Source organism: Parambassis ranga, chromosome 4 (genome assembly GCF_900634625.1).
Source record: "Parambassis ranga chromosome 4, fParRan2.1, whole genome shotgun sequence".
NCBI classification, from domain to species: domain Eukaryota; kingdom Metazoa; phylum Chordata; class Actinopteri; family Ambassidae; genus Parambassis; species Parambassis ranga.
The window spans coordinates 15,628,963-15,701,051 of NC_041025.1; the positions used below are offsets into that span (position 1 = coordinate 15,628,963).

At 42.0% G+C, this 72,089-nt stretch overlaps 1 protein-coding gene across 4 annotated transcripts; it reads left to right on the forward strand.

Moving 5' to 3' along the window:
- Nucleotides 1–4,351: 4,351 nt before the first annotated feature.
- On the forward strand, nt 4,352–33,142 carry opa1 (OPA1 mitochondrial dynamin like GTPase). 4 transcript variants are annotated; one of them, XM_028403241.1, is made up of 31 exons: nt 4,352–4,543; nt 6,050–6,368; nt 6,465–6,561; nt 6,734–6,841; nt 7,829–7,882; nt 9,487–9,569; nt 11,009–11,164; nt 12,760–12,813; nt 12,977–13,081; nt 13,316–13,402; nt 13,605–13,718; nt 13,953–14,033; nt 14,115–14,189; nt 14,275–14,346; nt 14,455–14,554; nt 14,666–14,796; nt 15,091–15,163; nt 15,355–15,427; nt 15,509–15,624; nt 16,480–16,544; nt 16,668–16,744; nt 17,663–17,828; nt 18,070–18,222; nt 18,410–18,518; nt 18,745–18,824; nt 18,921–19,061; nt 19,218–19,334; nt 19,429–19,522; nt 19,910–20,020; nt 32,577–32,650; nt 32,785–33,142. In XM_028403241.1, the coding sequence occupies exons 1-30, from the start codon at nt 4,515–4,517 to the stop codon at nt 32,639–32,641; spliced, it is 3,105 nt and encodes a 1,034-aa protein (XP_028259042.1). In that variant the 5' UTR covers nt 4,352–4,514; the 3' UTR covers nt 32,642–32,650; nt 32,785–33,142. The 4 variants fall into 4 exon arrangements, with proteins under 4 accessions (XP_028259042.1, XP_028259045.1, XP_028259043.1 ...); XM_028403244.1 differs by lacking the exon at nt 11,009–11,164; XM_028403242.1 differs by lacking the exon at nt 7,829–7,882.
- Nucleotides 33,143–72,089: the final 38,947 nt, after the last annotated feature.

Genomic DNA, 72,089 nt, shown 5'->3' on the forward strand with positions numbered 1-72,089 from the left:
TCACCCTTTTATAGGCCAGAAGGTGCAATATCATCTATTGTGATGAGTGATAAATAGAAAGCAACACAGACTACCTGAGTGACGCATTGTGCTCATGTGCATGCTGGTCTTCTGGGTAACTCTGAAAATGGAGGAGAATTTATGCAAACCATCATCTTTTCCAAAACCTTACCAAGCATTTGTCATGTGACAACCTACCTATGAAAGAGCAAAACATGAAAATATAAGAAAATGAAACAAAAGTTACTAAACCTCCCCTTAAAGTTGGGCGCTGGCACAAGCATTTATAATAATTTATTATTATTAGTACAAGTACATAAACTAATAAGGAACATAACGTAATGCTTGCTATTTGCATCTAAGCTTTGTGTACAGGTTAATGCAACTCAGACAATCAATAAGCTGATAATGATACTATGACAGATGAAGGAAGGAGAGTAATGGGAGAAATGAAAAAAATATATTAAAGATTCAAAGAGGGCTCAATCCATCCAGTTGTGGAGGAAGTACTGAAGCTTGGTACTTAAGTAAAGGTACAAATACCCAGCAAAATATATACTCAAGTAAAAGTAGAAGTGCTACATCAACAATCCTACTTAAGTAAAAGTCTTAAGTACTTACTTAATGTACTTGAAGTATTAAAAGTAAGTGTGTCATGAGGCATTTTGTGGCCATCAAGTGAACAGAGAGGCTGCTAATAAAAAACAGGCATTCGGCATTTTTACTGTGTCAGTATTCCGGCTGTAGATTCATGTTATGATTCATGTTAATCAGACATTTAATGTTTAATGGATGGACCTGTGTTAGCAGACAGTAGCTAACTAGTTAGCTAACTGAGCCAGAGCATCGGCATCATGACTGAGGCTCATTATAGAAACACAGCTGGCAGGGTGACACCACCTCCATGCAGAGTCTAACCTCACATCAGTCCAGCACTGTGTTCATCAAATGTAACAAGTAACTACAAACACTGTAGAAATGTAGTGGAGTAGAAAGTACAGATAACAGCTGCAATGTGTAATGAAGTAAAAGTATAAAGTATGCACTATTATTTTACTTAAGTAAAGTATAAATGCATACAAATTTACTTAAGTAGAGTAACAAAGTACAAATACTTGGTTATTTAAGACCACTGCTCCTGACTAACTGCCACGATGTAGAACAAAGAGAATGAAGACCTCGTTTGTTCCGGTTGCTAATAGCATTTTTAATAAATGATTATTTTATTGTTTTACTTGTTGTATTTATTGTGATGTTCTTTATTAGGAACTATGATTTATTTTATGTATTTTTATTTCTTCTGACACAGACTGTTAAGTTATATCCTCTTTATTCTCTGTATTGTTGTAGGTCAGGTTGAGCATGATGCCTACAGAGTACATACAGAGTCATGTGCTGTCCAATAAGCTGGTGATGGACAACTTGAGGTGCCAGGCCATGGTCTCTGAGGTCATCGAATGCAAAGACAGAATCCTCGGTTGGCCTCGTCTGCCTTCTGCTATCCTATTGGCCATTGGAGGCTTTAGCAGTGGCATGGCTCTAACTAATGAATTCGAGGCATTTGATGTCCGTGCAAATCACTGGATGAACATAACAAACCTTTCTGAGCCTCCTCGCACCTATCATGGTGCAGCCTACCTCGGTGGTTTTGTCTACTGTGTTGGTGGCTTTTACCAGGTGTTCATAGCCACCAATAGTGTGCGCAGGTTTGACCTGAGCACACGGACATGGCAAGAGGTGGCACCGATGTACTATCGCCGCACTTATGTGAGCGTGACTGTGCTGAACGGGTGCATCTACGCCATGGGAGGCTATGATGGGCACACACATCTCAGCAGTGCTGAGTTCTACCAGCCAGAAACCAACCAGTGGCTTAAAATTGCACCCATGCATGAGCAGAGGAGCCACGCCAGCTGCACAGCACTCAACGGCAAGGTGGGTGGAACACAATGGAACATAACAGAGAACAGAAAGATTTGTTTACAAAACACTGCTGCCAGTTTAAGCCAACAAAAATGACAATTTCCTATTGCCCCCCCACCCCCCCTTTTGTATTCAGCTCTACATATGTGGTGGATCTGACGGGAATGAGCAACTGCAAACAGCAGAGTGCTACAACCCAGAGACCAACCAGTGGACCCTGATCTCTCCCATGAGCAGCCGGCGCAGTGGAGTAGGAGTCATTGCATACGACAACCATGTTTATGCAGTAAGTGCATGAAAGAAATGTGTGACCAGCTTTCATCAGTGGTTTAAAGTGGCTAGTTTTTTATGTGACAATTGAATTGATAAGTGATGCATCTTCTTCTCATCTTTGACTCCAAAGGTTGGTGGCTTCGATGGAATAAACCATCTGCAGACCGCTGAGGTCTACAACCCTCACACCAACACCTGGCGCAACGTGTCCTCCATGATGACCCCCCGCCGCACCTTTGGCATCGAAGTAGTTGAGGACCGACTCTTTGTTGTCGGAGGCTTCAATGGCATCACCACCACCTCTAATGTAGAGTACTATGACAGTGGGACGAATGAGTGGTCTCAGGCCTGCGACATGGACGTCGGCCGCATCGCTCCGAGCTGCTGTGTGCTTTCTGGTCTTCCCAACATGGCCGACTACACCATCCCTCGTGATTCGTGATTTCTGTAAATCTTGTATAAATATGAATGAATGAATAAATGAATAAATGTATAAAGTGATGTAACAATACTGTCACAGTACCTGGCTGTAAATGTATATCATCAGTTTATTCCACTCTTATGCAATCTGCATATGTATGTTTTAGGCTCGCAGGTATGCTGTACACATCTGGATTACTAGACCTGTCCTAGCCACCATACAGTATGGTACTCTCTCACTTAGTGTCAATTACCTTTGAATTATAAAATGAAGCACTTTCTCCTTGCTTCTCCAGCTGTTAACCTGCGAGGTCCAGAGACACAGATTTTTATCAGACACAAAGTGACACACTTAAATTTCCTGTAAATGTGTCACATGGGTTTCACCACTGCTGCCATATCCCAAATGAATGTGACATCACTGCATCCTGGCCGTTCCAGCCTGATCCACGGGACGTGGGTACAGATGCGCCAGATGTCTCCTCAGTTTCTTGTTTTGGTTGTGAAAATGGATAATAAACGTGGCAACTTTGTTGTTCTTTAAAGGTGGAAGCAGAGACTACTTTAGCCATAAATTAAAATGTCAAACAATGGAAAAAATTGTCATACATTATAGCATTATTCACTGTACAAGTGCAGAAGCCTGGTTCAAGTTTTTGAATCAAATATGATCATTATTACATCTGGCAACACCATTGTTACCGCTGTTTTCAATAGAGAACGACCCACCACTCTGTCCGTGTTTTTGAACGATCAAAACACACTGTGAACCCCGACTTCATAGTAATACAGAGTGGAGCATCATCTTTAATGAAGCTATCTTTGACTGAATTTTGCATTCACGTGATCAACTCCAGGCACATGTCAGGTATCAAGCTAGCGGCTGCCTGAAATGCTAATATGCCCAGCTGCTAACTAAAACGTTCAGTGAAGCTAACGTCACTTAACAAAGTAGCTGCTTGCTGAAAAGCTAATATCACTTATCAAGCTAGCTGCTAAGGGAAACATTCTGTTAATGTCAGTTTGTGCAGGCGTGGCCACATGGCTGAGCAGCGCCCCCTGGAATGAGATCTGATTCCCCGTTTGACCTACACATATGAAACTAGGTACACAGATGTATCACCTCTAGAGAGGTGACGCCACCACAAATTTGACCCTTCGCCAACGCACAGGAAATAGATGTTTTTGTGGCTGTTTCTCCCACATACTTCATCCTATGTGGATGTAACTTTACAGTCATGCTGAACATCTGACTCTGCACAGATTGATATGCTGATATGCTACAGTGAAAATATCTGCTGTTCATGATGGATGTGTTCTGTCAATGAAAATGATGTGAATACATTCATAACAAAGGCCAATGGAAATGACTTCAAAAATAAAGTAGTGTTATGGCTCAACTTGCCCCGGTTTAGAAACAAGTTGATCCAATTCAGTGGATAAATGGAGCCACCTGGTGGTACAAAAAAGGATATAAATACCTATTTATTTACTCAACAAGCTACTAGAACGCTTCAAGATAGCCAGGAAATATGAATTGTTGCTGCCTCCATGCGGTTCCATGCCTTGTGAGGTTGTGGTTGTTTCTTTAGCACCCCACTTTGTGGAACTGTATGGGTGACGTCAAGATGGTTACGTTACGTCCATCGTTTATGTACGATCTATGGTTTAGTACGGCGTTCGGCAAATGTCGTACAAGGAACCAATTGCATTTTGTGTTTCCGTTGGTGCTAATTTGGAGGTAGTACTGTTCACAGGAAGTAGGCTGTCATTCTGCCCGTGTCCTTGTTAGCAAGTTAGCTGCCATAATAGGCAAGCAAATGTGTACCATTTGGAAAGATGAATTAAAGTGTGCCTAACGAGTGAATCTGAAAGAAATTTACGTAGCTAACAGCACCATGTTGCGGGTCGGGAGCAAAGCTGCCTGGTGAGTTTCCATGTTATGAATGTAACGATATCAGTTGCTAATGCTAGCAGTGGTTTCCGAAAAGCACGTATGTAGCTGGGTCTTTTGACAGTTGAGGACAGTCTAGCTTGGTTTGTGTAAATACCGTTAGCTACCTTGCTACTGGAGGAAGTGACACATTTAAATCATATAGAGGATGGCTGGATATATTGTTGCCTGGCCAGTGACATATATTTCACAGGTTGAAAAGCTGCCAATGCTGCTGTTACAGGATTTGACGCTAATTATCCTGATAAATTTCTAGCTAGCTGGCTAAGCGGTGTGGTTGTACTCATTTGACTAACGAAATGATCTGACTTGATATCATTTCCTTTTATGTTCTTTGGTGTTGTACGGTTATTTACGTACGTGGTAACAATACACTAATAAAGTGTAAAACAATAACTAGATAAATGAATAATTATATATGTATTAAAATCTGATGGAGACAGGTGTTTTTAACGTTACCTTGTTGCCATAGTCACTTAATATTTTACTCGTATTAAAAGAATGAACTCCGACTGGAGAAGCTGCTTCCTGATCTTTATTTATGGACTTCACAGCAAGATAGGAAACATTAAAACAGCGAAGTCTCCTCCAGCAGATATTGGAATGAATTCCACTCAGCCGAGAATCCACGATACGTTTAGTCATTGTGCTCCTTATGACCAAACTAAGCGCTGGAAGAACATACCGCAGGTTGATTTGCACAGACATACATTTCAATGTGGAATTGTCCGGTTTTTTTCTGCTGCTGTTCTACAGTATGAGTGAAAACATGCACTAGTCTGTGACATATTGTCAACCTGTCACAGGTTAATTTGCACAGACATATTTTTTTAACTTAATCACTGAATCACTGATGTGACTTTTCTGAACTTATTTGTCCTGTATAATTTTAATGTCGATATGCACTGCTTTGTGACCTTAAGATAAGAACTTTTAAAGGACAAAGTTACTTTAAATGTTTGCTTCTTTATTATTTTAAAGCAGTTTGTGAATTGTGCATCTGTTATCAATACATATTTCAAATATGGCTGGTTTGTGCCTAATCACTACTTACCAGCTTAACCTGTTAGAATGAAGTAGTTACCTTGACTGATGATTTGTCAGTATCATTTTAGAACAATGTGGTGATTCAGAGTCAAAATCACTTTAGTGCAGTTGTCATTAATTAATCGTCAAACTAATCGTTATCGGCTAAATGCCACAATTAATCGTGATTCATTTTTTGGCCAATATCACCCAACCCTATGTAACATGCTGTATATTGTTATCTCATGGGTTTGTTTACATTTATTTGTACTGCGATTGTGATTACTGGAACCACAATTACATTTTATGATACTCTTTAACCAATGCTTGCCTTACAAACATGGAATTCAGGGGATGCTTATCTGAAATCATCCATCCAGGAAAGTGAAAGTGATAATAAACTCATAAGGAACCTAAACTTGTGTACATTGTTCACTATGTTTTTCTTCTCAGCATGGCCTGTGGGAACCTGGTTTCCAACCAGGTGAGATTTCGGATACCGCTGCAGAAGCTGCATCCTCTGTCCCGTGCCATTCACCACCGCTACTCTGGAAACACCAACCCACAGCGACCTCCTCATCGCACAGCAGCCCGCTATTTTACTTCTATGTCTCGGTTGCCCATGCGGCAGCCCAAGCCTGCACCAGGGTCAGGGGGCAGATACTACCAGCAGCAGCGCAACTTCTGGGTGGTCCGCCTCGCTTCTCGGCTGCTAAAACTCAGATACATTCTGCTGGGGACAGCGGTGGGAGGGGGATACACAGCAAAGAAGGTCAGTATTGATTCAGTTATCCTCTTTCATCTGTCGTTATAATGCATTTGTATTATGATGACAAATATGATAACACAATGTACCACTTTTTTCCAGACTTATGAAGAGTGGAAAGACATGCTGCCTGATTTTAGTGAATATAACTGGGTGATTCCTGATTTTGTGTGGGAACTGAGTGAACAAATTGATCTTGGTAAGTGTTTTAATGGTAATGTCATAATTTACTGTAAAATTGTATGCTATTATTATTTTTACTACATCTGCATTTTGTTTTGCTGCTGTAACCCGCCAAGGATCAATAAAGCTCCTTACTCTTCACCATCTCTAGGTATTATTTGTTGACATAATGTCTATTTTATCAACAGATAAACTGGCCAAAGCTCTACCAGAGATGGAAGAAATAGCCAAACTGCTACCTGACCTCGACAAAATAGGAGAGAACTTCACTTTTCTTAAAAGCCTCCTGTCCTCTGGTGAGTGAAAATGTGTCTACTGTGCAAGTTACTGTATATTAACATAATGCACAGATGTAGACATCAGTCCTTTGTCCAGATTTATTTCTCCACAGAAAGCCTGACCTCCACTAATTGATTATGATCATTTCTCTGTCTTTCTTATATCATGTTTCAAGCATTAGATGTGCGACTCCTCCTATCTCTTAGTAAGCTTAGTAGAATAAGACAATATACTCAGTAAGTTGCAACAAAACATTCAAATGTAGCCGATGTCCTCTTTATAACTGATTAAATATAGAATTTATGCATATGGCTGTCACTGTTTAAAAGTTCTACAGGGAACTTGCTTATATAGCCAATGATATTTGGATCTGTTGGCGTGGAAGCTGGCACAGAGGGCTGTTTAAACAGATGTGACCTAGTGCATATTACTCCAGCTGTTCTGGGTGGATGGATTTTTCATTAAGGGCTTCCATGTTTCATTCTTTTTACTTAAAAACTAACATCAATGCTGCTTAGTAATGCCTGTAGGATTTTTGCCATATTACAAGTCAATTACTGGATAATTAAAAAGATTTTATATAAACTCCTGCAGAACGTGTTTTGTGCAAAAGGCTTTTTTGGGAATTTATTCGGCCATGTTACAAAGAATCTGATAATATTTCAATCATGATATAATTTAAAAAAATCAATAGAAATAATACATGCCTACACATTACTAGGCGTAAAAATAGACCAGCTTTCAATTGGCTGGGAGTGACAAAATATTAAACTTTTGCTCACTGAAGGTCAGATCTAATTGAACGTGTAACAGTTTCACATTATGTGAGTGCTTCACTTAAAGCTCTGGCACAGCAGTGGCTTTATATTAATACACATCATTTAGTGTCCCTGCCTTGACCATCATCCCACTGCTTCTGTCTTTTATGATTTTTTTTTTATCTTGTGTTGTTCTTCCTTGCTCTTGCTCCCCAACCCTCCTGTTCTCCTCCACATTCTTCACAGGTGTGAGTTTGGGTAGTGAAGTCAAAGGAGCTTCTGGTCTGCATCTGTTGTTAGGTGTGTAAACCCTGCACTCAGTAGCACTACCCCTCTTTTCTTTCTGATCCTGTTTGACCACAGGCAACGCTGCCGTGATTTGACTCCAAAGGTTGTAGCTGAGCATCTTCCCAGGACGTTGACAGACATATGCTGCTGTCACCAATGGCATTGTTTAATACAGATTCATTAATTCAGTTGGTAGTAGTGCTTTTATTTTAGGCTCAGGTTATCCTGAGGGAAATTCATGCTGACATCTGTTTTTACCATGTTGCTGACATTTTTATTTGAATGATTTAGTAAAAGCCTCTCTTTTAGATGTGTCTTCCCCACTTAGAATTCCAAGGGAACATGAATGCCGACCTCATGAACTGGTGGTCCTAATTCATTTCAAAGCACTGATGTTGTTTAAAAACGTTTTTAAAAACGGTCTGCAGAGTTCCTAAATACAGATCCAATGTGTTTTCCTAGAGTATGTTCCCCTTCTTCCTTTTTACTTTCTTTACTTTAACCTGGCTGTCCTTGGCTGTAGTCTGTCCTACCTGTGTGTTTCCTTTTGCTCCCTTTGACTTCCACCCTTTCTCTCACCTGGCCTGTACATGTTATTGCTTTCCTAAATAATATTTTTATCACTAACCTGTGGGGCGATCTCTTTCTGCTTTTAGTAATTGTCACTCAGATGTTCGGAAAATGCACATTTTCACTTGACATTCTTGATAAATTTAAGTAAATGTAAATGATGCCAAATAATGGTAATGATAAAGCTGAATTCTATAATAAAACATAATACTAAATGGTGTCACGGTATTAAAATAAATGCACAGTAGTGAAAGGAAAACACCTCATCTTCTGTACAGAAGCTCTTTTAGATTAGAAGTGACCACACCTCAGATGTGAGTCATAAAAACACCAAAGGACTATTTCAGGCTTTGTCCTCACTCTTAACTTTTCATTTACCCTTTCAGGGCCTTTACTGTTACAAGTTTGTATGTATATTTGAGGCAAACTCAATTTATTTGTAGAAATTGGACACCAGATGACAATGTGGGTCCTTCATTAACACCTGCCTCATTTTATATGAATAGACTTTGCTTTGCTTTGCAATAACAGCATGACTGTGCACTTCATACAGATTTAGTCTCATGATAGTACAGAACTCAGTTTTCATTGTTGTACACCTAAATATCATTGTGTTTTTAAAGAGAAATGATGATAAATGATAGAGAAATGAGAAAAAAAGATGAATCTTTTGAATCTCGTTTTGTAGGTTTTTAAAGTTATTCAAACAGTCCCTGCTCTAAATATTTTAAAGATTTCTTTTACTGTGCATTTAATTAAGAAATGAAACTGCAAGCGAAGTTAAGTACATGTATTGATAAACCAGATTCGCATTGAACTGTTGCAAAATTCAACTTTTTTGTTTTCATGTATAGGTGCAAAATTTTCCAAGCATTTGAGTTTTAATCACATTGGTCTTATTTTTTTTAATAGGCATGCTTTGTTTGAGAGCGTCTGGCATCTTTTAGCTAACTTCATTATATTCTCCAACCCCTGTTCATTTTTGGCATACAATTGATGTTAGTGCGTTTAGTTAACCTTTTTCCGGTTTGTTATGTCTTTGGCAGAAACTTCTGGCGACCCCCCACTAAAAGCCACAGATTCTTCTGCTGCAGCAACACATGACGTCAGTGAAAAACAGTATAAAAAGGCAAGTTTATGATACACTTTGAGCTTTTGTGCCCTCAGTGTAACCCATTCCCTATCTGTTGCTTGGCTACTTTTCACTACAGTGGTGAGAACTGCAGTTAACTGAATCAAAATGTATGCAAAGAAACTCAATTATGTAGTTGTATTGTTTGAGGGGATTAATAATTGAAAGATGTAGTATTTGGAATATATTTTGATCCAGTCACTTCTACTGAATGTGAAATTTAAGCACTGGTTTTCCAGCCAATGACAAAGAATGGCCTTTTAGCCTCTTTGGCATTGTTAAAGTGGGAAATGGTTCTCTGTAACTTGGGAGTTTGTGCACACTGATAAGAGTGCGGTAAGTTACTGTACCATTGCCTCAAGAATGCCTTAGTGCTTATCATGCGTCTTAACTTTTCTTCCAAAAAGTCTCATTTATTGCCCAATCACTTAGTTAACTTCATTCATCATTTTGTTGTCCATTCTCTTTCTTCCTTGTTTAGTTTGCTGTCCTGACTTTTCATTGTCTCCGTGTTCTTTTTTTAAGTGTATATTTGTGTGTTTTAATATTTTGCAAACTTAAACAAAAGAGATTACACAATTTGACAATGAATAATGAAGAAGAGTAAATAAAACTGCCATCTTTTCCTGTGCCCACCTTTCAATTTTTAGTCATGGTCTCCAACATGAGCACATTGTTGTTTTTCTTCTTATAGTATTTAACAGGTATTACTGTATGTGCGCATTTCACAGAGTGAAGGCAAAAACCAACAAAAATTTTTTACACGCATTTCATGTTGGCGACCCCCTGAACCCCAGCAGCTTTCCCCTGCTATTCTGTATGCTTTTTGCTTCACCCCGATAGATCAGTATCCCAATGCTTGCTTTGCTTGTTCAAACATCATCTTCAGCATCCTCAGACCAGTTGAGTTCAGGGTGGTCTAACATTGTCTTGCAGCACAGTGAATGTTGTAATTAGAGCTCCAAACTTAGTTATTTTACAGCTACAGTGTTATTTTATTCACTATTTTAGTATGCAGCAAAAGTTTGAATATCAGTAAAGTGTTGTCAGTATTATGTTGAACATACTGTTGTCAGTCCACAGTGATGCATGATGGTGAATCTTTATTATAGCACTTGCTGAGAGGCAGTTGTTGTGGTATTAGTCAGTTCTTCTCCCTTCAGTCTGTGTTTCCGAGAGACTGACTTTGTTGTGTTGCACCGTTCATGGTAGCAAGATTTCCAAAGGAAGAGACTTTTATTATTATCATCTTAAACTCTGACTTAATTTTGATTTCGCAGCTTGACCATCACCAGTGACTTAAGACACAGACCAGGTTTCTTGTGTTGTAGCCGTGTTGGGGTGCTGCATCGGTCTGTGTGGCTGGCTAGCCCAGTGGCCGGTTGTTGTGTTTGTTGCTCCTCCTACCTCTCTCTCACTATGACGTACCCCAGCAGGGTCTGCTCGGCGAGCTCATTCTTATTCAGCAGCAGATCCAGCAGCACGAGGAGGAGGTCCGACGGGCTGCTGCAGCCAATAGTGTGCGTCCCCCACCACCAGAGCCTGTTCCCAGTCCACCTCCGAACCCCAGCCCCCCTCATCAAAAGCGCAAGGTGAACGGTCCCACTTAAAACAGCCTTATCCCACCAATGGCTCCTATAAGACTGCAGCTGTAGCATAGTAACAGATTTGCATAGTAGAACATTTAGATTTCTATAAGCTGCCTTGACAAAACATAAGAGTAACTTAATACCAGTTTGAAAAGCTGAGTTTCACTGGCGTCTTTGAATATACTACTACTCGTAGTACTGTGTGGTCAGAAGTGTGCCCTGCTGAACCTGTATCTCCAGCCAGCAGTGATGTCACAGTGTAGTAACGCACCTTCAGCATCACTGTAGCAAGGTTAGAAGTTAACCCAGTGAAGGTCAATTAAAGATTTTCAGCTGGTATAAAGTTGCTCTTTGGTAAACTGAAAAACATATAGCTGACGGCCTGAAAGAATTGAAATAAAATGTATACAGGAAATGTAAAATTTGATTTTGATGCAAGATTCAAACAAATTTTATTGTAGCTAGAACATAGATGTGACAAAACAGCAATAAAATAAAACATGAACTCAACTCTGGTACAGTGACCATACAATTACTTAGATTTGCTGACAATGAGATGTTTTTCCCTTCAAATTTCCTGGATTTTGATTACATTGGATTGAATTATATATTATAAATATTTAATGTTTTATTTTAATCATTGTGTCCGGGCTTCTAGATATTGATGCAACATTTGGTTACACATTTATTTATTAAACTAATACTAAGATCAAATTGTACTAGATCGATTAGAGATTCGTCCCCACAAACCAACACTAGTCACTCATATCACCCATAGGCTGTTCAGACTTGATTTCCCAGAGGGGCATGCATGGACCTTCATAGTTCGTTTTCATTAAAACAGTGACCAGCTCAGCCTCTCACGCAAATGTTTTGAAAGTCACTGTCAGTACTTCATTAATGTACAGATGCACGGCACGGAGTGGAGTGGTAACCTGCTGCATGGTGTGAGCTGCACTTTTTGCAACTACCAGTTTTATTAGTCAACAACCAGGTAGCTGTAGCTCTTTTAATGCCCAGATGAAGACTATCTTAACTCTTTAGTACCCTTTTGTTGCATATTTTTATATGGTAATTTTAAGCACAATTCTGGTCCCTGTTGTGTAGTATAGAAATGATTTAAAACACAGTTCGGTGTGGAGGTTTTCTTCTGCTGCTGCGTGTCCCGTTTGTCAGTGTGTTTCCTGCCTTCTGTCCTCTTCTCATCCTAACAAATGTGATGCTATTTATTTATGAAATATGTAATGAGGTTTGCCCAATCATAAAAAGCAAGCTGTAATGAGGTAATGATTTGGACATTCAATTGAGACCTTTACAGGGCTCACTCTGTGATTTGTGTCTGTTTTTGAATCATAGCTAATCGATGAAGCTGAGTAATACCAGTGTGACTGGTGTCTGCCTGAAATTTTTTCTTTCTTTATGCATTAACTTGTTTCTCATCTCTGGTGCTCTGTAACACAATATGCACGTATTTGTGGTGCTGGTGGGATCTCATCTTACAAAATCATGCTTTAAAAGTAAAGGGAACCCCTTATATATTTAAATGAAAATCAGCATTAATACAACGTGTTGTTCTTTGTTTTTATTATAACCTTCAGTCATCAGACAAAGAAAAAGTAGATCAGCTTCAAGAGGAACTGCTCCGTACCCAGGTACAGTCGATTGTGTCAGGGTCTAATCAGATGTAGTTTAATAGTATGCATTGCACATCTTATAAATGTAATGATCTTTAAAATTCTACAAGATCAAATGATTTTTGCAAAATAAGTGGTACTGACGCAGGTTATTGATTGAAAATTACTGTTTATTCCTCAGTTAAAATATCAGCGCATGCTTGAGAGACTGGAGAAGGAAAATAAAGAGTTGCGGAAAGTGGTGCTGCAAAAAGATGATAAAGGGATTCACCAAAGGAAAGTAAAGGTGGGTCATGCATGGAAACAAACACTGTAAATAAAATGCAAGGACATTAATTAATTTTTAAAAATGTTTTTATTGAGTGGATTTCACTTCAACAAGCTAGGATATGACTTTAATATCCCCTCTATACTTGTTGAGTTAAGTTTGTGTGGTGTTTCTTGCTGTCATATAGAAACAATGTTGGGGAAAGGCGCATTTTCACTTCTGTATCACTGTTTGTTCTGTCTCTTTGTGTAGAAGTCTTTAATTGACTTGTATTCCGAAGTCCTGGACATCTTATCAGACTACGATGCCAACTATAACACCCAGGACCACCTACCCAGGGTGAGGAGCAAATGTTGTGGTGTAAATTAGTATTTCAATAAAAAATATTCAAAATGTATTATTACTAATTTGCTAATTTGTTTCTGTTGTCCAATTTGTCATGTTTATTTTATTTAACACTGGGTCTTGTGTTGTCTTTTCTATTAGTATATGTATGTCCTGTGCTCATGGTCTCTTTCATTTTTTTTCACTTGTGTTTCAGGTAGTTGTGGTTGGGGATCAGAGTGCTGGAAAGACCAGTGTTCTGGAAATGATCGCCCAGGCTAGGATCTTCCCCAGAGGCTCAGGAGAAATGATGACTCGCTCTCCTGTCAAGGTATGTGCGGGTATCTAATGTTTGCCGGTCTTTTTAATTAAAATGGAAAAACACACATGTATTCATACTACACTTGGTGTGTTTTATTTATTGTTATTAGTTGCTGCATCATAGGCATTCTGCTCAATGAGGATTTCAATAAATACTGTCAGCCAAGAGATAAAGTTATTTTGTAATGAGATTTAACCAGATAGATTTTAAGCACAATATATTTTTTTCTTATTCTTTCCCCAGGTAACACTAAGTGAAGGCCCGCACCATGTGGCCATTTTTAAGGACAGTGGCCGCGAGTTTGACCTCAACAAGGAGGAGGATGTAAGTCTTTCAATCTTCCAATATGAATTAAAGCTAGCTACCTTTTCACACCATTTTTTTTGGCCTTTTTGTGTCCTGTAGCTGGCTGCTCTGAGACATGAAATTGAGCTAAGGATGAGGAAGAGTGTGAAGGAAGGACAGACTGTCAGCTGTGAGGTGAGTGATAGTGCTTCATTTTAGATTGCTAGTAAAATTCCTGTGATGTTTTACGTAGTAATCATGCCTATGTTTTGCATGTTAGACAATATCCCTGAGTGTTAAAGGTCCTGGTATCCAGAGGATGGTACTTGTTGACTTACCTGGTGTCATCAGTGTAAGTATACATTCTTGATTTAAAAGCGATGGGAATGTTTTCTAATTCATTTAACTGTGCAATGTTTGCATATAGTCAATAAAATGTTGTTATGTGCATCTTCCTTAGACGGTGACTACAGGGATGGCAGCAGACACAAAGGAAACCATCTTTAGCATTAGCAAGGCCTACATGCAAAATCCCAATGCAATCATTCTCTGTATTCAGGGTAGGTAACAAGAGCACTATTTCCATTTACAATAATCTGTTAAGGTAGCAGGTTTCATACTGAGCAGAGAAAATATCTGCAAGAAGACTAATGTTCTTTCTCTTGGTCCAGATGGCAGTGTGGATGCAGAGCGCAGCATTGTAACAGACTTGGTTAGCCAGATGGACCCTCATGGGAAGAGGACTATCTTTGTCCTGACCAAAGTGGACTTGGCTGAGAAGAACCTGGCCAGCCCAAGCAGAGTAAGAATTCTAGGCTGTGCCTGAAAATGTTTTAAACTGTATAAACTGTTTAAAGTGATAAATAATGGCTTTAGTTATTCGTTGATGAAAACACTGATCTATCTCCAGATTTATTAGTCATTGTATTTTTATTTCATTTTAAAAGTGACTTGAGTTGATTTTACGACCCATAAATAGAAAGGAAAAATATTCTATAGCTGATCTTTAAACCACTTTTTATTGTGCCTGTCTCTCTGAGTAAAGCCAAAGCTAACCACAAGAGGGAGCTCTTAGTTCTTTCTTTGGCTTTTTCAGATCCAGCAGATAGTGGAAGGAAAGCTGTTCCCCATGAAAGCTCTGGGCTACTTCGCAGTAGTAACAGGAAAAGGTAAGTAAACCAGCATACTATGTTTTAAATTATCATCATGCCAGAGAGGTTATATAATTGTTTGCAAACCCTGTATTAGGTGCGTTTGACTTTAATTATACAGCATATATAATGATATACATTTAGATACTATTATTGATAATGAAATTGACATTTAAAGATATTTTGTTCTGCTCATTTGTTGTGTCCAGGAAGCAGTGCTGAAAGCATAGACTCCATTAAAGATTATGAGGAGGACTTTTTCCAGAGCTCCAGGTTATTGAGGCAAGTGATCTCGTCTTTCCAGCGACCTTTTAATTTACCATCAAATTAATCATGTATTGACAAATAATTTTTGTTTTTTAGGGATGGAATGCTGAAAGCCCATCAGGTGACCACAAAGAACTTGAGTCTGGCTGTCTCTGACTGCTTCTGGAAGATGGTCAGAGAGTCTGTAGAGCAGCAGGCTGATGTGTTCAAAGGTGTGATGCTACCGTCTGGTTATTTTTTTCCATTTAATGGATCTTTATGAAAATCAGCTTTCAATAACCTGCATGTTTAAAAAAATGTGAATAGTTATAGTTGGATGTTTATCTGTTAGGTGTTAAGAGAGCAAGTTCTTTTCTATTTTGTATTGGTCTTCCTCAGCTGACCGTGCCACACTTTTTTCCTCCCCCTGTGTCCTGTCTTCCAACTACAATTAGTCTAGACAATCACAAGCCCATTGCTAACAGCATAGGAGATTTATGACCATGAGACTGCAGTTCCCATAGGCCCATTGTGTTGTGTATCGATCCATATCCCATCAAATCACATGCAGCCGGCTTCCATCCTCCATTCTTGGCGCCACTGTGGCTCCACAAACCAGCAATTAGCCTAATCTCCACTGTGGATAGGGAGCTGTAGAAAGGGACAGCAAGATTCATGCGCTTGTGTATGGCTTGTGCATTTCTGTGTGCATATATGAGAGCTAAAACTCTGACTTTTGATAAAGAGTGTGTAATTGGCCCCATCTCCCCCCGCCCCCCCCGAGGGACCAGTTAACAGAGTGAGTGTGCAAAGTCCTCACCCACTGTTATTAAAGGATAGACACCATTAGCAATCTGAAAGCTGCCCTTATGTCACAGCAAGTGAAAACAAAGCAGGCCCTGTCTGTGTACACTCATCGCCTGTTGATTATAGAGAATTGTCATTTTAACATCAAAAAGTGATAAAATATATGAGAAATATTAATGATTCAGCACCTGACTTAACTTTATAATATCTTAAATAAATTTAAAGATTTTATATGTGAATTTTTTCCTATTAAAGTTGAATTTGCATTGCCCTTTTTTCAGCATCAAGATTCAATCTAGAGACAGAATGGAAGAACAACTACCCTCGTCTGAGAGAGCTGGACAGGGTAAGAAAATACAAACAGCACATGTTAAAATGGCACATTGACTCATTCTTATGTAAACGATATCATTTAATTTTACCCAGTGTAGGAATGGAGATCTTACATATGTTATTTTGGCTTTTGCAGAACGAACTCTATGAAAAGGCCAAAAATGAAATATTGGACGAAGTCATTAGTTTGAGTCAAGTGACTCCACAACACTGGTGAGTTAATGATGAGCTAGGGTTTGTTACTTCGTTGTAATGTTTAACGAGTAGAATATTGGTGTTAAGTAGATGCCTTCACTGAGAGTGTAAAATTTCGAACCTGGGCTCTACCTGATGGGATAAAGAAATCCTTTTATTTGCAGCTGCTCCGGTACAAAACAAATTGTGCATTTACCTGCGTAATGAATGTGTAGTTATACCTCACCTGCAGTGAGGAAAACCTTGCTTAAATGAGATGTATGCATGGTGCTGTGACCATCCCCTGTGTGCGTGCCATCAGTTTTCCCAGATCAATACTCTGATGAATGGCCATTGGATTTGAACAGGGGTGGCCCTGTTAGCCAGCCAGCAGCCAGCCAGCAGCCAGCCGGCACTATTGGAGATAACGCTTATTGATAGTAAGGAGAGCTAGCTGAAACAAAAGGGAAGCCTAATGAAATATGAGCAGGGGTTTATGATAAATGAGAGAGGTGCAACACTGCTCTGGTCTCCGGGGGACTCAAGACTCTGGGGGGATTCAGGGTTTTGTTCCACAGCCACACTGCCATGAGAGAGAGACATTGTTAGCTGCTAACAGGGTCATAGTACAACTCTCCTGGAATTTACAATCAAGTGGAGTCACAGTTGTTCACATGAGTGAAAGCATCTCAGCCAAGAACAATCTGTCTCCACTCATTGTTTTCTTTCCCCACTTGGTTTCTTAACTGGGCTCAGCTGAACACATAAAACCTCCTTTGTTCAGAACACTCTCTAACCCAAATTATGAAGGTGTTAACATGTACCTGAATTAAGGTTAGGGTTGTAGCACCTTCAGAATAGTTTACAAGAACACAGAGAACTAAAATTACAACAGCTAGTTACAGAGTGAAGTACAAATCATCATTTATCTTATTTGAACTTTTTTTCTCCTTGCAGGGAATCTATTCTGCAGAAGAAACTGTGGGAACGTGTTTCCACCCATGTAATTGAGAACATCTACCTGCCTGCTGCTCAAACAATGGATTCTGGTACCTTTAACACCACTGTAGACATCAAGCTCAAGCAGTGGACTGACAAGCAGCTTCCACACAAAGCACTGGAGGTAAAGCAAACTGTTTTTGGGTCATATTATAACTGTGTTTTTTTAAGATGTAAGTTCTTGTAGATGTAAAGAAATTCTAAATAATTTAAATCAACCCTCTGCTGATGAAGGTTACACTGAGGAAATGTCAAAATGTTCTCTTGTGACCTGTGGCTCATTTCTTATAGACAAGTTGTAGAAATACTATACATTATTGCAGTATGAACAATCCCTTTTCAGTATTATGCTTTGACTTCATTAGGTTGCCTGGGAGACACTGCAGGAAGAGTTTGCCCGCTTCATGGCTGAATACAAAGGCAAAGATCAGGATGACATTTTTGACAAGTTGAAAGAGGCTGTGAAGGATGACAGCATCAAGAGGCACAAGTGGAATGAGAGGGCCATGGATAGCCTGGTAAACACACACAAAATTCTCCATTCATCCCTGAGTGAAAAAAGAGCACTCACACATCAATGGTGGACAGAACTTTCCTAAAAAGACAGAATATCATAATGTATCATCAGCATACAGAAATTAGCCCTGAGTCTATATGTTATTATTACATTACAGCACAACTCATATAATGTTATGTTTTCCTCAGAGGGTGATCCAGCACAACGCTCTAGAAGACCGTTCCATCACAGACAAGCCACAGTGGGATGCAGCAATCCAGTTTATGGAGGAAACCTTACAGTCACGTCTCAAAGACAGTATGTTAGCTACACTGTCACTCCCCTCCAAGACCTGTGTGATGACCTACCTGTTAAAATATTTCATACATTTTTATAGATTTGCAGATCAGCTGCTTAAAGGAATGTATCAGTGTTATCTTTTAGTAGATTGTTCATTTGAATTGCTGCCAGAGTTGGAAACTATTAATATTGTACCATAAATGTCAGAAACACATGTGTCTTGTTCTACCTTCTTTTTGTGTAGCTGAGTCAGTAATCAGAGACATGGTGGGCCCAGACTGGAAGCAGAGGTGGCTGAACTGGATGAACCGTACACCGGATCAGGTCAGTATGTCAGGATGTTGATCCTCAGAAGAGATTAAATAATACCAGTTTGCCACCGTGTACAGAATGATTACTTACTCTTCATTGACCTTGTAGCACATTCGTAATGAAACAAAGAATGAGCTGGAACGTTTGCTGAAGCTGCACGATGACCACACAGCGTACTTGGCCAATGATGAGGTCACAACAGTCAGAAAGAACCTGGAGGGACGAGGGGTAGAAGTTGACCCAGTTCTGGTGAGATCAAAACACCAGATAATCTAATCAATCTTCAGGATGTAGTACAGTTTAATTAATTTAAAATTAATTTAATAATTGGCTTTTTAATTCTTGTTATGTTATGCATTATATCTGCTGTTTGTTAACTTATGAAATGCTTCCATACCTGACAAGATCAAGGACACGTGGCATCAGTTGTATCGCAGACACTTCTTGCAAAAGGCACTGTCCCACTGCAACCTCTGCAAGAGAGGTTTCTACTACTACCAGAGACACTTTGTTGACTCTGAGGTAAGTACACAGGGTGAGTGGGTTATCCTGAGTTGTTTTTTTTTTTGTATTTTTGTAAAAACAAATTCTAAATGGTTTCTGCATGTTTCCCCAGTTGGAGTGCAATGATGTGGTACTGTTCTGGAGGATCCAGAGGATGCTGGCCATCACAGCCAACACTCTTCGACAGCAGCTCACTAACACCGAGGGTAAGAGCTGGGGAATTGCTTGCAGTGTTTAAGGCATAACTGAAATTTGTAATTTTCTGTAATTTTTTATTTTTTCTGTGGTAAAAAAATAAACCAAATACTTTAAGTACTAAGTTCAGTGGATACAGAGATAATCGCAATGAGTTTGATCAAACCAAATAGTAATTGACTGGGTCAGCTGGCATACTTGACTGTCTCCATCACCAGCAATTTAGATCAATAAGTATTTAACAGTCTTATTACCATTATGCTTAAGCACACCCCAGTTAATGAATAGAATGTCTCGATTACATAATTCAAAGGGAATGTCAACACTAGCTTCCTATTCATTGTTGGATCGTCCATTGATCATTATCTTTTGTGTGTGTGTTTTGTTATTTATCTTAGTGCGGCGGTTGGAGAAAAATGTGAAGGAGGTGTTGGATGACTTCGGGGAGGACAATGAGAAGAAGACTCAGCTCATCACTGGCCGCCGAGTCCAGCTGGCTGAGGATCTCAGTAAGACACACACAAACATTTGTATAGCAGAAAACTCATAGTGTGCACTCAAAGACAAAATTAGAGTTAGTGAACACAAAGATATTTTAAGTTGGATTATACATGCTGGATTATACTATTAGACAATAGCTTGACTTACTTTGTTGGTTGACTTAAGGATGTATAGCCATACATATATATATATATATATATATATATATATATATATTTGGCTATATATAGCCAAAGTCATCAGTAGGTGGCAGTGGTGCCTTAGGAATATGTGTTGGCAAGTCTCATATACTGTAGCTAATTTCATTCAGGCACTGCATAAAGCTGACTGTACAGGCTGGTTAAAATGGCATGGATGCCACCTAGATTCACCTTGCTGCTCTCAGACACATGGCCAGCTCACCCTATCATGTGTATGCTTGACATGCTTCATTCATACGGGCAATGACCAGCAATTCATACGGGTAGGAAAGCTTTAATTGGTACACTGAGTGTAGGGGAGACTTTATGTGTCTGGCTCTTCAGCATACATGGTGTGAATGGCTTCTTATTAAGTGATAATGCATGTTAAAAAACACCACACCTTATTTTACAACAGGGCATCTCTCTGAACTTTTTTTTCGTACTAAACAGGAAGTTTCATGTATTTTTCTTAAGTCATTTTTTTGTTGTTTTTTTTATTATTTTGAATAGCATTGTTTATGGAAGTCATGAAATTGATGACTTTATTTATTGTGTGTATAAGTTGGATTTGGGTTGTGTGAGTCAGACCACAACATTGCACTGGTCGGTTTGAGCCTGGCAATATTGGTAACCAGAGATGGAAGGAGAGGATGTTTAGTAATTTGGCACACTCTCTCACACACACACACACACACACACCATTAACTACCTCTCTAATTGCCGAGTATTAGTCATGTCTTGGACTTTTCCACCAGTTACATGACCAGACCTGTGTGCATATTGTCTAGTGTTTAGGCACGCAGTCAGCATCCCTATCTTATGTTTGATGTGTGATTCCTATTGGATAAAGATGTGTTTAGGTATAGACTGTACAGTAATACAGTGTACAAACATACTGCATCAGCATTCTTAGTAAGTTTTGCAAAACTTTTCTTGAGGCTGGACCTACAGCATACATCTGCAAATCTTTACCTGTCTGCTTTTTGATGGCTCCTAATTAAAAGCTGGTACAATGAGTTGTCTTGTCTTTGGCTGTATTCAGCAAAGCTCTGCTTGCTAAGCAAAGTCTGTATTCACAAAGTGGCACGCAAAGCTTGATGCCATTTTAGAACTTGGTGTGTGACACACACAGGCACACACATAATGATAGCCCCTGTCACCACAGTGGCACACACTGACAAGCATAATTTACATACACCTACTTCAAAGAATGAGATGCACACACATGCAATTGTACACCGTATGTGGTCAAAAATTCATAAAACTCTCAATCTGATTGTGGTATTTTATTTTTAAAGCTTTAAATGGTTTTTTGAAAATTGTAACTATAATACATGTGACATATTCTAGATGTCATTACTTCATTATATGACTCATAGTATGCTGCTTTGCTCTCTGGCCCTTAACTGTTATCATTCTCCTTTCTAATTTCTCCTACTAGATTATCTTTTTTTATTATTACATATCTTTTTTATATTCTGATTGCAATTTATGGGTTTTACTCAAGCTTCTCACACTCAGATATTATCTATTTTTAATGGTAGTTTGTCTATTTATAGACATCGAAATCCTAACTGTTATTCTCTTCTTCATATGCGCTTGATGTCTACTGCTACAGCACTGATGTTGTAAGGAAAATTATTGTGTTCACAATTTTTCAATCCTCACACATTGTCATATCCTGTATTGTGCATTAAGGCAGGCAAACTGTCTGAGTAGTGTACACATTGCTATATGCAGGCACAGTTAAAGAGAGATTTAGAGATTAAAAAAAACCGAGAAAAAGAAACACACAGTGCCTCCTGGCAGGGGACTCTTTTCACTTCCTTTGCAGGGGAGTCAGGTTTTCTTATAATCAGTATGTGCAAACACACACGGTCCTCTCCCCATTCCACACACTGTCAGGAATGCCTAGACCTGTCTGGCCTTGCAAATTCTATAAGTCAAGTAGATCCCAAACTTTTCCACACAGGCATGATGTTCCCACTTCCCACCAGCAAAGACTCCCCCTCACTGATAGATGTGGGAAAGTGGTTGAAATCTGTCATGGGATACTATAGGGTAGAAACACACCTGTGCATGCACACTATACACCCTCACAGGCTTGCAGCATGGGAGGCTGGTAGCTTTGCTGGCTGGTAGATTTTTTTCAACCTGTCATTCTTAATAATTATTTTTCTTGAATGGTAAAACATTCATGAATTGCAAGGCAGGAGAATTTTCCTGAATGTTATTATTGTGTCTTTCACTCTGGTTATTTTCCTTTTCTATTGTCTCGTTCCTATATATGTATGAAATGCCTCACACAAATGAATCGGCCTATTTTGCCACCAAGAACTCCAGTATTGTAGTATTCTAAAAATGTACAGCTTCTCTTAGCGTGCCTATATCACCTAGTCCTAATTTAATAGTATGTCTTTTCCCGCTTTCTTAAAAAATGTAAGTTCCAGACTTTAGTTTTGTCAGGCTGTCAGGGTGAGTTAGTGGGTGAGTGGAGGATCTGGGTCATTAGCTGTCTGACACTTTGCACAGGGTTTACTGTGTAATGCAACCTAGACCTGAGTGTATGGGTGTCTATGTAGGCCCATCAGTCTCTAGACAGAGCTGCATGGCTGATGGGCTGACTGGATGACATGCCTGAAAGCACAAAGTGTGCAAACCTCCCTGACGTAAAGGGTTTTTTTTTGTTATGCTTTTGTTTTTGTTTGGTTTGTTTTGTTTTTACCAATTTTTGTGTGCAAAAACTGATCGTTGTAGCTTTTAGGCTAAAATAATAATGCAGTCAAATGTCGACATACTGCATTTGGATATTGAAGTTCCCAGACGTTTATGTTTCTGTTTTAGAGGTATCGGGAGGATGCCTCCCTTTCATTCTTCAGATAGCAGGTCCTATTGCATCAAACTGTGGTTTGACCCCACAGGTCAGCCAGCTAATACCACAGGCTACCTGATCCAGCTAACTTTTGTTTTTACCTCTCTCAATCTCCCTGGATGTTTATGCCACAGATTCACTGCATTTGCCAAACTCTGTTTAATTGACCCTCTACCTGATCTGTCATTCTGTCCCTCGACAGAGGAAGAGAATAATAATGCAAAATCAGAAGAGAGCACCGCTTTACCTGACAACTTCTCCTATTAAAAAAAAGAGGAGGAAGGAGAAGTGGATTAGAGGGAAAGAAAGGATAAACACACTTAACAAAGGCAGAAATGTGCTCCAGGGGCGGTTTGCTGTTAAGCTCTATTTGCCCCTACTCGCAGACAGACCCAACATTGCTTAGGTTACAAATACAGGTCAGGTGGATGCATCAGTGAGTGAGAGAGTGAAAGCACTGTTAATGAATGGTACAGTGTAACTGCGAGGTGTGTGTGTGTTTGTCAGCGTGTGCCAGACCAGCTGTATGGCACAGTGCCGTGTCTGGAGCAAAGCCCAGGACTAATGTGCAAGCATGGGCCTCTTAGAAGACCACTGCGCTGTCGCTTGGCTGCTTCATTGGCCCTTATAGAACCTGTACTGTGTGTGTGTTGTATCAGGAAAAAACTGTGGTGCCTGATAATGATGACAAAGATGCCTGATAGAATGAAGTGCTGAGCTTCAATTTTAATAATTCAGGCATAAACCTTAGTTACCTGAACAATGTTACATGGCCAGGCCAAGATATGAAAAAATTTATTCAACTCATAATGATCAGCACAAATGCAAATTGTAACTGATAGTTTGAAAAAAATAAAAATTAATTTTTGAGTCCTCATTAACATGATTTTCATTGACACTGGGATGAACGATCTTGCAGTGTATATGAATATTAACTGCCTTACTGTCACAGTTCCATTGCTGTTTTTGAAAAGGCTTGTTCACCAGAATACCTGGCCGCCACACAACCTCTTACAAGCTCATCCTGTCTCAAGGCTTTGTTGGCTCTCCCTAATGCAGCAATGTGCGGAAACTTATGGATTTTTGCCTTTGTGTTTTGAGGTTATTTGAAGGTAAGGAATGAAAGGTGTTAACAGGAGGTGCTCTGAAAACAGTGATAAAGTGTGAAGTGTTTGCATGCTTGCACATGCAGTCACTTTCTCCTTCTTTCTTGTGTGGAAGCAGAACACAATAAAGCTCTGGTTGTCTGGGCTTGCTCACCGGAATGCCCTCTGAGCCTCATGCTCACTTCGTTTCCTTTCATCTCCACCCCCTCGTCCTCCTTTGAGCAGCTTCCTCCTGAGTGATTAGTGAGGGCTCAATGAGAAGTGCTTCTCTGTTCCCCTGCGCTGTAAGGGATGACGTATCATCTTAAGGTGTTGTGTGCACATGTGCCTGAATTCAGGGGAGAGAGTTGCAGTCATGCTGCTCGCACAAGCCTAGTTTTCTGGCTGTCAGGCCATATTTGATTAAGAATTAATGCTGTTACTTCTCTTTAATAGATGGCGCTTGGATGTCAGTCCCTATTGTCTCTAAAGTCTAGATTGGCTGCATTCATTAAATTAAAAATTTAAAATGCGTAAAACAGAAAGGATGAGCATTTCAAGTAAACTATATACCTAATTGTAGAATCAAGGTAGCATTGTTTATTTGTGTGAGGTCATAGTCTCACTATTTTGCGGTAATAGTTAGATAGTTAAATGTTATGGTTGTTGTCAGCTTTTTATCCATACCGCAATGTCAAAGTTGTCACAGGATAACAAAGCTTTTCTTTCTCTCAATTGACATCTAAATTATGTGTTGCCTTTATCGTGTAATGAGCAGTGTTAGTAAACTGTACTCTTTGATAGACAGTAATCAGCCAAGCATTAAGTTAATTCTCTGCTTTGACTCACTGTGATGTCTTCTTTTTTGATCTGATACAGATGAACACCCAGATTTTGTTTGTGTTAGCACAAAATGCATAAACACTCATTTATGGCCTGTTGCTTTGAACACAGATTAAGTCTTAACTCTTTTGCTCCCGTCCCTGCTTCTTTCAAATTATTTCTCATCTCATTGTCTCGTAAATAAACTGCTCTGTTTAGCAACTGGTTTCTATAAACTCAGGAGCTTACTAGTGCTGCAATATGTATGTTTTTTTTACCCACAGAGCAGGAAACTTCAGGCAGCAGAGTTGCTGCCAAATGATCCATTTTGTCCTTGGGAGTGTCAGTACATACACAGTAGATCCAAACTTGTCATAACACTGACAAAGATGAAGCAGGCCCTTCTGCATTTCATCTAAATCTGCTTTAGAAATGCTGTGGGAAAGCAACTTCCGAAATGAATAGACTTAATACCTTTCTATGGAAAGACACCCTGAAACATCTGTAAATGCTTGAGTGTTGTTTTTCTCCATCTTATGACAGCTGTCTTTGTACTGTTTCCACTATTTGATTAGAGAAGAACAGAGTTAACAGAGAATGAAAGACATCTTTGTCATCATTATCTGGTTTGCTGCAGAATGCTTCCCTTTTCCTATTATAAATGATTTCCTGTTGCTCTGTTTTAATGCTTACTGTATATAGTTTCATAAATTTGATCACCCAGGTCATGCGTTTTTTTAATAGTTTCTTTTCAAGTTTTTGAAATGATCCTACAGTAAATTCCTACCAAACAAGGCTGTGGCTTTGAGGTCTAGTATTTGATCTGTTGGACTTGTAATGCTCTAGTTATTAATTGTTTAGGCATTAGCCCACCAAGTCTGTTTCTGTCTGAAATATATGCACGTTTAGAAATACATATGCAAGATTGGTGTGATATAAGGTATTCATCAAAAATGATGAACAGATTGTGCTCTAAGCAGGTAAATGGCATCATGTTGTATTGTTGAGGGAGTAAAGAAAAGTACGGCTCAGTGTCCTACATTTTTGCATCTTACAAATTAAAAAGAGGACTGCAGTCATCTTTACTGCTTGGACCATGTGATCATATTTTGCAATTTTTAAATAAACAAAGTGTATAAACTGTAAATTAGGTGTGCAGTTTTTATCAGTTGAATCATTCAAAATATTAATATGAAAATTAGGCATACGACTGCAAAAACCTTTACCTATTTCAAAGCTCCAACCAGCCAGCTGCCACCGTTTACCAAAGTCATGACCTGCTTCTTTTTTAACTTTCCCATCATCTGTCTCTTTCCCTTTATTCCCCCCCTCGTCTTCTCACTTCCTCCCGGTACATCCATCCTTCCTCTCATGTCAAGAAGCAGGAATGTCTATCTCTTATACAGACATATTGTACGCACACGGACACCTATTCAGTATCTGATTGACAAGCTCTTGGTAACACAGCTGTTGATCACAGGCCATGATCATCTGTTGAAAAAGGCTTAGATAGAGCACTTGTTTTGTATAGTAGCTCAGTTTGACAAAATGTAGTACAATATTAATAAGAGACCCTAACTAACATTTAATATGTTGATAATGTTTAAACAGCATTATTATATTTTTTGTACCATACTTGGCTTTTGAGTACTAGAAAGAAAATAAGCTAAATAAGTCCTGCAGACTGGGGAACCCAAAAAAATCTGTTTTAGATGACCAATCAAGAGGTGATGATAGAAGTGATGATAAAGAAATAAAGCTACAAATGAGAAGTCATCTCTCATCATCCTTAGGGAAAGCGAGTGTTAGTGTGGGAAAATGGGAAAGAGATGTATGGTGGTGGGAGGGGAAGCTTCTGTTCACATGTTTCCAGCACAGTTCGCCCACCAGGGACCCATTCCCACTGATCATCCTGTCACTCACACACATGCACACACAAAGATCTGACATCAGGTGCTGGTTAGGATGAGGTAATGGGAAAATCATACACACTCTGTTTTAACAGTTTAAAGTCTGCAAATTCTTTGGAACTAGGTTTAGGATTGAAGAATATAGTTTTTACTCTTAACTTTTGAAAATACAATTGTTTGTGTTCTTTTTAGTTTAGCATGCATTTCCATTCACCAGCTCATATCACAGTCTCTGTTAGTTGTGTGTGCCTAAATTATGTATGCTTTTACTGTGATATTTTTGACTGTGGAGGGTGCTGATTGCAATTCGTGCCATTCTTAAGTCTTACCTTTATCAGATACTAGATATACTAGTCTTTGCAAGTAAAGCTCTTCTAGTTGGTCAGAGGAATTCCAGGTGTATTTGCTCAGTGTTATAAGGAAGTGAAGGTGTGTGAGCAGATGGGAACATCTGTTCACCTGAGGGCAGCAGAGGGATGGAGAGAGTGAACCTGTCTTATCTCTCTCTACCGCTATGTTTGAACGGCTGCAGTGGTGTTAGTGCCATGTTGAGTAGAGCAGACAGACAGATGAAGTTATTGCCACACTTGTGATATATGCACTCATTCACACATACAGCAGTGTTTACCTGTATGTACTTACTGTGGAGTTCATCAGCACTTCAGCTTGTCTCACACACACCTATGGCTGACTCAGTCGAGTTTTGTCTGAGGGGTTCTGACACCTCAGTTCAAACCAGACTTACATGCCCAGGCCCATGCAGATTCTCAAGATGGATTGCCACTTAGCCTCAGTACAGGCTTCCGTTTGAGTGCAAAAGGTGAGCCTTAAAAAACCTCAGACCCCCGACTTGATTTACAATGTGAGCCATAAATAGACTTACTGTCGCAGACCAGTTATTTTTAAAGAATAAAAATGGGAAGTGATGGTGAATATTTGGAAGATAAGTTCTTGTTCCCTTCTGTTGCATTAACATTTACCTTTACTGCTCATTCTGTGCAGTTTTAAGTAATCATGCCTAAAACTTTATCCACCAGCTTCAAAATTTTTGTCACAGCTATCCTCATCTTTACGACCTCCTGCACTAAAATTTTAGCGTCTGGCCCTTCAAAGGCACAAGCATCCCTTGTCAATAAAACTTGTGCCACACAGGCCAACCGCAGCCATCACCTGGCTTATTTCAAAGGTTTTCCTTCCATGCATTTTGCTGTTTTTGTTTAGTCTGCCCTTTGGCTGACCCCAAACTCTGACCCAGTCAGACCTGTATATGTCTCTCCCCAGGTTAGCCTGCTCTCTCCAAGGCATCTGTTTTCTAGATAAGAGCCGTGAGTGCAGAAGCTGATTCATTGTTCTGTCACTGACATGGCATTTGGGCCGTCGACATTCCCACTCTCCCTGCGTCCACGTCTCCTGTGGCCCAGTTTTTATAGCGTGACAATCCAGATTTAGTGACAAATCAAGCAGCATGCTGGGGGAAAAGACATTTCTGTTTGTTACATTAAGAGTTCAGTTTTCAAAGAAGGAAGGAAACAGCATTTAAGTGTTCACTGTCCCCACTTACACTGTGACCTTGGCAGTCATCAGATATAAAAATTTTCTTCATGAATGATGACAGGTTGGGACCAAGCCCCTCCCACACTCTCTCTAGTGACCATGCTGCAGTCAGTAGAACATTTCAGAGAAGCTTCAGCCTTGGCACCAATCTTCACCCGCTGAAATCTTTCTGTTACCACTTCTACATAACAGCCGTCTTTTTTCACGGTTTCCTCCTTTTCATATCCACTGAAGAAGAGTGGCCATCTCTCATAGGAAGGGGATTAGAGAAAGTTTCAGGCCTCCCTGTCCTCTCCCTCTCATCTTTTTCTCTCTTCTGTTCCCAGTCTCCTCTGTGTTGGCTACTTGTCCAGCAGGGCAACCCAGTCTAATTACAGGTCAATTAAAGGCTTTCTGGCTCAGTCCTTCTGCCAGCGCTGCGGCCATTGCAGGCTTAGGGGACTCTACAGAGTGCGAGTGAATGAGATATCATTTCATGTGGTGATCAGCCGAGAGAAGGCCCTGAAAGAGAGGATTTGGGGAAAAGGCTCCCGTCCCTTTCTCTCAGTCAGCCAGAGTCCCTCCACCCTCTGCAACCCACACACTACCAAGCATCTTAAAGAAGGGGCCTCTGGGATAGAGGCCAGAGGATTATGGGAATATTCATGACCAGATAAAGGGGTGAGCGGTTGAATGACTGTGTTTTGGGGCTCATCTCTTAGGTAAACAGGCGCCTAAATGGAGTTTTAGATCGCTACTCCCACTGCTCAGTGAGGAACAGGCAATGGTGACTCTGTCCACTGTTTTTTGTTGCATTTCCACAGGACAGTGAAAAGAAAGGCCTGTTGTGGCCTTTTCTTCCTCTTACTGCTGTCTTTTGGTACTAAACAGATGGTGCTGGGGGAAATAAATATCTGTTTCTCACAGTTTTTATCCACAGAGTATTGGCTTTTCTGAAAGACACCATTCACATTCACCCATGGCCTCCTGCTCTCCTGAAAGCTGCTCAGGACTCATTTTAAAGTCATTAAGCATCTTGTTGCAAGAGATGGTCTGTGGGTTTCACTGTGCTGATCTGTGGCATCTATGTCGATGATGGGCATTGAATGTACAATCAGGCACAGGTAAAAGAAGTGGAATATTTACCAGAAATAAAGGCTAGTCAATTTATTTTTTAAATTCTTGACAGTTTTGCTAAAGTGTACTCGTTTCTAACCTCTGAAAAATTCCAAAAGAAGCATGGGAAGAAACTGAAGCCTGTCTGTTAAGCAGTTGGTTGTTAGGAATCTGCATCGATGTAGATGTATATCATTGATGCCTTGCCAGCTTGATTTTGATTTTCTGTGGTTGATAACTTTTCTGTCACAGTACACAACAATTTTCCCATGAAGCATTAGTAGCATTTCTGTTTATTTTCATCAAAGATAATGAGCATCTTATAGTATTTATGGGTTTCAACACGAATAATAATAATGTTAGCTGCTGAACTGTGAATTATGTTTACCCCTATATCCCTAGTCAGGATATATCATTAATCTGTAGCTCTGTGCTCCTGCTATGCAGCTGAATAACAAAAGAAAGGAAATTTATATGAGCTCAGAGCTTCCTTGGAGATTACACTGCAGCCATGGGTTTGAACTGTGCTGCAGTAAAGCACTGGATCAGTAGTGGGTTTTCAGTTTCCTCAGCAGCAGGTGTTGAAGAAAAGAACAGTGATTTTCACTCTCCCATTGTAAGCTTTCCCAGCCAGTCCTAAAATCACGCCTGTGTCTTTTTCTTATCTCAAGCCCACTAATCTAACCTCTAGACCGATGCTGCCCCCAGTGATCTAACAGGGCTCAGCATCTCCGCCCGACAGTTGGCAGGATCCTAAATGTTTGACCTGCGTTAAGCGGTCTATTTTTGAAACGCCAAGACTCCATAGAGCACCTTATCACGAGCCACATCTAAAAACCCAGTGAGAAGCTTTGAAGCTTGAGCCAGGGGATTTCCCATGTTTTTGATGCTCTGACAGTCAGTACCCTCCTTCCCTCGCACCAACCTAACCCCTCCGCCCAAACCTCACGTCTTTTCTTCACGTCAGACAGATGTTGGTAATCCTGCTCTGATTGGCTTGGATTGAGTTATGTTGTCCCGTGGTCAGGACACACAGCCCATGTTGCTGAACTCTGCTAGCTGCCTTTGAGCTGTGCCCTGCGGTCAGCTGTGTGTTGGAATGGTGTACCGCAGGGTTATGTTTCATTCAACCCCACACCTGCTGCAGTGACTTGTCAGCATGCCCCTCGACAGCCCCCCTTAATGCCTCCATTAGGTGTTGTAATCTCCCCCTAACGCCCTGCCATTTTGCCTGAGTGTGTTAACTGAGTATCAAAGGCTGGGAATTTTTTTCTGCCACTTGCCAGCAGTAAATGTGTGTAGGAAGGTGAAAAGGCTGATTTTTTTTCAAGACATTAGGCTGTTTGTGTCTCTGTGTCTTTCACGGCCAAGCTTCTCTGGCTGTCAGTTTTTTTTCTCAGCTCTGCCTACCTGTGCGTGCTTGTGTGTTGTAGCTTTCCTTGTGTCATCCAGCAGTTTTAGCAGTGTGAGTGTGGGTGCACATTCATCTCCCCCCAACTACTGTTTCCTTTCAATCCGTCTAGAAACAGATACCTCAGCAGCCGTGCTCCCATCAAAGGGGGCTGCACACAAGCCCCTAAGTCTGATATTTAGTTTCACTCTGAAACACGCAGGCAGTTATCACCTTTGTGCCGACCTGAAATGGACACTTAGGACACTGTTGCTCCAAGCTGCAATGATTTATCTCCCTGAAATAACGGACAAGGCTGTGTGTTCAGTAGGCCTCCTGGTATGAAAAAGACCACAATAGTTGGCCTATAGATCTCGTGTTGCTGATTGATCAGGATAGAGCAGTGCTAGTTTGTTCTTCAGAGCTGGTGTTTGAGTTTGTGCTTGGAGAAGATCCAGACAGATTAGTGAGGGTGACAGGGAAGCCAGAGAGCCAGCCAGGCCTGGAGGTGCAGCTGGCATTGCAAGCCACGGCTTCCTTTTCTCTCCCTTGGCCCACAGACTTCCTTCAGCCACTGTTTAATCAGCGATTAAGACTGCTTTAGATGGCTCGCTCATCTCGTGTGACAGTACACGTTGGGTGGAAGGATTGCCCATCTTATGCAGTGTCTGGACAATGAGAGTTTAATCATGAAAAGAACTAAGTGACTGTTTTTCCAGTAGATTCCCCTCCTTTCATGTGAAATGTTGTTGTTATGGAGTCTCCTTCTGTCCATTAGCAATGTTCCCGGGAGGTATATACCATAAAAAGGCGAGGGTGCGAGCTTTGATGTGGTCTATGCTTTCTGGGAAAGGGTACACAAGCCTTCATCACCAGATGTGTGAAGGAGGTCTGCCTTGAGGTTTGGCTGTCGCTGTCAAAGGGGACCATCTGGTGTTTTGGTGAAAAATGTGACAAAAGTTCTACCTGCAGGTATACAGGGATGGATGTTTAGCTTTATATATCTTACTTATTTAACATAAGATCCTGTGTTACTCCACTTTGTGTTTTTCTATGCTTGTTCACAAATGCTGCAAAAAAGTGAACATTTAGATTTAAGCTGCAGATATATTTATACATATTGAATCAAAGTGTAGGGTTTCAATGTTAATTATCTCTATATGGAATCTTGTAGATGTGTTCCTGATTATCAGTGACTCTTCCTCTGTATCCCATCATTGTTTCCATGAGCACAAATTGTTGTCCATGGAAGTTTTTGCACCATCAGTCCAAATTATATAGCTCTATTTACAAATTTTATGGTGCCACACCTCCTATTACAATCTCCAGCTTCATCTACCACCATTTTCCCAAGTTTGATGTTATTTGATGGTCCTTCCCCCCATCACATATCCAGGATGGTGGCCATTAAGGGTCAGAAATGTCCATCTTATTGTCATCCCCTTGTGCACTTTATGTCAGTAGAAACGCACATGTGGAAGTATGTGATCTCAGACATTGAAGTTATCGGTATGTACTTGTTCTTTCAGTGAATTCATTAAGTGCTACATAATATTTGAACGCACTTTCAAATTTAAAAAGCTGAAGTGAATGTTTGATTTCTGTTTCTAAATTCCCTAAAGAACTAAAGAACTAACTTTTTGTTTCTCTGCAGAGAAAGTCCGTGAGATCCAGGAGAAACTTGAAGCCTTCATAGAAGCACTTCACAAGGAGAAATAAGAAAACCAGGTATTTGTCTCCATGTAGTACATTTTACTATTTGCATCAATAGAAATGATCAATTATTATGACTTGGATTATTTTACCAGGACCTACAGCAAGATAAATCTAACTGTGCACCTTGGTTGTGTTGTTTCTAATAGAGCTAATGGAAATACATATTTGGATCACAGCAGAGAGAAATGCACTGAACGAAGACACTTGTTAAATGACTGATCTCCCTGTGACCCTGCTCACCACTCACCTCACTCTACCCTCAATGTGGCTTCTCACGCCTCCTACTTGGACACTGATGGAGAGATGACCTGGAGAGAAAGATATGATGTACGGACAGTTTTCAGGCTTTTTTCTGTTTAGTTTTCTATTTTCTGAAGTTACTCATGTCTCAAAGTCTGACGTGGACTTCCACACAGAAGCTCAGAAGGAAAACACAAAGCTTGCACAGTGTTGTCAGACACCTGGCCACCTGTTTTCAATAAATGACGATTATGTACATGTTTATCTTCTTGTTTTTTGTTTGTTTTTTTTGTCCCCTTATTGTTTTCTTGTGTTTATGTGCTTATACAGGTGTGTGAATTCGCTGATGTTATGTGCACAAACGGTGACATATGGGTTACATATGGTAGCCTTAAATTTCATATCTTTGCCACTCCTGGTGCTCCTAAAATATGCCAAGTTACCTGCCTGTTAGACACAGAATTTGACTTTATTTAACACAGTCTTAGTTGCTGATGCTCTTACACTACAGAAAGTCCTTTGTATGTAGCTCCTGCCGCCACAACCACTCTTTAACAGGATTAACAGAATCAGCTTTAATAGTGTTGAAATTATGCATAGATTTAATTTCTTATTTTCTGGAGTTTAATTGGATTTATTTAAGAAATTCTAAGTTTATGTCTGCCAAATGCACATAACGCTCTGGTCATGCTTCTTGCTCTCATGTCTTTGTCCGTGTGAATTAGTTTTTACTTTTTTTTTATTAACTTTTCATCTGCACTTTGTGGCTGACAGATAATATTATAACCTTAATTAGACAAAAAGTGTAAATTAACATCATAATCATTTGGGCGCATTGTTAATATAACATATTACATTGTTATAAGACATGACATAGGACTGTCACAGGGGGGTAGCTTGGTTGTTTTGATGTGTTTCCCAACTGCTCTGGTTTTGGTGTCCTTTGTCACAAATGTCCTATCTGTCTGTATGTGCACAGCACAGGCCCACCTGTCTGCTCGTCTCTTCTCTGTCTGTGATCGAAACGCAGACAGAGAAGCTGAAACGCAGGAAAAAAATGTTTTCTCCCATTGTCCTCCAAGTCAAGAAAGGGGATATTTTAATGTCATCTTTTGATTTTCCTTCCATCACTGTTCAGGGCAGGATGTTTCCAATCTTTATCTCCCTCTTATCTCACATTCACCCTCCTATATTTGGACCATCCTGACTCTTTCCATCACCTTGTATAGACTCTGCTCATTCTTCCCAGCTTGGAAAACTGTTCTATATCTGCCTGGAAGGGGAGTGGAGACGGTCGGGGGGTATTGTTATCTCTATTCATTTATTCATATGTGTATATGAGTATATATTATGGCGTGCATTCTGTACAGGTAAAGCCAGTTGAGGCAGATATGCTCATGTACAGCACATGTATGCAGAGTGAGCCACATGTGTAACAGAAAATTGGTGACTTGGTTCAAAAACATGTTGTAGAGAGTAATGTTTGCATGGTGTACCCCATCCGGTGTGCTTTATTTATTAAATTTGTGTTTAAAGGAAAATTGAAAATAAAATAAAATTAACATAAATAAAAAAAAAAAAACGTTTTTTAATGATTCAGTGTGACAGCATCAAAAGTGGAAATTACTAAGTGAAGTGTCTCAGTAGGTGTATAAAACCACTGCAAAACCAGGTTGTTCTGGTACCTGGTAATCTTTTTAGTATGTTACCTTAAAAAGACCTAATATCAATTGATTATAACCTTTAATATTTAAAGAGTGAGTCATATAGTACCTCGTGTTCAGTACATTGTTGCACTTGTTGTTGAGCTCTGTTGTATGTGTGTGTATTCTGTTATCCTGCAGCTGGTTGCTGCTGCCGGGTGCAGTGACCTGTATGCTGTTGTGCTGAGAGGACCTGCTCCAGGTCTGAGCAATCCCTCAGAGTATTTACCTCTGTAGGCTGTTATCTCATCCCAGAGCTGGCTGAAGGGATGCTGCAGCCTGAGGCAGGCAGCTGAGTGTCTGACTGATTAATAAGTCAGAGTCCAGAGGTCCTCCACTCCCGGGCATCCTCTCTCCTTTCACAAGAGCCGGGTTGTTACTGCATCTCCACATTACTCAGAAGGCAGCACAGTGGGGAGGGTTGGATGTGAGCCTTATCCTCAGCATCACCTGAGGCTTTCTACATTAAGATAACTGCCTCATGTCAAGTTTCTGCTTTCTGTGCTGCTATTATATTCCCTGTTTTCTTAAAAACAGTGAAAAACGCCTAATGACTCCGTAGCAGCCCTGAAAAGAAAGGGGAAAAGTCAACCTCCAGCAGAAGGCCTTTGTGCTACCAGATAGCCACGTTCTGGGAGGAGGGAAGCCACCCCGGACACACTATAACCCATTAGCATCTGCAAAGGCCGTCACGTTGACTAATAGCCAGCGCCACAACAGCACAGTGGCTCAGTTTGTGTTTTCCCTCAATCCCCTTTATACTGGGGACACAAAAGCAGCCAGGCCAGACCTGTCAAATGTGCCACAGCAGCGGACGTGCACAAAGCTTCATTTCTAGTCTTTCTGAAGAAAAAGAAAGGGCCGATCTTGTTGCTTCATTTTTTTAATCCCCCACCTAATCATACAGACACATTCAGGGTCTTTTTAGCAGGGGGTGTGGCTGGTCGGTAGATAATGAAAACCTTAAATAAGTCTTAGGAAAAGGGCAATAAGTTGTGGGGATGGGCGTTTTCTGGCAGGAGCAGCAGTGTTAGCATTTGTTGGCCTTCTTGTTTGGTGGTGCTGGCTTTGTTCTCGTCTCCTCTGTTATCTGGTTGCGGATCAACAGTGTGGGAAGGGCAGATATTCAAGCAACCAGATTAATGTACGTCACCTGACGAGATCACATGGGGCAACAGAGCTGCTTCAAAGCCATCTTCTGGAGGAGAGTAGATTTAAAAGTCATATTTTGCTTTGATTTATCAATTAACCTCATTTAATGTGCAGTAAAGAGAAAAAAACGGAATCAATTCATTGTTTTTGCTTAATAACAGCAGCAATTCTGCTGCTTGAGTTTTTTGTGGATGTAGGCTGTCTGACATGTTGATGACTGTAGATGTTACGTGTTATTTATTTTATAAATATTGATAGTTCACAAGACACTGTTTGACTCTCAGGACATGACAGACCTCTTGTAATATTTAGGGAGACACTGTAACACATAAAAGACACTGGTTTGGTCTGTGAGAGTCACTTATCAGCACTTCAGTCAACAAGTGCAGATAAATACAGAGGATGTAAATCTAACACTTTGTGCCCGGGGAGACAAACTGCCTCTGTTGAGTCACCGCTGGTGAATCTTATCAGGCGCTTGTTGAAGCAACAGGCTTCCTTCTCTGTTTCAGCCAACAAAACCTCTTACTGTCCCCGGGGCCCGCTGCTTTCTGCCCTGCAGAGAATAGCGTCACAATTGGCCTTTGTGTTCATTATGCTGGAGCCATCTTCCCATTGCGCTGTGGGGTCCATTCCAATGCTGAATTAGGCCCATGGGGATTTTAGCCAAGTCACAGAGGTCAGCGGCCTTTGCTGTCACACCCCCTACACACACACACAAACACACACATACACATATACAGAGATCGCTGTTCTTACTCTGTGTGAGCTATAAATTATCGCAGTGCTCAATTTTGAACTGAAGGAGGCTCAAGCGTGTGAATCCTGTGGTGGTCCTGTATCCCTGTGTGTGTGTGTGTGTGTGTGTGTGTGTGGAGACACAGTGGCAGGGCAGAGGAGTGCTGCATGTTCTCACCATTTAAAGTCTGACATCCACCCTGAAAGAATCCATAAAATGACCTCAGCGAGCTCACAGCGCAGGACGTCATAAATGAATCAGGCCATTGTGGAGGGAAACAGGGTCTGTTAAAGAGTCCCTGATGGTTGATGTGTATTTTCCTGCTGGATCACCTGTGTGATAGAAAAAACACAGCTTCAATTATCACATTGAGATGTACTCTGATGTTTATAGATATAGAGAATAAAGAATATAGAAGCATTTGTCAGTCACTATACTACAGGTAAGTGTTTTATGTTGACATACAGGCCACAATGAGAAGCTGGATGTTCACAAAACAGTGAAATATTTTATATTAAAACTTATGTTACTTGTTTATATTTCACTAAGCAGTGCTGTGTTGTCATCAGGATGTTAAATTACCCAATTAAATGTATTGTTATTTCCAATGAGTGCTGATGTTCACTTGTGTTGGAATTCAAGCAAGAAAACTCTACAATATAAGCTGGAGGTTTGTGAAAATGAGACATCACAGTGGAGAGTTTTGTGCACATATGTTTATGTTTGTTTAGAGAAGTAATTGTAATGACATTCACCTGCAACAGATGTCATCTCTCCTCCTAAAAGTAGCTTAGCTAATCCATCATTAGCATTAAACAGGCAGCCTGTGTTGTATAGAAATGTTATTTTTAATGGAAATAATGTCAGTTTATAAGAGCGTGTGTGTGAGAGAGAGAGGCGGGTGGTGGGAGCCTTCTTTTTACAATATTGAAATATGCAAAGTTACCATGGAAAAACCGATCGTTGCACCAACTGTTTCTTAATGGAGGGAGGGACGCGGTGCAGCTTTTAGCACAAGAAGCAGCTCTGGGCTTGCATGGGCTTAGTGGGATTATGTGAGCCTTCATGGCAACCAGTGAGGCCAGCAGGTGAGGTCTGGGCTCAGCTGCCTTAGCCTTTAGGTAAACAGAGAGGAGGGTTGCCAGATCCTTTCCGCGTTGCCAGGCTGAAATTGTATCTGTCCACACTACTTACGTCAGTCAGGCTGATCTGCCTCCTCCCTCAGAGCAGCAGGGACGGGGGGCTGCACTTGTTGCCTGATGGGAGAAGCTGAGGACCGGCTTTCATCGTCTAAGTGCCGCAGTGAGACCAGACCAAAAACGGTCTGGTGACATTACTTGACTGGCCGTCAATAGTATCTTAGCAAGCACTAAAACCAAAAGCAAACAGTGTGTGAATGTTTGAGGCGAGGCTTTGTATCTTTGGCAGTATTGTGTGATGAAGCAGAGCAGAAATGACAACACATTTGGTAAAGTGATCAAGTTTGTGAGCTTTTGTCTGGTTTTCAGGAAGTCCTGATCTTATTTTCACTGAGTTTTCTACTTTTAATTCTATTAGCATTTTTAAGCAGCCCTGTTTTACATGTGTTCTGGGAGTTAAAGAGAAAAACTGGCTTAAGTTACATGAATGGTTCAGTGTTCTCCCTGAACACTTGGCCTGAAATCACACCAGATTAAGACAAGAGAATTGCCATGTAACATGTTCAGCGCTGTCAGGAATCCCTGCACATTTTTCACATGACCTTTCCATGCATTAAAAAGCTGGATTGAACAGGACTAAGGAAGATGCTGAACTGAAAGATGAACAGAAAATTATGTAAAATTGTCCTGATTTGTTGATGTAGGTCTGAGAGTCATCAAGATTTTTAGTCTTATTTGTCAGCTTTGTCCTTTTGTGCTATGTAACGTGAGACTTTTGCAGACCTCTTTGTTCACTAAAACTCAACTTTCAATGTGAAATCCACCTCTGTTGGTGTCCTGTTGTGTCACTGTTGCTGCTGCCTCCCTGTTTGTTCACCTGCTGGTCAGTCGTATCTGAGCTGAAAGGCCACGGCTTTGCCCCGCCGACCTCCTGACCTCCTGCAGCCTACACACGCCTCCTCTCTGGAGCAGCAAATATTGAACCAGTCAGTCAAGGTTTCTCTGCTGCCCACTGACTGTTTAACTGTTGCCAGAGAACAGCTTTAGTAGCACTGGACAACTGCAGGCCAGGACATGTCCCTTTGCATGTAGGCTTACGCTTCACTGAACCTGCATTAAATCAATCCTTTGCACCAGCACAACTAAACATTATTCTAAAATTTAATCCTCACAATTAGCATCAACTGTATTTTTCCATGACAATTCACACATCATTTGTTTCCTATGGTTAATTCAGTTTAAAATTTTAGTGTGTTGATGCACACACAAATCTAAGCAGTTTGTTTCAGCATAGAGAGTGTGTAAAAAAATTCAAGTTAAAAAGATGAAGGCAGTTATTTCTCCCATAATGCAATGCTCCAAACAAAACAAACAATTCAGACTTTGCTGTCATTAGAGTTTTGGTTTGAATTATTTTATGTGAATATGTGCTCTAATATGCATCAAGGCTCAAGTGTGTGAGTGTGTTTGTTTCCGTTGCACTAAAACCTTGTTGTTTGCTGGGATTTACTTATGTGTGTGTGTGTGTGTCTTTCATCTGGAGTGAGTGTGTGTGTGTGAGTGATCCTGGGTGCTCAGGAATGTTTGCTCTGCCAACACTCAGTGACTGTAGTCACGTCGTCGTCATCTCTTCAGCCTCAAGTGAAACAGACACTCGGCAGCCTTTTATCAGCCAGACACTGCCCGTCCTTTGAGGAAGAGGAAGGTAAATAAGGACTTTAATAGGTGGATAATGTGGTCGCAGGGCACAAGTCTGACTGTCCCTGAGCAAACAGAGTAATAGCAGCACATGTGCACACACACACATTCACACACAAGGGCCGGTTGCACTCGGACAACAGAAGATGTAAAGAATGTAAAGAAAAGAGTGAGTTTAGTCTTTCACATTACAAAATGCAGCTTCGGGCCTCTGTGAGGATTTAAAGAGCTCAAACGCGTGCTCGGTCAGAACAAAACTCAACTCATCAGCGATGCAACATTCAAATGAAACATGAATTTTCTTTCTTATATATTTTAAGCTTTTAGACTTATCAACACAGTTTTTTCTCTTTTCATGTATCTACCTGTAGACCTGCAGATCTACACACACACACAACACACACATCATCATGCTCCTCCTGTTATATCTCATCCATAAAGATACAGCAGGTTTATCTTCACAAACACACTCACCTTCATTTAAACAGTGCGTGCACACACACACACACACACACACACACACACACACACACTGAATTCTCCAGAGGCCAATTAAGATAGTCTATCTACCTTTGGGCATGTGCACAGACAACTCCCACCCCTCCCCAAATGCAACCTCACATCCCCCCGAGTCAGGACCAACCACCTCCTCTTCCCCCCGTAGACCCTTTGACCCCTGACACACGACCTCTGTGCTGAATGAGTACACACAGGGGCGTCAGAGCGAGACCCCCACCGATTATTGCTCCACACACACACATACACACACCCACTAGCGGCGCACACTAAACTGAACAGTGAAAAAAAAAAGAAGGGACCGCTGGTCACATACAAGGCATCACACTAGACTGCTTCCTCACTATGCACATTGAAACACACACACACAGCTGGGAGGTGAAGGGTTAGTTGTGGGTCGCAGGTTAATACAGTCTAAATGGACAGGACATCTGCAGGATATAGGGGGCGCTGTGCAGCACCTGAACAGATCTAGGGTACTGTTTTATTACTGCACAGGTTCATATGTAAAATTGGCTCACTGTGACGCAATTAAAAATCATAGGACCTACAATCACCCTACAAAATTTAGTTTAGTTGAAGGAAAAGATGATAAAGAAGCTTAAGAATAAGGTTCTACAAATGGCCACCTGAGTCTGACCCCAAAAACATGTCAGTCTCCATTAACCCCATTTTAAAATGCTTTACTTTACATGTCGTTCACATTGTAGTTTTTTTATATATATAATTAAGGTTGTGACTACTCAAGTCTGTAGATATTGACCAGAGATGCACCTGCCACCACAACTCCTCTCATCCTCCACTAATGTTTGGATCAGCCAGGAGTCACACATTGTATGATGAGGTTTTACACACATGTGTTTCACTATGAATTGTTTTTCTAATATATATTTGAAAAACTGACTTTTTGTGGTAAAGAGTATGAAATCATTCTTTAAAAAACATAATTTTCACTACATACAGCACAATGCCTTCAGTTCTATATAAGGATCAAAATGTGAATTGTTGCAATCTGGTGGTCAGATATGAGGACATCAAAGGGATCAGCTCATTGGTGGCAACACAGGGAGGAGGATAAGACCAAACCCAGCCAACAAAACTAAGCCAAACCTGAAAAGCAGGCAAGCCCAGTAATACGGGATCATCCCCGGTGTAATTCCTCCCTCCTGGCCCCCAACAAAGAGACCTGGGACAAGAGCTGCACATCTGGGGGAGAAGAGGGGGTTTCAAGGAAGGTCCGGTGGTCCGACGGCCACTGACCAGGTCGCCATGCCAACAACATACATGTGCACATACACAAACAGTGTTGACACTGCCTGCAACAGTCCTGAGCCCTCTTGCCCTCTTTCATCCCCCCAATATTATATTCAGCTGCCTCGGGCAGGGCATTGTGTGCTGACATGTCTAAACATGGCGGGAGATCAGAGGTCAGCATGGCCGCTGACCTTGGCCCCTAACGGCCCCTTCTGAGTCCCAGGGAGGGCGGGTGTCATTGGATGTGGGTGGCGTCAGACCATGGCTCTGTCCTTCTGTGGCAGGTCTGGTTCCTAATCGGCTCAGAGGCCAGTCGGAGGCCGGACACCAGTCAGTATTGTCCAGCTGCATCTGAAAGGCCTGGTGCTGAAAGGCCGGGGCAGGACAGGGTCAGACTGACCGCAGCGCTCTGTTGCTTTTGAAATGCCATCGATACCCTCCTTCATTCTGGTCAGCCCTGCATGGCGAGCACCCAGGCAAGGACGGCATCTAACACCGGGGGATGCTGTGGTTCTGGGACATCAGCTGATTTTTGTAAATGTTAAAACAGATAAATCAAACTTTTAATTATTACGTAGATTTTTCACTTTTCATTTGCGACCAAAATATGACCTTGTACAGCTTTTTGATGCTTAAGTCTATTTAAAAAATATGTATTTTTTGTCAGTTTCATCCACATAAAAATCCATTTGTAGCCCTGTTGCCTGGGGCTGGACTTTTTATATTCTATTGTTATAGTAATAGTATTAAAAAGGGTACAGCAACATGCTAGCCATTTCTCATCCCATCACACACTCCCTATTCCCTCCACTTGTTGACTCTGGACTAAATTAGTAGCTGATTAAAAAGATGATTCACTTGGACTCACGCAGCTGCTTCAGGCCCTCTTAAGAGACTGACCCACCATGTGAGTTAATTCTATTACAGCCGTCTGCTGGGCTAATTTCATCAAGCCAAGCATGTCTCACTAACTTACACCGAGCGCTAATCACATGTTCAAAACAGCAAATACTGATCAATGAGCTGGGCAGGGAGACAAAGTGGTGCAGGAGCAGGCAGGGACATGGGGGAGAGGAGGGCAGCTCAGAGCTCAGAGCACATGGAAGTTTGATTCCTCTCTAATAAGTGATTTTTCTGTCACCTAGCTTCTCTTTTGCTCATTGTAAGTTGTCACATTTTGATACAAGGCAGCAGCATACTGTGATGGCAAGTTTTGGGAAAGTCCAGCTGCCCCACATGAGTAAATTTAATGAAGGAAACTCTTCAAACGCACATTCACAGGAGATGCGACATCCCAGACTCCTCAGCTCTCATCACCTCACAGGCTAATAGGACCTGCCAATGGAATTGTCTCTTTTTCCTCTCACAGCTGAGAGAAATGAGAGCAATTAAATCCAATTGGAGCTTGCAGTAACGCTGGGACCTGGGCCCCAGGAGGCCCCCGCGGTCCGGATGTTTAATCGTCATCTGACCTACTTGCTGGTTCTGATAAATGGGCCTGTGGAGGGAAAGCGTTGGCTGGTCATTAATCTACAGTCAGATGGGGACAAGCACGCACGGTCGCCGCCAAGTTAATTGGCCACTTATTTTAGCACGAGCGGGAGGCTGAGGCGAGATGGAGATGGATGTTCCTCCGCTGATCTATAATTCGGCCCTCCGGGGTACTAATACAAGCAAAAACAAACAGAATAGGAGGAGGTGAAGAGGATAAAAGGAGATGACTGAAGAAGAGAGAGGTGACATCTCTGAGGGGATCTGGGGGCTTTTCACGGTTCCGTGGGTCATAAAAATACAGTTTAGGGCAGCTCAAAAGAAGCCAGTTCGACTTGAACTCCAGGTTCACGGTTATATTTGACAGCTGAAGCCTTTCATTGGCTCTTTTTATGTGTCATTTATGATGTCATACAAAAAAAACTTTAAACAGAATTAAACAGGTTTCCTTACTGCCCCTGCGCCATCAAGAACAAATTCAGAATTAAAAGAATGTGCTCAGGCTTCTTATCTGCCTTATCACTTCTACTCCTGTGTGTGTCCATTCTGCCTGGTTGTCCAATGAGGCTGTAGAGGGTCAGCAGTCGTCCAGGTGGCTGCCTGCCTGATGGATGATGGGAACAGAGGGGGCTGTCCCGGTCATGATAAGGACCCTATCTTGACAGGGGCTTCCTCTCCAAGCCTGAGCTCAGTCACACAGTGCCGACAGAGAGAGATGGATGTGTGGGTGGGTGGATGGATGGATGAGGGGGAGACAGACATGAGGGTGTCTTATGGAACAAGACACAACCTGTCCTTGTGTGTTATCAGTTCACCTCCCGACCCCTGCACTTTTCTTTGCCTTTTCTCTCAACCCGGCCTGAAATCCAGAGATGAGTGTGGAGAGCTTGGCTAGTTGGAGAGTTTCATTGTGTGGCCTGCTTTTGTGTGTCTCATATGGGATGCTTCCATTAAACACACCTTTGTACATTGCACTGTCACAGTGCATGCCTCAGTCATGGTTTTCACTGCTTTTAAAACTGGTTGTTGCTTTGCAACAAAAATGGTGACCATACCGAGGGACAAGTGTCCATCATATCACACTGTACTTGTCAGTGTAATACATGTTTAGATATGAAAGGATGTGATCCCCCATCGTTAGGGGTATGTTGGCATTGGTATTTATATTGGTTGTAAGTGCCACTCCACCCAATAAATGTAAAGCTGAGGCCTGCCACTGTTTAGTCCACGTGGAGGAGTGTTTATATTCTGTGGGACTTTCTCCTTTTCCAGGGTTGGGCCCTGTCCATTGTCCACATTGTTGCACCGTAATATTACTGACAATCACCATCTGGACTTTCTTGTGTTAGTGCTGCATGGTTGGTGCTGTTGCTTCTCACCATCATGCCTTGGTGAAGATGAGGAATTGGGCTGAACAGCAGGGATCTGATCAATATGATCAATTCGGGCGTCACTGCTCTGTGCAACATAATTCCAGCTAATTGGCACTTTTTACACATATCTCCAGAGCAGAATACCTTCTCTAATGAGCTTGGCTGCTTTCACTCTCTGATGTGTGGCCAGCAGCAGGAGTCTGGCCCGGGTGACCTGCTTGGTCCCGGGTGGTCAGTACTGAGCAGGACGCGGCTCCTGGTTCAGCCACACTGAATAGCTGCTCATCCACTGTTCTCTGCAGGACGTCTCAGTCTTCTGAGCTGCAGTCCTGACCCCACAGGAGTAGAGTTGGCCAGGGTCAGGTACCAGAGTCAACAACCCTGGACTGACCTCCACACCAGCGTGGTGCCCTCCGGCCACCAGCCTCCGCTGGCCTGACCCCGCTCAGGCCTGCCTTGGCTACCCCATGGTGAGTCTCCTGGAGGCTCATTGTAGCGCCTGCTGACCAATGATGAAAGGGCTTGTGGTCAAGCCATAGAAGCTGTAGAAGTGTGAAAGCGAGGGGATCACCGCACCCCTGCTGCTGCAGTCTAATTTGGCAGGATGCTGGTACGTAAGCCACAGACGCCGGAACAACAATGGCTCCGCACTGGTAAACAATAATGTTTGTGCAAGGTCCCTTTCTTGGGGCCAATCTACTGCTCACAAAGCCCATCTGGTATCAATAAGATCTCCTGAGATACTATTCAGCACATCAGTCTTCATTTTGTGTGGCTTCTCAGCAAAGGCAAACTCTGGATGTTCAATACCCAGTGTTGGCCAACACTTAAAAGGTGACAGCTGCTATACATCTAAAGTTTTGGAGATTAAGTGAGCATATGTGAAATGTATCAGTTATTAGATTTAAGACTTCGTGCTGTCCTGCATGGAGGTGTGGACTTGGTGAAAGCTGACCTCATTAGTGGTTTTATCAGCTTATATAGGCATTTCAGAAGCAACGGTCATCATTGGTAAGGGGTAAAATCTGGAATTATGATATGATCATACATTTTATATAATTCAGAACCACTGTTTTTACATATAATTCTCTTTGTATCCTTCCAAGACTTCCCGTAGAGTTAGTTTGTTCACTGTGAAATGATGGCCTATCAGTTCATCTTTGGGCCTGTCCATTTAGTAAAGCCAGGACCTTGTTAGCTTAGCTTTCCAAAGTTAAAACTTTATCATAGAAAAATAGCTCTTCATTGAAAATATATGATGTGTAGACAATTAAGTATTCCAAATCCTAAAGCAGAAAGTGCACTAAAACAGCCATGGACACTGAAGATGCATAGTTGTTGTACTATTCTGGTAGAGGGGATGGTTTCCATAGGATTACATAGTCACAGAGTCTTTATATTCTGTTGATGACAAATTGCATAGAGTGATCGGTTAGTTCGTGTCCAACATCCTGTAATGACATTTAAATAATGCAGACTCTTGCAGACGTGGAAAGTGCAACACCGACATCATGGCTGCACTATTCCATCAAATGAAATGTTTAGGTGACCTATTTATGCACACACTCCCAAATTAAACCTGATCACTTTGTAGAGTCGGCTCCCCTGACAGGCTGCTGCCTGTTTCAGGTGTTAACAGTGCATGATGTTACTCAGTCCCAAAGTTGAACAGTTCACAAGTTTTTCCAACATGCCGAGAGAGTCCCACACATAAAAACCTCCTCATTCATGCCTGATTCAGGCTGATATGACTCATGTCTTTAAACGGAGGAGTGTGGGAGGAAGTTTGGAACAAGCTGGCCAGTGAGTATTTTGTTCCCAGTGCTGGGGCTGGGGCGGCTGGGCCGGGGTGAATAGTCAGGAGGCTAATGAATAAGAGCGAGACACTGAGAGAGAGCGTGAGAGTGGAGGAAGTGAACACAGCAAGAGGCAGATAGAAGCCAGGAGTTGCTCTCCCTCTCTCTGTTTCTCTCTGTGTGTCTCTCAACCGATCTGGGACAGGAAGTAGGATTGTTTGTGACCAGCACGTGTGATCCACAGCCCAGCATGCTCTGCTCTCCTGAGGGAGGTCAGGCAGGAAGTGGCCAGGCGTGGGCTGTGACCTCTGGGTAATGAGCGTGGACCCTCAGGGGGGAACTGCTGCCTGCCGCCACGTTCCTCCTCTGCTAACATACGCACATACAAACACACACACAGACACACACTCTTGCATGTGGACAAAGACGACTGTTGTTGGGGTATTGCTGCATAAGATAGTGTTAGATATGAAAACTACATGCCGCATAGAACTGTGCATACATACAGACAGAGTGAGTGACATTTAATTAAAATGTATTGAGGGCTTTAACAAAATTGACCAACACTTTGACCAACACATAACAACACTGCTATAACTGGTACCTCCATTTTTTGTATTTAACAACTTGATGACTCAGCTGGTGTTTACTGGACAAATGCTGCTATATAACACTTATGGAACAAAATGAGTGTGTGTGTTTTTTTTCTGGACAAACTTTTGAAAAAGTGATTTTGTTCATTTATTTATTCTGTGATATGCACATATGACTGGAAAATGTTAAATTAAAAGTCCTGAAGAGTCAAGTCACTCTGCTGTGAATGTGTGTGCACGTACTTGTGTGCCCACTTGTGCAGTAGAAAACTCACTTTGGCAAATTGCTCTCTTCCCATGCCTCTTGCCCTATTCTGGCAAAGTGCTTGTTAACGTAGCCATTGTACATTTGTGTGTGTGTGTGTATGTTCGTGTGTGTGTTTTGGCGTGTTTTTGCTTGTCACCATGTCTGTGTGTTAATGTGCCTGCTTGTCATTGTGTATATGTAAAGTGTGTGCATGTCAGTTAGTGGCCAGTCTTGGGTGTCAGACGGTTGGGCTAACAAGGGCTAATTCAGCGGTCCATGATGGAGGAGTGGGGTGGGTGTGTGGAGGTGGTGGTGGTGGTGCTGGCAGTTCAGGAGGGGGCAGGCTGTCAGCGGGGCAGCCAGCCAGGTTCCCAGGACACCCTCTGCAGACCACTTGAGATGAACAGAAAGAGAAGAGAGGGAGCAAGGGAGGAGGAGAGAGAAAAGACGAGAGAGACGTTCCCAAAACAAAACACAAAAACCTGAGGCCACAAGTCAGTCAGGGAGGCATTCAGATCCCACGCAGGTAGTCGGGCCAGAGAGAAGCCAAATTGTCCTTTGTGACACAAGAGCCATTCAGTGGGAACAGGATGCTGTCTGCAGGATGTCCCAGACCCCTCGGCGCTGTATTGTAGTGTGTGTGTTTCAATGCGTGTGCATGCATGTCTGGCCCAGTGTTGACTTTTGGAAAAGATTGACGAGGGAGGACTTGGCTCTTCTCTGTCAAACATCTGACAGTGAATAAACGCCTCATAGACAAACTCAATTAGCCAGCATACAAGTTTGAAGGGGGTGTCTTGTGCGATAATGGGACCCGTATTTTCACATATGGCAGCAGTGAATTTACGGCAAACATGTCTCAGACACTGGGAGACAGGTCTGAGGCAGTCTGGTGAAGAGGAGAGGTACACAACAGTCACTTTTATGGTTCTCTGTGTTTGATATGAGGAAGTTCACCAAATATAACATTTTCCGACTTATGACACGATTTGTTGTCATATACTACAAGGTATAGTTTTATATCTGTTTCTGTGGGGGACATTCATGCACTGCTGAGGAGTGGAGCAACAGCGGTGACTGAGAGGGATATAAGATCCTCTGCTGGAAAAATGGAGGAAGCATCCAAGAAAATGTTCTGATGCTTCATTTAAAAAATCAAACCTGGGATTTCAGTCTAAAAAAACAGAAAAACGAAGCAACAGTGAGGACAAATTCTCTATTTGTCTTCCTCTAGACTACAAGATCTGGAAAGTCCCTGACTCATGTTTAGAAATATTTACAGATATTTCCACAGTGAAAAGATGATATATTTCATTTTAGAAAAATATGAATACTAATTTTAAAATCATTTTGAAAATGTAACAGACCTTTTGGCTGGTTTAGAATCTGTCCAATGTGTGATTACTGTATTTAACCCTTATTTTGAGTGGGGAGGATAGTCTTTTATTATTTCCCTCAGGCTTCAATGTGCACAAACATGCATAATCATGTATGGAGGTTCACACCTCCATACATGATATGGCCTCTCCATAGATAGAGTACAGTAAGTGTATGTGTGGTTACAGATGATGATTTCCTGAGATCATGTTTAACCTCACGCTGCAGTCAGCTCTGTTTCTCATCTGTTCTGTGTCCTCTGTCCTTTGAAAGCCCTGATGGATAGCACAGCGCTGGCAGTTTGTGGTGGCACAGGCTGAGTTATACATGAGACCTTCCCTCTCATCTCCGGAGCCATACCATCATAAAGCATATTCCACCCCCCGCCACACTTATTTTACAGAAATGCAGACTTTCCTGCTCCATATTTTAAATTTCATGTGCTGAAAGCAGCTACATGGTGGGAGACAGGAAGGCATGTCCTGCACAAAAGAATGAATTTATGTTAGCTAAAATCAGTACAAGGAGGGGAGGCGAGATTGTGTGATGTGTGTGTGTGTGTGTGTGTATGTGTATCCATCCCCATGACAACAAGGGTGAAAACATGTACTTCTTTGCACAGTGAGCCCATATAAGGGGGCCGCTGGACCGAGCTTGGCTCAACAATACCTTTAATGTCATAGCTCAGTGACTGCTCTTTGTGAGCGGGGCAGCGTGCGGCGACCCACACAAAAACTCAAAGGCAAAATGGATTAGAATATGAGAGAAAAGATGACTGAATCAGACTCAGTGGATTGGAGGAGATTAGCTGAAGGGATTATGGGAGAAATGACACGCTAATTACTTTCTGTTGGGGTGTGGGATGAATTTGAGTGTAAAAGTTTTGAGGTGGATGTGAATTCTCTTCATTTGAATTTCAATATTCAGTACAGGAAGAGTACTGGGCAGAAACTGTCCTGTAGACCTGTTTCAGAATGACAAGAAGGAAAAGGGAATAAATACAACACATAACATCCACTAAATCCCTTCTAGATTAAGGACTTTTTTAGTCATTTAAATATAACCGATAAATAACAAATTTTTAGGACCATTGAGAATAAAAATTTTAATTTAAGTTATTGACAAGATATAAGGATGTCTATGTCTATATTGTAAAAAACAAAGGATAACTCCTGCGGTTAGTATACTAACAAACAAGACCACCTCTGTGTCCAAAATCACCCCCTGCTTACTATATAGGGTCATTTTGTAGTGCTGTTCATTAAACCCTATATAGTAGACTCAGTGTATTCTACAATGCAGCACGTTTAAAATATGCAGCAAGGAATAATGCAATTAACACCACCGGGAAAATGACGCGAGTGGTGTCTAAAATGTGTTTTTCATCTTCCAGATGAGCTCACTACATTGTCCCTTACAATGAACTCCCCATGTAGTGAGTAAGGGGTATGGATTGTGTGGGTGATTCCAGACAGTCCGTATCCTCATGTTACACCAATAAATGGGTAGTCAGTGAGTCAGTGCAGTGTCTAGTCTGCTCTCAGTCCAGAGCAGCAAATGTTCACATAATATTTTAGATTTTGGCTTGGGTTTGAGGATGACAGAGGATGTCTTGTCAGGATGAGACACTGTCTTTTAACTCCTTTAAGCCATGTGTTTGTAAATTTCTTACCTGAAAAAGTACATTTGGTTATTTTTTTATGAATTAATGACTCCTTTTAACTCAGGTGAAAGTAAGTGTAATGATCCCAAACAGGATATTTACACAAGTTTTATTTATAGCTCCAACCAGTTTAATCAGGCAACTTCCTCATTGAGTGCAGCACAGTTCTTTTTTAAAAAAAGTGAGCAATTTAAAGTAGCTGGCAATTGTCAATGTTTTCTGATAGTTTAAAGATGAAGAAGACCTGTTGAAAATAATAATCAGAAATTAATATATAATTATAGGTGTTATAGTTAAGAAAAAGGGGGATCATCTGCTGCTACAATATTTATGACATACATCCTTATCCTTTGTTTTTACCACCGGAAACCTGCATGCCTCTTAAAAACAAGTCAAAAGTCACAAAGCCTTGACTGGGAGGCTGACACTAATTCCTGATCTGTATCTACTCGAGTACTCCAGTACATCTTGTTGTGTTTGTGAGGAATTCAAACACTCTAAGAAAAACAACAGTGAGCCACTCAGGGCTGCAATCTGACTTTGTGACTTCCACCGAATGCTTGTCTCTCACTGGTAATTATTTGACCAAACTGGAGTCGAGGAGCTTAGAGGACGTCTTGTCTGGAGTTTGCTCTGCTCTCCAGGTCTCCAATTAGCCTAAAAAGACTCCAGGAAGGATAGCAGAGACAAAGGAGGAGAAAAGGGAGCAGGAGGCCAAAAGAAAAACAAAACACAACAATCAACAAGACCTCCTGGCGTCCTTGTGGGGGAGGACACACTCACACACACACATACACCTCCTCCCATCCCTCACAAACTCTGTGGTGTTTTCGGAGCTTTGGCCATCACTGTGGAAACCTGGAGCGTCTTTCGTTCATTTCATGTGTTCACTTCCCTTCCTCCCTCCTAGCATTTTTTTCTCATCACAAGCAGCGCACACACACACAGAAACACTGACATCCCCCTCCCTTAACAATCCCCACCTCCTCCTGCCCCTCTATTCACGCCCTCCCTTCTTCCTGGGCTAAAACAAAGCATGGAGCTGAAAGGGCTCTGAGGTAGGTAAATGTATTCAGTGACACCGGCCGGATGATTCCATTCTGTGCCAGCCCTGTAACATTTGTTTCAGGCCTTGTCTGAGGGCAGGGACAGCGTGTTGGGCCTTTTGTCCCACGTGCCCTCTGCACAGCCCTGCAGTTAATGGTGGTCTTGTCCCAGGCCGCTGGACCAGAAACCTGCAGACATGGTGACACGGGAAGAAACATGGAAGGATGAGGAGGATGAGGGGGGTGTTGGAGCCACTGCAGAGCCTTCTTTGAGAAGTTCTCTGCTGTTTTCTACCTTCCTCTCCTTCTCCTCTCCTCTCCTCTCCTCTCCTCTCCTCTCCTCTCCTCTCCTCTCCTCTCCTCACACAATGCCCTCAGTCTTCCCTGTCCTTTCCTTTACTGTGAGTGACAGCCCATCCAGCCGAGGGGCCAGGTGCTCGTGGAGAGGCTGAACTTGATCGCTGTGGGGGGGTTGTAGGCAGACACCCTGCTGCTCTCTGTCTGAAGAGGGCCCCCAGCGTTTAGCAGTGAGGGTCCCCGCTCTTTCACCACCGGCTCTTTAAGAGAGCATCTTCACTCCTGTTTTGTGCGTCTCCCTCACTGGGAGACGAGTGGACTTTGGTGTCGAGAACTATACCACACTTGACTCTGGTAATCTGCTGAACACCAAAAGGCTGAAGGCTCCGTTGGAGAGAAGAGCAAAACATTTTATGCCTTTTATTGAAAATTCCATTGAGTTATCTCTGAATTATTTCCCTAATGTTGATCAGCAGTGCACTGCAGACAGAGATGTCTACTACCAAAATAATATATTTTTACAGAATCCAAAAAACTCACCTCCATGTCATCTCACTTCTTTTGGGTGCCAGTAAAGTATCCTCCTTCCCTTATCATCCGCTCTGACAGGACTTCGCCCAGCAGTAGTGGACACATACTGTGGTTGGTTTCTGTGTCTTTTCATTTGAGTCTTGTGGCAACAGGCAAGAACTATTTGCCAGCAATCTTTCAATTTTAAATATCACACTTAATATCAGTATATAGTGACACCATGAGTTCTACAGTTTCATCCAAGTTATCATGATTTCACACAAGCAACAAGCTGATAAAAGTTACAACATAACCCTCTGAAGCTCCAGTATTAGTCGGTCTTCCATCAACTGAAATATTTATGCGACATTGTACTGAAGTAGAAAAAAAGAACTCTGTAAGGTACGGTTTTTTATACTGTACACGTGTAAGTGTAGGGTTTATAGTTTTATTATTTAACCCTTTCAACCCCACAGCCCCCTTGTTGGGGGGCTTTTGCGTGCACCCAACACTAAAAGCAATAAAATACTGCACTAACCATGTAAAAAATAATCATATTACATATCAAATTAAACAGGAGAAACTGTACTATAAGCGCATATAAGTCACATTTACACACATAAACTCATATAAAACTCTCATATCAAAGTCAATATATTTCAGAATAGCCTCCTCTTTATTGTGAATTTTAATGACCTTTTGCTAAATCTAAAAAAGAAAAAAAATGTATTTGTCTGAGTCTGGATAGATGCAATAGTAACTCCTTTGAAGCATCTCTCAGCCCCGTTCATCCTTGGTAAGGTTTCATTTCCATAAACTCCAGCATTGAAATGTGCGTCTGCTATTATATCGGGAATCCCAGGATTCCCACCAGAGTATTTGTGTCTTTGTGTAAGTGGGTGTGTATATTCATAGGAGCCAAAACCCAAATCCACCCCTCTCTCTCTCTCTCCTGTTCCCTCTCTCAGTGCTCGGCAACAAAATCAGCTCTTGTATTGGGGGCCACCACTACAAACAGTGTATGAGGGGATTAGTGGCTCCTTGACCACTCCTTCAAACACACACCCAGCATGGCCGCCTCGATTATGACCATTAGATACCCTGAAAATGAGACTGAGATGAAAGGGAGGAACACTGAGGGCTTTTCCCAGGGACGAATTCGACCACACGTCCAGCAAAAATGAATCTATAATCCAAAACTCCAACAAAGGCCGGAGTGGAAGCTGTCCTAGAGTGTTGTGCTAGCTTGCTGAGAGAGGCTTTATGTTTCTATTGCTTTCATTGTGCCTGGGAGTGCCATAATAATGATTAGAGACTTTAAAGGCTAGATTAAAGTGAGGAGAAGGGCAGCTTAGTGTGTGCAGTAATTTTAGGGCAGTTGAGCAGGTTTCTTAATGGGAAAATTCCTCCGAACAACAGTGAAAAGGACACAGGACGCCAACCAGCTAAAGACACAGCTGCCCTTAGATCAAGCTGGCACTTTAAATGAGAAAATTAAAGACCTACACTGAAATTTAGTCACACACACATCTGCAAACCTCACACTATCCTGATAAACACACACACACACTTATCTCTGGCCTGTGTGTTCACAGTGAAGCTGCAGGCGGTGCAAGGTGATCCCGTATTACCCAGGCTGCCTTTACATGGCAGGTGAAAGTGCTTTCTATTCACCAGCCGAGGAGGCGCAGGGGGCGCAGAGAGCAGCCGAGAGGCCGAGAGGCTGAGAGGCCCACTGCGTCTCAAATGACATGCGCTGCGGAGGCAGGACACATAGGCCAAGGTGTGTCAGCGCTGTGTGGCTGCATCTCCCAGGAGGATGCAGTAAAAAGGACACAGAGGCTTATCATTGAAAGTTTGGCCACTTTAATGTTTAACTTATGTTTCTATAGACGCATCCTGTTTTACCACAGGTGTCAGCCAATTCAATGGTTTATTCAGCCTGTTGCAGGCTCCTGTCCTGTAAGTAAATCACACATTGTTTCACCTTCTACAAGAGTTGGTTTCCACTTCAGAATTAGTCTGGATATTGGCTCTCTTTAGGACAAGCAAGACAATAAGAACTAGTTCCTGTTTACAAAGAATATGTTTACATGCAGATGAGTATCGTGGTTGTGTCAGATTTTGACAGTAACCTGATTTAATTCTGATTTAAGAAACCTGGAGTACACCAAGAGAACTAGAACACTGTCACACGTAAACAGGTTTTTACCTATACTGACAATGGATGATCAGACAAGTATATTGAAATGATTTCACTCATAGACTGAGCAAAATCCAGAAATCACAATATATGACCTTGAAAAGACAAAGGCTCCTATTTCGTGGGAAAATATAAAAAAAAAAAATCTCAGTTACTTCAAAAGTTAAAAAAGTATGTGATAAAGGAGATAAACTGAAGTTAAGACCACTTTCCTGATGCCTCACCCCAACGTTTCAGTGAAATTAAAAGCATATTTCACAATAAAGAACAAAAACATCCCCAGTGTACGCCATAAAATACAACAATCCCATACCCTCAACACAAATCAAACCCACATTTTACTTGTACATGTTACTGCCAAGTCTATCCCTCCCCTCTTACAGCCCAGGATTCCCCTCAAATATCTGTTAATTCCCAACTGGAGCTGATAACAAAGCCATACGGGATGCCAACAAAGCCCCAGGAGATCCTGAAATATCCCACTACAGGCTCCCTCTCTCTCTGCAGGCCAAATACCCCCCCCCCTTTTTTTCCTGCTAGAATTCCTTGTCTGTTCATCTCAGGCTAGACAATGTGCATTTTCAGAGAATGAATGTGAAACTAATGCAGATGTGCCCTCGGGGACATGTGCTCATCACATATAGGTTTGGGATAAAGGGAGATCTGCCGTTAGAAGAGAAAGGTAATTCAAGCAGAAAGGAGAGAGGGGACGAGCCGTCCAGAGTGTTCAGGAAAATAAGAGCCCGGGTTCAGTTTGCCTCAGCACGTGGCTCCCACACCTCCTCACTCAGGTGTGTGTTTTCCTTCCTTTAGGAATGTTTGCTGAGAGCGCTGGTGCTGCTTTCACCAAGATCAGGGCTCAGTTTGCAACTAATCACCACAATTCATACAACTTGCTAAGAAAAAAAAGGGGAACATATAGGGAAACTCTATTCTTAATTAAAGAGTTTTTTGAAACCATTGACTGAACAAAATCTTCAGTATTTTTCCCGGAGAATAGCTGATACTTTGACACTTTTCATTTAAGTTAACAGATCTCTATGTGAGAGCAACAAGCAATCTAACCACTCCTAAGTAAGTGTAATTTCTTTTTCACCATGTAAATTTAACAGTCAGAAAATTCACCAATTAGCAGGTGTTTTATATGAAAATACAATACTTATTACTATAGAAACCTTTGAAACAATTTGTAAAACTAAAAATGTAAATAAAAAAAAATACATTTAAATAAACAAACAAATTCACATGATTAACATCCATTAGAACACAAATCACACCATTAAAAAAGTTTCTTTATTTGACCTGATAAATAGTTTTTTTGTCTATAATTCCAGCATCAGGTTGGGTGTCCCTGCAGATGGATGCTGTTCATACCTCCACCACTAGAGGGAAGTGTTGGCTCTGAATGCTCAGTGTTTCCTCGTCCATGGCAGCTTCCTCTCAGACAGCAGCAGCGTGGGTCCAGCAACAGGTAGCAGTAAAGCATGCATGAGTGCAAATAACGACCATATATGTTCGTCAGAGCACAAACATTTGATCAACAGCACTTACTGAACTCGCTCCCACATGGTTATTATTGAATAATCCATTTTACTTGATGTTTGAGCTGCAAAACGAGAACGTAAATTGCTGCTAAATGTCAGAAAGAAGTGTTTGTAAATTTAAGGCGCTCTTATTGTGCCGGGAGCTGACAACGTTGTCCAAATGTTATTTGTTTGCAGAGGACTGTGTGAAAAAGCTTTCAGCTGTGTGCTAACACAGCACGTTGTCTTTAATTTGACTCTGACTCATGTTTGTATTCTGTAACTGCTGTTTGAATGTGTCCGTGCGGTGTGAGTGTGTACCCTGAAGGCCCATGCACCTTTTCCTGTCAATTCTCAGATCCAGAGCCATCAAAGGGAGCTTCTCCCCTTCAGTGAGGCCTCCTCAGAGTACTACAACTTTCAGAAGTCTGGAGGCCGTGTTTACTCCAGGGATTACATTACCACACCAGAGACTCACTGCAGCATCACCCAAGGTAAACCCTTCCCTCCTTCTGCTGCTGCCGCTGCTGATGTGATGGCTTAGGACAGGTTCAGGGGGCTTCATGGTGTGTCCCTCTTTTTTGTCTGTGTTGACTCAGATGGGACGAGTAAACAGAACCGGGGTAACGGCATGTGGGTGCTCCATTCTCATGAGACCCTGGCCCAGTGGATTAGGCTAATGTTGGCCTGTGCGGGGGTTGTTGCAGTGCAGGCTTCTCCTGACAGGAGGTGATGGATTAGGGCTTTGTCAGGGCCCATGTCAGCCTGAGGGACCCAGTGATGAGGGAGGGAAGGAGGCAGAGAGGAGAGATCAGGGCCCAGGGGCAGCCCAATCCCAGGATCAGCAACATGTTGACAAGGGATTATCCCGATTGGTGTGTTCCTGCAGGAGCTGAGGTGTCTGTAGCAAGCGTACAGGTGTTCTGTTGGAGAAGTAAATCCTCAGTTATGTGCCACATAACGACAGAATAAACTGCAGGTTTCCATGTCAACCAATGACTCCTTTCCCCCCTCGTGAGATATAAAAATCAGTAAAATGTGAAATCAGGGACTGTTAGGAATGAAAACATTCATCGTTTTCATTTTAGTGGCACAAGATTGAGCGCTGCTGATTTAACAGCAGCTATAAATCCACACGCATGAGCAGAGGTTTACCGTAAGTGCTGGCGATAGCACAGTGGTGGCATGATATCTCATCCACACTCTTCTCCTTCATCAAAATGTGAAAACCAGATTGTTTCTTTTTACGGGTTCCCTTTGAAATCCGGCACACTTGACCCCTCCCTCAGCTGGAGGTTTTTTACTGCATGCTCTGGTTTATTTCTGGAAGCCTCCCACTCTCCTCAGCTTGTTTAAGACGCCTGCAAAAGTGTGCCTTTTGTTTATTTTGCCAGTCGGGACAAACAGTAAAGTGAAGTGATTAAGCATTTGCATGAGGTCTTGCACACACACACATCCCCCATCTCTAAAAAGAAACCACAAGGAGGTTTTGAAGGGAGGCCTGTCAGTCCGCAGTTGTCGGTGCTGTTGAGTGGAAGGGTTGGGTGGAGAATAAATTACCAACACTTGGCACTATCAGCCACTGGCTCTGTCCCCACATCTGGGCTTTGTCTGATGTTATTAAACGTGAAAAATGAGCTCTGCTCATGATGTTACGGTAAATGATACAGAGTGACATTATGTGCTACAAGCGCTTTCTATTATACATAAAATGATACTCTGAGGAGGTCAGATATTTGTCATTTAACTCCGCTTTTTGTTTCCACTAATGCATGCTTCAAAGATGGATTTGTTCTGAGGTTACACTGCGTTCATCTGTAACACAAATGATTAGTTTTACATATTCACATGACAAGGAAGCGGATGGGAGGAGGGGGAGATGTGACTGTGAGGCATAGTGACTGACATGTGGCAAGGAGGCACTGATCCGTCTCTTGACGAACTTGTCGCCTCACCACGCTCCATGTGTCAGGGCCTGGCACTCTCCCTGTGTCAAGCGTGGGTGGCCTCCTGACACGCGTTTGAATGTGTATGTCACGTCCGTCTGGGGTGAAACCGCTCCTGAACGCACTCCCACGTAATGACACTGACACGGTGCCATCAGACCCGCCACCAAGCCCAGACGGAGTCCTTGGCAAACACAACCTTTATCTCTTCCCTCTTATTTCTCCCAACCTCTCACCCTTCCTGTTGCTTGCTCTTCCTTTCCGAGTAGTCTATCACTCACTGGTTGAGTACAGACACAGCTATTAGCTAGCAATTTGGACCTGAATGATTGTGTTTAATGTAATTATGACCATGAGGGCCTTGGGAGCAGACCCAGCTCTTGGACTGAGTTCATCTGAAAATGAACCCTGTGCTGTAAATTGTAAGTACATTTGGAGACTGCCAGCCAGTCCTACACAGGCGTCACTCATAGACCCCACTCTGTAATTGCTTGCTAGCTGGAGCTGCTGTGTAATTTTTGACGTGGCTCTGTGGTGGTGGCAGCGCCGACAGTAAAAGGGACTGGAGATTTAATGCCTAGTGTCAACTTTCTCCAGAGCTTCTGAGTCTTTCTCTCTGCTCTATTGGTGAACTTTTTTTAAAAGTACTAATAATAATTCTGGATTCAATTATTTTCTGGGATTCTAAAACTGCCCAGGTTGTTGGAAGCGGGGCAGTCTGGCATGAATTAAAAGCAACTCGTGTTTGTTGGCCTGGCAGGTACTCAACACTCAAGCTGTTGTTTGTGCTGCAAAAAGCACTAAGATCCCATTAATTCAGTGGGAAATTTAGAGCGATGTCATTCATATTCACAGAGGAAGGCCGTGTGTCTTCACATAACAGATGCCAGTCCATTTGCTGACACGCTACATATTCATTCCGATGTATTCCTGCAGGTGTGTTTGTAGGCGGTGATCTCCCTGTGATGCACCCACTCAGCATAAAGAAAGGGAGGAGGGGGAAGGGGTGGAAGGAAAAGTAGGTGGAGGGAGGCTGAATCTTTACTTACAATAGCCCCCCTCTGGTTGCTCTCCATGTGTGTGGGCGGAGGGCATTTAAAGGCCATTCAGTCCCTGGCAAGACCCCCTGAAGACGCCCCCACATTCTGGGGATGACTACCTGCTCAGGAGCTCCCTCCCTGCCCATCTGTCCCCTTCAGAGACTCCAGGAGAGTCTCTACTATTCACCTCCTTCTCCACTGTGCTGCTGGCTCCCACACATTCATAGAAACCTATGGGTGATTGCTGACTCGGCTCTGCATCAGGCTGACAGTGCAAATGGAGCAAAGCAGGGGGTAAAGAGTGTGTGAGCGTATGTCTGTCTTGTCTGTATGGGCGGCTGTTTGTATTTGTTGGTGAATGTGTCGGTGTGTATGTGTGTTTGTGCGCGTGGGAGTGATTGAGCATTCATTAGTATTGATGGGTATGTGTGTGTGGGAGTGCTTGTGTGAGCGGCTGGATACCACAGTGGGTGTGTGTGGGTTTGTGTGTAGGAGGAATTCAGTGGGCGGCTGTGGGTGTGTTTCTGTGTGGGTGGCTGTAAACTAATATACATAAATTCCTGATAAATATAAATATTTATATACAGGAAATGGAAAATGGTTATTAATATGTCTTGATGTTGAAAAATAGTTTATTTAAAAATTAAAAAACAGCTGTTAAAAGTGATAATAAATTAGCTCTGGGTTATTTTTGCCCAAGATAAGCTGTTCATCAACAAGTGAGTGTGTGTTGCCTTCGTTTGTTGCAGCAGGGGAGGCAGTGTGTACTGTTACTCCCATAAGCACTGCGGTTAACAACGGGCACAATGTGACCTTCATCTGTTCAGCCCATTAGTCCAATTTACTCAGCTGTCAAATTCTAAATTCACACTCCCATCCGTTCTGAGTGCAGCAGGTTTAAAAGAAGAAAGGCGCTCTGCATTCCTCTCATCCTCCTTGTTTTAAACCTCACAGTCTTTGCACAGAAACTTGCTGAATAAACCCTTCGTCTCTGTCCGGTAGTGAGAAACAAAACCTCATCCCGCTCAGTTGGAGGAAGCATGACTGTAGATGAGTTAGCTAAACACTCTCTGGCAAACAGGCACGCCGCAGGCTGCACACACACACGAGTCCTGCGGGCGTGGGAAAGACCTGACTCTGATAATAAGCAGCATTTGGCCCTTCTAACCTCTGCAGGTTTTGGCTCGGCCTAGTTGTCTCTTTCCTCCTTACTTGTTTTTTTTCTGTAGCGGAGGACTCATAGGAGAGGAGGTCAGCCAGGGAGAGGCCCGCAGCTGTGGCTGCGAGGTCCCGGTGTGTTTATTTGGGCAAGCCCAACCATAATAAGCTCCAGCCAGGCATTGCTCCTGAGGACTGGGGCCACCACCGCTGCGGCGCTTTTCATCCTAACAATGGGGAAAGTGGTCAGACCGAGGAGGGAGCTGCACGGCAGTTTACTGTACAACAGCTGCCTCTTCTGTGGGGGAGGAAGTGCACTGCAGATGTGGACAGGATGGATGGTTCATGTTCCCACACCTACTCCTGTCACAGAGTTGTTCGCCCGTGTTTGGCAGCCAGTGAATGAGTTTCTTCGTTTAGCATTGGAAGGTTTGCCTGCTGAGTGGAAACAAAACAGGGAGACGCACAAGAATGAATGGATAACTTATAATATTTGGAGTTTTAATTGATAATGGGAATGCATAGGGCTGTTTACCATTTTAAAATATGCGAGAATTTGAAGACACATATGTGTAGATCTCATTTTTAAATGTTTGGAATCTTCCATACTCAAATTTCTCGGTTGCCTATAAATCTATGGGTTGAATGGATATGGGTTAATTTCAGTGTAAAGGACTCAGTGTGAATAATTTAATCCATTGCGTAAGTGGACAAATTGCTAGCTGTGCAGCAAAATACTTTATATGCGATTATAGTAATGTTGATAAACAGAAGCATGGATCTTGTCCATGCTGCATCGCTCCATGTGCTCCATGTTTAAACTTTCAACTACTATCACAATGGGCTTACTTATAATCAGATAAGCAATATAATAGAAAGCCTGTAAGGTAGTTTCTTGTGATTAATCAAATTCTATATGTTTAAACATGAGCATTTGGAAAAGGCTGGCTGCAGCTCCCTTGATGATTTTTCGACGTTTTTTACAGTGCTGTCTTGAGATACTGTAAATCTTTAGGCTTCAATGTTTGTTTGAACTACAGTAGGAATAGCTGACTGTTATACTACTAATAATAATTTGCATTTTTATTGGGAATCCACAGCCTGTTGTTAGTGAATAGAGAATAAATGGCTCCAAGGTAAACAGTAACATTGTTTTTCTTCTAATCTTACAGGTGTTGCTCCTCACTGTGTTAATAGTGGGTGTAAAATAAGCAAACTTTGGGTCATAAAAGGCATGAGGTCGCCACAAAGCCTTTGATTCACTGACCTGCTCTGCTATCTTTCAGGTGATCTACACTAGGAGTCATCGGCCCTTTGTTATGCAGAGTAACAACATCTCCATCCTGCCTTACTCATCACACTGTCATGTACAGACCCCACTATTAAAAGGGTCACTCACCACCCTGCAAAGGTGCGCAGGTGTGCCCCAGGTTTTGTAAGCCTTTTTGACTGACAGCTGCCCACCCATCACCCCCTCCAGCCGCCAATCAAGCTATTCCGCCCTGGCCGCCTCCTCTCTGGTACAGCTTTGCTCATCTGTTACAGGTTGTTAAGTTGACAGATGATTAGCTGCCTTGCTTATCTTGTTCACCCCACCCATCCCACCAACTGTTGGAGCCACCATCTAGCTCTCTGTCTGTAGTTGGCCCCATTTCATACCTTACCCATACCCTAGGTCTTACCTTAACATACCACTTCCTTTTGACCTCTCCAGACCTCTCAACATATCTCACTCCATCCTTTATCGATAACAACCTCCCTAGGCTGTCCTACACAGGCCCCTGCCGGTCAGTCAGCACTCCACATAAGAGCCCCACTTGTTGAGGCCCCTCTCGGCTCTGACTGATGAGGAACGGCATGGGGCCACGAACAGGGACACGTGTCAGTGGGGCCAACAGAGGAAGCAGGTGCTCAAGGAGGGGCAGCTGTCCGTCAGACTTGGTGCACCCAAACAGTCTACACCACATATGGCCACTAGATCAGGCTGTGATTTATTGACAGACAGGCTGGTGGTTTGAGTCAGCACTACTGATCTTAAACTGAACTGCACTGACTGACTTTGCAATTCAATGCTGATTCAAATAGGAATTTTCTTTGCCTGTAACAACCAACAGATGCCAACATGCAGAATCTGCCGCATCTGCCAGCTCTCATCTGCCCCCGGTCTGTGCTCTATACCTGCAGGAGAAGGCCCACAGGGAGCCTCAATTCTTAACCATTACCCCCCACCTCCTCTCAAATTAAAATGCAAAAATGTGAGATTCCTCTACATAATTTGCTGTCCTCCCCCGCCCCTAACCCCAGCTCCCCTAAAGCATCACTCTGAGGTTTGACAGCAAGTGGGTGACTTCTGACAGGGCACATTGATCTCCATGCTGGGAAAGAAGTTGGCCTGACAATGGAGAACATGTGTCCGTTTTAAGACGAGCCTTAACTTGTCTGACCTCCTCATTTGGGATGCGCCCACAGAAAAGCCATCATTTGGTTAAAGAAAACTATTTCATCTGTTCAGACAGGCATTTGGTGTCTGGTAATTTTTTCCTGGGTCTGATGTGTTTAGAACAAAACAAAAAAAAAAAGAGATGATTGTTATTTTGTTTTCATCTAAATAATGAATTGAAACTCATTCGTCTTCAATTCAGCAATGTTTTGCCCTTTGTGGGTTAGATTCAGGGCTTTTTGGGGGGTTCCTTTAAAGCAGCAGCAGAGGGAAGTGTGTTATTGTCTGTGTGTGATTAGGTTCTTCTGTTCCATTGCTGTTTCTACCATATGAACATTAAATAAGAGCCAGCCCACTTCTGAAATGTCTTTGATAGATGATATGAATAGCTAAATTCTTTTATGCAGCTTTGAAATGGCTCTTTCTGGTCACATTAATAACAGGGATCATAATGGGGACATGGCTAAGCAGGAAGATGGTTCAGTTTACATTTGCCTGTGGCTGCAACAGGGATTGTTGCTGTATTACACATTATGCTGATTGTCGGAAAACCACACAGTTTTACACTGTGATGTGCACTTAGAGCAGAGCAGTGCGTGCCTGAGACAGAATTGGCTTCAGCATCAAGTGGATTTGGTTCTATCCATCCTGGGAGATCTGTGTGTGAGAGACATGAAGAACTGGTTCCTCCTGGTTGAGGATCTGGCAGGTAGAGAATGTGTGCTTCCAACACATTCTGGCTCACAGATCTGCACATATGGATGCATATGGTCGAGTGCCCTTTTTGCATTGTGTGTCAGACAGGGGCAATCTGAACACTTGTTTTTAACCCAAAGGGATTTGAGACCAATACTGATGTTACTGTTTACTCGATTGTTACTATGGTTGTTGATAATTTGGCATAAAAATTAGTCATGTATGTTGTTTCTGTTTCATTTAGATGTAATTTGCAGCAGCTTTGCTTGCCTTAAACGTCATGGCGTCTATTTTTGATGCTCTGGGACACAGTTGTAGTCCGTCAGGCCCACACACATGCTGTGAACACTGAACATTAACCAGCACGGCTACATGTGTGAATACTGGACTTTAACTTGCTGCAGGCTCCCCAGTGCTAAATTCAAGTAATGTCTGATTCACTTGATGTGTGAAAGCAGCAGGTAATAGTCTGGGCCTGGAACACACTTACACTCACTCACTGTGGATACAGGCATTCGTGATATTGATTAAACACACAGTTTAACTGCTTCTCGCTGCTTTGCTGGCCTGTATATTGTTCAAATACATGTAATTTTAATATTATTGTGGAAAACATTTGTGACAAGTCCTCCTCCCCTCCTCTCTCCTTCTTCCCCTCTCCTTCTCTGCTGCTGATCAGTCTGCTGAGTCCAGGCCTGCTTTTTTGGACTTTAGCTGGAGTTGAAATGTGAATAGACTACACTGCATGATGAAATGTGTGTAACATTGTGCTTCAGAACCTGTGTAGCTGTATGAGATCAGGCTGCCTGCATAAGCAGGCTGGTCCACTGATCTCTGCCTCTTAAGACAAACAAACACAAGGGATAGAAAGGTAGTGCTGCAGGCGGACTCTCTGTGCCTATATATACTTCTCATATATCTTGTTATAATCTCAGGTGATTATGGCGACATCTCATATTTCCCCCTGGGATTAATAAAGTATTTCAGATTCTGATATATTGTATACATGTATGTCTTATTTTATCTCAAATTGTGGGTCAGACATTGGTTACACATTTACTGTTGCTGGCTTCCCAGATTGCTGTATGATTAAATGTCAGGCCTGCCTGTCTCCATCTCCCTGAAAGCTGAATTTACACAGCCTGCCTCCTCCAGGTACCGGGCTATCACTGTTCCAGTCAGGAATGCTTTTACCATTAATTGGTGCTGGTTGTAACTTGAAGCCCACACGTGCCTGTTACAGCGGTTAAATCGGTCAGATCAACTCATCAGTGTTGACGTCTGTGAAGTACTTGCTAAAATAGCCACTCATGGCTGCAGGATGAAAGGTGATGAAGTCATTCATGACATTCACTGCCAGACTGCTGGTGTACAGACACTCCAGATAATAGTGGTAATGTGTCACCTTCCAGGACACCTTTGTTTGTCTTTTGTGGGTGTACTCCGGCTTTCAGCCCTGGAGATGTATGTTTTAATTGTATGTTTTCTTGGCTTTCTAGATCTTGTCTTGGCTTTTACTGTTTGCTTTAACTGACATTTCTTATTCCAGACTGGAAAGATTTGATATCTTTTTGTAAAGGCACCTCCACCTTTGTAGGCACCAGGTAGCTGTCTCTGTAGATCTTTTGCTTTTCCCCTGCCATCAAACATATGGACAAAGGACTCTCTTATAGTAAGGTAACTTTTTTAACTCATTTGCAGCATATATTGCATTTACTTCTTTACACTTTAAATATCTAAAAAAATATTTGTTTTTCTATTGCATACAACACTGTGCATGCTTGCTCTTTATACATATGCTTTTTTGTTGCATTGTAAATCTATCAGTAGGTAGACGGCACAAATTCTTTTAAATCAGTAGCACATGTTCGGTTCCTGTTCTGTTTCAGCTGCATTTATTTAGTGATTCCCATGCCGATAGTGTTTAATGTTACATCTGACTGGGTCTCTCATAATTAAAACTTCATACATGCCATTAGTTTGGCTTTCAGTGCTTCTAATCTCTGGATCTCAGATGTAAGTGTGCACTGCTCATTTCGTGTTAATATGCAAGAAAACAATATTTTGAGTCATCTTTTAGGAGACTGCAGTTAATTGACGACATCCCTCCCTGCGTCACTCACAACACCACAAGCTCCAAGTGTGGTGAGCATGAGCGTGTGTGTGTGAAAATGACAGCAAGTGTTCTAGTGAGATGAAGGAGGAGGGTGGCGAGAGTCCCTTTCATCCTTATGTGAAATGAATTTGTGTTCTGATGAATGCATCACAGCTCGGTCGATACGCCAAGCTGCATGTGTATGAGGGCTCCAATCTGCACGGAGGCTCAAGAAGAAAAATTAGTACAGAGTAACTGCTTTTCCCTTGTTTGCGTTTTTCAGTTCTAAGTTGCTTTTCTCCAGTTTCTCCAGTGATTTCATTGATTTTAATTCATCTGTCCAAATTAGTAACTTCATGGACATATTGTAAAAAGGTTTATGCACTAAAAAAGGAAAACACTGAGAAAGTGATCTTGTTTTAGTTTTTTTTTACTTACATATGTGGATGCTGTTTAATTGATTATTAGGGGCTGAAGATCAACACTATTCACGTCACTTGTTAATGAAATGATGAAGCAGCAAAATTTGCATTAAGAAGCAAGGTGGAGATGTTGGTCTGGCACTGTGGACTTTCACATAACAGGCTGTGGTTCGTGTCCCCCTGATACCCTTGATAGAAATTGTTTTCACCACCAGTTGCGGTCAGGGTTAGTTATTTAAAAAACTGGTGAAGTTGAGGTGTTAAAAAAAAGATTAGGGGTCTGTTGCACATGATGGTTTGTCTTAAAACACACATATTCATAATACACACACTGTGCCCTTTTGTGGTGTAAAATAAGCAAATAAACAAACAAAACATGCAAAATGCTAAAAATGTGCAGTAATAGCACCATGCTAATCTTGTTGAATGCCTTTTTTGGCAGTGCTGATGTTCACATATTATTTCTTGCTAATTGCAGAGAAAATTTTTGGGGGACATTTCAATTTAAGGCTGATAATAATGTTGTTAATAAAATTGTACACCCCTAGTTTGACTGTTATTTTTTTAATATAGACAGATATAGATAAATATAATTTCACATTTTACTTTCCTCATATTTGTAAACATTGTAGATGTGTGTTTGGTTTAATAGAATAATCTTTATGAATTCATTGTAATAGAACCTTACATTTTGCGTGACCCCTTTCAGGTCAGCAGGGTGTCCTCACCCAATCACTGTTTTCCCCTCCATTACATCTGTGACCTCTGATAACAAGAACACATTAACCAGTCATTGTCTAGTTTTCAGCTCCATTCAGAGTCCGAGGTCACACTCAAAAATCAATACCTTTGTTTTGTTTTTTTTGGTCTCAATGAGCCAGTCCCTATCTTCGTCGGCAGAAGCTTCTCATTAGCTGGGGACATAGTGGACAGCTGATATCATGCTACCCTTCAGAGTGGGAAACATGTTTATAGATGTTTTATTGGCCACTTGAGAGTCATGGTGTCTCATTGTAGAGGGGCGTTAGTGAATCACTTGTTTTACTCTAGGTCTCATAGATCCTGTCTGTTGTCTAACCAATGTCCAACACATTATTCTCGTATTTCAGGCTTACTTGTGAGATGCCACTTTGGCATTTGAGAGACTCGTATAGAGAAGTGGTTCACACAGATAGTATCTCTCAGGGCTTCTTCCTATGATCTCCTATGATCTCCCCCTGGACAGATGGGGAGTTTCACACTGATACTTCCTGCAGTCGTCCCGCAGGTCTGATGAGCTGATGACATTCTCTGTCTCCTCTCTACCATGGATCAATGCAGAGCTTTGCCTACGTAGTATAGTTAACCTCTTGCTCCACTTTTGTGTTCAGGGCCGTGTCAGGTCACACATGAGGCGTAGCTGTCCCGTTGTCAGTCTGTGTGAAAGCATTCCCACCTGAGATGTGTGAAGTATCAGTGCGGCTGGGCAGCAGCTCGGACTGAGCAAGCTGTAGATGTAATATCACCTATGGGTCTGCTGGTGGGGAAGGCCTAGTTAATATGATACACATGTGCTACATCCTGTCTACTGCCTGGCTTTGTGGCGCTGTGTGGACTGTGGAGGGAGGGATGGGTGTGTGTGTGTGTGTGTGGACATGGTTTTTTTCCATTTTTTACTCTCCTTGGTGTAAACATGCCCAGTACATTTTCTGAGCAGGTTCACAATGAACATTTCAAAGAGCGTTTGCGTGCTTTGACAGTAAATTAAAAAACAGTCATAGGAATGCATTTGTTTTTCTTTTTGACTGATAAACAAACTTTTCTTCAGCCCTTTCTCAGTCCTCCGTAAAGTGATCAGCTGATCTGCTGGTTTACATTTAGATGTAAGAGCATGTCAACATGCTGTATATAGTACATAATTGTCTCACATACTGCTAATGTCCCAGAAATACAGTAATAGGACCATCTATACTGGCCAGGATCTACTTGTTCATTAGCTTGCTTAAGGGTGGACAATGTTTTCTCATCCTTGTCTGGCAACTGTGACTTAATACCTCCTGTACAGTTGTTGTTACGTCAGGTTCGATCTCTTGTCTGCAACTATTACAATCAAAATTCTACACAGCCTGGCGATGAAGATGGCTGCTACATTCGTAGATCTGCTCATCTTCATCAGCAGTTGTTTTCTCAGCTCAGATATCCACTCAGAGGCTGTGCAGAGCCTCACATGCACCCTCTAGTGATAGCATTTCTGTTACCTAGTGGACCCCGACCTACTCACAGATGTAATAATGTAACACCTTCTTTAAAGTTTGCTTTGTTAAATTTTACAAACCAACCTGTCAGCAAACAGACTTTGTGTCTTGTGTGTTTGAATGTGTGAACAGAGCAAGGCCTTTCCATTAACATATACTTTATCTCTAATTAACTCTCCAGTGGTTACTGATTGACCCTCTTACACCTGGGCGGATATGCCAGAGCTTTTAGCAGCCTCATCGAGGGAGAGCATCCCTTTTGATTTAAATCCACCTTGAGTCTCCAACTTAACTACCGGGTAAAAAGAGTTTATAATGCAACCCTGGCTGACTCCGGTGAGCTGAGATTATTTCGGAAGTGGAGCAGTCTTTGAGAGCATATTAGCGTATCTCACTTGATAATACCATGCTGACTACCTGGGATTCAATCCATATCCCTCCCTCAGCTACCAAAATAGCCATGCTTTGATGGCTTTAAATTGATAACCAATTTACAGACTCAATAACTTTATCTTTAACTCCAGCTTAAGCTTTATCTTGATATATATATATAGTATATAGTGCCAATTTAGGGCAATCATCAACCAATTTTAGACTTAATTGGGAAGTGGCTCCTGGCCAATTATGAAAATAAGATGCAAGAGCGAGGGGTCAGGTTGGAAGATAAAAAACTTTCACATTTAATTAGTGAGCTCTTTTTTGTCTGAAGTATTTTTTTCTCATACTGTGTCTACACTAAATTATTAGAAGGATCATGATTCTTTGCTTGGTTACTGAACTGCACCATTGTGCCTGGAAGAGAGATTACTAGAGGCTCAGCAAGGGCTTTTGGGAGCCACATGCCTGGCTTGTTCAAAACGCCGGTCTCCTGAGGAGAGGTTAAGGAGAGGAGTCGGCACCTCCCTGGAAGCCGCAAACTTGCTCTCTGCCACCATGTCATCCATCCTGGAGCCTAATCGAGTTATCATATCAACAAATCTCCCATCAGGGGCCCCACAGCTGACACTTTCAGAAAGACACCCACAGGGGGACAACAAATTTTAAACAGCAGGGCGTTGCTAAGAGAAGAGCTGAGGCACCTGTAAAGGTCTCCGCTCCTGCCCACAGAGAGGGCACTCCCGCTGGGCATCACACTGCTCTCTGGCCCCTGGTCAGCCGCGGAGCAACATGAACAAGGAAGCGGCAAATATAGTTAATGGTGCACACAATAGGCAGAGAACACAATAGAAGCAGTATATCACCAAGACTGTCAATAAATTTAAAAGCAACCCACAAACAATTAGCTGAAAGGGCAGCAGGGCTTCATGGCCACAGGGCTCAACTCTTCAGGCCAGCGGAGACAAACTGTCCACCCACGTTCAAATGGCAGCTGGTAATTCTGCACAGAGAATACATTCACAGACTCCCGTGGATTACCGCCTGACCTTTAAGTGTGTCCCCCTAAAATAAACCACATGCTGGGCCATTCCTCCAGTCACTGGATGGTTTATGACTCCTTGAATGTGGGAAATGTTGCCCAATAGTTTGTCTTTATGGTCATATAGAATTACGTAGTTTGTTGATTCTATGGTTTACAATATTGGTAGTATAGGCCAGCCAGCTGTTTCACTGCTTGAGGATTTATGATGTCTATGCCAAATGTTTGTTCTCTGTGATGATACAAAGCAGCTAGTTGCCTGTGCTGATACTTGCTAACTTGAGTATTGACTTTCTTTACAAACTCCTCAACTATGCTCTCTCAGATTAGCTAAATGAGACAAAAGTGAGTTGTCAGTGAATCCTGGATAGCATAATGTCCTCTTGATTTGATTTTTGTGAGATCGTCTTTGTTTGCGTCGTCTGTGCAGCCCCAAAACCATCCAACATGAAAAACAAATGCCATCTTTGATTTGGGTGAGCTGGGTATGAAGTCCATCTGTTCACAATACCCTAACAAGAACAAAACGCCCTTCAGGACAATCAAAGCCTGCCTGCCTTCCATGACCAGAAAACTTGTGAGGGTCTAAACTTATTTCTGAAGTGTCCCAGCTTGATGGAATCACTTAAAGACGCTGGCAAGCGATAAACAGTTTGCGACAAGATGACAGATCAAGCTTGTCTTTTACATTTGGCAACAGAGCTGAAACCACATTGCTAAAGATGTGAGCTAGCCCAGGTTTTGTTCATTAGCAGAAGGTTTGGAGGGAAACATGCAAAGGAAAAATAAAAGATGACTCAATGGCATTTGATTTGTAAAATTTTCTGCATTTAAAAAAAAAAAAGTCCACAGCTCAAGTTAAGCACGTATGGTGTGAGATTGACAAAGCATCAACATATTGTGCCTTTAGAGAAACTTTGGAGTGTAGCCTCTTAGCATTCACTTCATCCAGCCTGTCTATAAATCATTTGTCCAACCACCACTGCTCCCTGCTGCTGACCACCTCGACCCATTGGCGAGGAGCCAGGCCTGTGTCCGGACAAGGCCCTGACCCGTGAACCTTGGCCGAAGCCCCTGGGCCAATGGGGCGAGGCGTTCAGAGCTGCGACCCCGGCAGCCAGGGCTACCTGCTGCTCTGGCATAATGCAATTGGACACAGCCATCAGAATGATGGAGCACACTGAATTCTCCACGCTGACCACTCCATTGCCTGCTGACCATTGCAGCCAGCACTCTGACTTCAGCCCCACCAGAATGTAAGAAAATAGCCCTTTTGATATTATGTCACAGATGCTTTTTTTGTGTTTTTGCCACTCACCCATATTGTGTTTTAAGGTTAGGTGCTGGAATTTGGGGCCTTTTAAAAGAGCGGGGAGAGTAAAGCAAGTCAAAAGGGTGAAGAGAGAAGTCCAGAATTAAAAGCATCTTCTTATTTGTTAAAGAGAAACTACTTTTTAATACATGAGTCACTGCATTTGCAAACCTTCTGTGTTTGCCTCAGGTCTTACTAATTCATTCACATTGTTATGTCATACATACTAGGTAGGCACAAAGTCAAGCTCCTGCTGACATTTCCTCCCTCTGTCTCCACCTCTGTTTTGTTAATGGCATGAGGTTCACACTGGTAGTATAATTACTAACATTAGACCAAACCAAGAAAGACTCTGCAGGATGCTAACCCCATGAAGCCTGAACTGCTGTTTGGCAATCAAGAGAAAAGGTGTGTGCCTGTGGTTCCCTGCCTGGCTCTATGTAAACTGAAGGCACACTAGTGTATTCATACAGGTGCCCCCCTCTTGCCCACCTCCCACCCCCACAAACACACCTGAGGGACCCCCTCCAAGTTTACACAATTAGCATCCTCCATGCCCTGTGGAGCTAAACTCTCAGTGCAAACAAATGCATCCGACTGACAGGCAGCTTAGGCAAATGACTTGTTTGGGAAGCGGGCTGAGGCTCTTTGGGCTTACAGAAAGGCTGAGTGAACTTCTGCTGAAAGCGTTTGCATTACAGAACAGCCTGAGAAAGAGAAGAATCACCTGGATATCACTCACCTGAATTCACAGAGGATATCGTGCAGAAAGTGGGATTTAAAATTTCCTACAGCTTAGGTTTTGTACACACCAGCTGGGATGTTAGGAGCTGTATGGAGAGGTTTAATGTGACAGGTTTTATCCTGGTATATATTACAGTAACCATCATCTACAACATAATAAGGCCTGAGACAAATATTCCATAGATGTTTTAAATCTTAAGCTAATATTATAATTAGTCAAAGTATGTTCAGGAAGATTTACCTAAAGGGACAGTCCGGTTTTTCCTGTGCCCTGGAATGCCACTTATCAACATAATCACTGCGCAGCAGGCAGCAAGCATCAGCCCATGACAGACATTACTGCTCAACCAGAGAGGACGCCATTAATGTTTACCTCCAGTCTCGCTGTCTCAAGCACAAGGGTGTTTTCATGGGTAGATGCATGCAGTGATATGATTGTTAGGTGTAGTTTGGTGGAAAAAAGCTCTTTTCTAAAAAGAAAAAAAACATTGCTGTACATTGCTGATAAAAGGTGTAAAAATGTGTAATATGAAAAGTATGTAAACAGACAAAACGTAAGGGAGTAAAAAGTGGCATAATTGCCTTTAGGGTGTAGTGGAGCCTTGCACAAAAAGGAACATCCCAAGTTTGATAACCTTAATTTAAGTAAACATAATTTGTAACATTCCACCATTAAAACATGAAGTGGATGTTTATGTATGGTATATTTTCATCTTGACTGCGTAGTGTGATAAACCTCCACCACAGATTATGCAACCAGGTCAGAACACAGTGATGCAGACTTGAACCTGTTGAAAGTCACCATGCGCATCAGCCTTCAACATAAAGCCTCCTGCATGAGGGTTGTGTTCAGGAAGGTTTTCAGGAAGATTGTATCTATGTGGTTAGATATATAAATTCACCTTTGCTGATCAATGCTCTTTTATTGATCTGTATGGAAATCTGTTTAGTCTATTGATTAAAGATGTCCTCTCATCAGTTGCTGTTGAATCAATTAAAATTAATAAAAGAATGAAATTCCTCTGTCAGGAAAAAAAAATGTGGGATTCAATAAAGTGCAAAGTTTAACCTCACTATGAAATCAGCCATTGTGCTATCTTTCAAAAACCTCAGGATGGTCTCTAAAGCATGTTCTATATGGGCCAGTAGATCCCATTACTCATCTCTGGAGAAGCTCAGTCACTTTGAAAGGGGCTGCAGGCTCGGTACAATGTCCTCTATGTCTTTTTTTTTTGCAATGGGCCAAGCACGGAGAGCGGAAGAGTGAGAGAGGTGGGCGTGGTATTATATCCTAATCTAGTCAGACAGACCGATAGCAGCATCTGCCTGCTTTGTCAGTGCAGGAGACTTTAATGGAAGAAGTGAGTGGCAAACGTTGAACCCGATC

Excerpts from the sequence above, each read along its gene's own strand:
- opa1 (XM_028403241.1), top strand. The coding sequence starts at position 4,515 with ATGTTGCGGGTCGGGAGCAAAGCTGCCTG. Across the intron at positions 15,164-15,354 it reads CGCAGTAGTAACAGGAAAAG|GAAGCAGTGCTGAAAGCATA; the intron begins GTAAGTAAACCA and ends TGTTGTGTCCAG. Across the intron at positions 15,428-15,508 it reads CAGAGCTCCAGGTTATTGAG|GGATGGAATGCTGAAAGCCC; the intron begins GCAAGTGATCTC and ends TTTGTTTTTTAG.